General features: G+C 43.9%; 5 protein-coding genes and 1 long non-coding RNA gene across 9 annotated transcripts in view; 5 read left to right on the top strand and 1 right to left on the bottom strand.

Annotated features, from left to right (window-relative positions):
• Positions 1-3,323, top strand: part of LOC118211124 — a 12,392-nt gene extending 9,069 nt beyond the window's left edge. Inside the window, exon 6 of the long non-coding RNA XR_004761963.1 lies at positions 2,339-3,323. This is a non-coding gene — a long non-coding RNA (uncharacterized LOC118211124). The remainder of the gene's footprint in view (positions 1-2,338) is intronic.
• Positions 3,324-9,812: 6,489 nt separating this feature from the next.
• zgc:113307 (uncharacterized protein LOC553753 homolog) lies at positions 9,813-16,817 on the top strand. The gene is made up of 4 exons (XM_035387981.1): positions 9,813-10,169; positions 11,251-11,902; positions 13,181-13,498; positions 15,521-16,817. Exons 2-4 carry the CDS (start codon positions 11,284-11,286, stop codon positions 15,670-15,672), a joined length of 1,089 nt encoding a protein of 362 aa, XP_035243872.1. The 5' UTR covers positions 9,813-10,169; positions 11,251-11,283; the 3' UTR covers positions 15,673-16,817.
• A 13,020-nt stretch (positions 16,818-29,837) lies between these two features.
• prelp (proline/arginine-rich end leucine-rich repeat protein) lies at positions 29,838-38,079 on the top strand. The gene is made up of 3 exons (XM_035387978.1): positions 29,838-30,007; positions 35,705-36,654; positions 37,078-38,079. The coding sequence occupies exons 2-3, from the start codon at positions 35,709-35,711 to the stop codon at positions 37,242-37,244; spliced, it is 1,113 nt and encodes a 370-aa protein (XP_035243869.1). The 5' UTR covers positions 29,838-30,007; positions 35,705-35,708; the 3' UTR covers positions 37,245-38,079.
• A 9,607-nt stretch (positions 38,080-47,686) lies between these two features.
• On the top strand, positions 47,687-52,309 carry LOC118211121 (interleukin-20-like). The gene is made up of 6 exons (XM_035387985.1): positions 47,687-47,706; positions 49,174-49,351; positions 50,503-50,565; positions 51,170-51,322; positions 51,971-52,045; positions 52,154-52,309. The coding sequence occupies exons 2-6, from the start codon at positions 49,178-49,180 to the stop codon at positions 52,247-52,249; spliced, it is 561 nt and encodes a 186-aa protein (XP_035243876.1). The 5' UTR covers positions 47,687-47,706; positions 49,174-49,177; the 3' UTR covers positions 52,250-52,309.
• Positions 52,310-54,260: 1,951 nt separating this feature from the next.
• On the bottom strand, positions 54,261-60,626 carry LOC118211120 (interleukin-20-like). Of its 2 annotated transcripts, XM_035387984.1 has the most exons (6): positions 58,034-60,626; positions 57,145-57,301; positions 56,218-56,274; positions 55,605-55,760; positions 55,092-55,154; positions 54,261-54,766 (listed from the first exon to the last, which is right to left on the bottom strand). In XM_035387984.1, the coding sequence occupies exons 2-6, from the start codon at positions 57,295-57,297 to the stop codon at positions 54,689-54,691; spliced, it is 507 nt and encodes a 168-aa protein (XP_035243875.1). In that variant the 5' UTR covers positions 57,298-57,301; positions 58,034-60,626; the 3' UTR covers positions 54,261-54,688. The 2 variants fall into 2 exon arrangements, with proteins under 2 accessions (XP_035243875.1, XP_035243874.1); XM_035387983.1 differs by having other exon boundaries at positions 57,145-60,626.
• Positions 60,627-68,985: 8,359 nt separating this feature from the next.
• Positions 68,986-71,347, top strand: part of il10 (interleukin 10) — a 7,027-nt gene continuing 4,665 nt past the window's right edge. For 2 of the 3 annotated variants that reach the window (XR_004761962.1, XM_035387988.1), the window contains exons 1-5: positions 68,986-69,241; positions 69,379-69,438; positions 69,785-69,943; positions 70,717-70,779; positions 70,919-71,057. Coding sequence is in view for 2 of the 3 variants with exons in the window: in XM_035387988.1 (XP_035243879.1) it covers positions 69,074-69,241; positions 69,379-69,438; positions 69,785-69,943; positions 70,717-70,779; positions 70,919-71,014 (546 nt within the window). In the remaining variant the exon portion in view is untranslated. Of the gene's footprint in view, positions 69,242-69,378; positions 69,439-69,784; positions 69,944-70,716; positions 70,780-70,918 lie in introns of all 3 variants that reach the window. The other variant, XM_035387987.1, reaches the window with a different exon arrangement.

Raw genomic sequence — 71,347 nt, 5'->3', positions numbered from 1 at the left:
TCTAAGGACCCACCACAACATGCATGATGCAGACGCAGCAGTTCTAAATTAAACTTTGCAGGTTTAAATGAAGGGCTATGGTCAGTGCAAATATAGGGCAGACCCTACCCACTAATCATGCACATGTCCGTACACCCTTCCTGAGTCATAGCCACTCAGATTGGTGTGAGCCGTATTTGTTTTACGGTTGTCTGGCTTTCATGTATTTAACAAGTAAATCATTGTGGCTGTCGTATAGGAAAGGTTTTTAAAAAGGCACAATAGTTTCTACTTATTGAAATCTGTGTAGTGCCAGGTCTTCCAGAAGCTCAGTTTTCGCCTCCTGAAGTGAGAGACCATGTGACTATCTCTGTGTGAGGCTCAACTCTCAGGATGCCATTCCTGTTGGCTCCAACCCCCAAAGGACAACTCCATTCAACATCAGGAAGCACTTTACATTCCTGCCTCTGAGCCGATCGGGCCTGGGGTTTATGGGCAGGTCCCGCCGAGGGCTTTGGGAGGAAGCTATGCTCTGCATCGCACTGTCCACAAACCGGACGATACGCAAAATCCCAGCCTAGCTGACCGTCCTAATTCTCCTCAGCCGTTTATAGAGAACAGGAGCCCCTGACTGCGACCCAGAGGAGTCTCAGATGTGGCTCAGAGGAGTCTCAGATGTGGCTCAGAGGAGTCTCAGATGTAGCACAGAGGAGTCTCAGATGTAGCACAGAGGAGTCTCAGATGTGGCTCAGAGGAGTCTCAGATGTGGCTCAGAGGAGTCTCAGATGTGGCTCAGAGGAGTCTCAGATGTGGCTCAGAGGAGTCTCAGATGTAGCTCAGAGGTATCTAAAGTGCTCTTGAGATACTCATAACTGCCCTGAAACTACACAGCTGCTGAATGTTACGCTGTACAAAGCTTTTAACCGGAATCCGTCTGGAAATACCTCCACAAAGGGAGTCTTGTTCTTGTTCTACTAGTCCGTCTCCTTCCCCTGCCCCCTCTGTGGAAAACGTCTGGGCAGTTACTGAGTGCGGCAGATATACCTGCGAAACCGAGGAAAGAAGAAAAGCACCACCACCCCCACCCCTTCTATTTTATGCTGTACTTCAGTGTAGATATGTACATGCTGGTGTCTGGAGTCAGGTTAATGTTAATATCTGTGACTTCATACAGTCTGATGGAGTGTGCCTGTGATGTCATTGGTCACATGTTCCAGGGTGCCGGGAAGTCGTGGGGAATTAATTCCTTGCAGATCAACATTCCTAAAGATTCCTGTCCTGCGAGGCCAGATTAAAAGGAATACCGGTTCTATAGTCATGGGAAGTTCACTGTTTCTGAGACTCTGACCCTAATTAAACGGGGATCATGTGTTATTGGTGTTCAGCTTCAAAAGCTTTTTTACCAGAGTTACTGATGATTTTGAGAGCCTTTTTTCTTGTTTTTTATGGGCCCAGATTAAACAGTTTTTGTAAGCCTATAAAAAATGAGAAACCCCCAGGCGGAAGATGTAAGGAAATTGTTCTGTCCAAAGCCAAGAATTTGTTTGTTTTCCAAATGAGCTTTGGTTGGTCTGAACAGCGAGTCTTCTGTGTTCTGGTCTTCTGTGTCACGTTATTAAAACATCTCCGAGGCGGCAGTGCTGAGTAAACACTGCTGGCTCCGGAAACCAGACTTTCAAAGCGGTCGGTGATGATCCAGCTTAGTGAGACCTTGGATGTTTCATTAAAACTCACTTGACTTCCCTCCTGTTGGTTACTCAGAGCTTATTTTCCTCTCTGGAACACGGCACAGAGCTTGTGCCCATGGTGGAGAATCTATGCGCAAATTCTGAACATTGCAAAATGTTGGAAGGCCAATGCAAAGTTACTAATTTATGGCACAGTTTGTGTCACATGAAGGAAAGGAGTGCTCCTCTTTAGAAGTGCTGAATCAGTAGTTAGCAAGGCGGGCTGTTTTTCATTAGAAATGATATCCCCACAGGGTGTGGAGACACAGACGTCAGGACTGGGCTGGGGCTTTTGTGACACTTTAGGGAATAAAGCATATTCTTGTTCCCTCGCTGAAGCCGTGCTTATCTGCCAGATGGATCAAACGGATATTTTGTTTTTCCATATTTCTTGCATTTCTTTTCATGAAAATAAAATAAAATAGTCTCATGTGTGGGCAGTAAAACAAAGCTAAAATCAGTTTCATTTCTCTCCCAAAGGATGAATGGATAGCCCACCTCTAATTAATCTATAAGCCTTAAACAACATGAAGGCATCTGGTTCCTTTGGCATCCTATGATAGTAAAAGATGCACATTTATGTGTTATTGCTGCGTGTTGTGGTTTTGAGTCGTGTTAATTTGTGTCAGCAGGAGGATGAGCAGCTCCCTCCACTGGGGTTATGAAGACAGAAGGCAGACTGCTGAGCTGGTGACAGACTAAGAGCTCCTCTGAGGGGCAGGAGGACCTTCACCCTGTGAGGGCCCCAGAACAGCAGCTCCATTGTGTGGCCCTGCCCCCATGGGGGCCCCATGCGGGACCCCCAACGCAAAGCAGATGTCTTCCTCCTTCTTTTCTTGGTCATGTGAAACATGAGCATTTAAATGGCATGTTGCCTGAGTGCCATGGCATCTCCATGACCTCATAGGGTTTCTGGGGACTGGAACCGAACAGAGTGTGATGGGAGGCCCTGGGGATGCCTGAGCTCATAGTGCAGTGGGAAAGCAGAGAGAAGCTTGCACTGTGTGTCTCCACGGGAACCCATTATTTACAGGCGGTGGCACAAGAAGAGACCCCAGAGCTGCTAAGAGTGTCCATGGATAGGACATCATCGGAATGTGCTGTGCTGCATTTCAGTGATGCACAGTATGTAGGTGATGATCACCTTTGCTGAAAGTTGTTATATCAGCCTTCCAGGGTACATATTGGAGGGAAGAACCACTTCTACATTTCACTTCTGCCCTGTTTCTTGACTGGAGGTTTGATTCTGTTCCTCAGCTGTGGGGGTTTGATTCTGTTCTTTAGCAATGAGGACCAAATAAATTGAATAGTCTCAGCTTAAAAAATGTAATCAAAATGTATACCTTAGAAATATATAGTATAACAGTAATATACAGTTTAACTCAAAGACCAGTAAATACTAGACCATATTCTCTTTTATGGACCTATTATCCTCCGTAGTATAGTTTGCATTTTAAAACAATTCATTTCGGTGAGGTCGTGAAAATGAATGGGAGTGAATTGGGAGCTGGAAAACTGGGAGGAATGGTGCTGCCATTAACTGTCAATAGGGACATTTGATGTTGGTATTCACGCTATAAAAATACAATGGGGCAAGGTCCAGAAAATTACTTGTGTTATACCAATAAACTTAAAGTTAAAAAAGTTAAATATCCCTTTAAGTTGCTCCACCAAATTGGTTCAATGCAGTCAGTTTCCTGAAACAATTTGTTTAAAACAAACTCCTTTGTTGTATTATGTACTGACGTATAATGTTTTCATTGACGTAGACAGAAACTCCAGCAAGCTTCCAGCCCGGGCACTGGGCCAGAGGATTATGGGAGATTTTTCCAGGATCCACTAATTATGAACATTCAACCAAATATCTTGATGTATCATGATGCAAAAATCCTGAGTCATGTTATGTTATATTCTAGAGCATTTTGTGTACAATAGCATCATTGTTGAAATCTAGTTTAAAGAAACAGTTTATTATCAATAATATTGTTGCCAACATATTTATAACTGTCATTTGAATTAAATTAAAAAGACATTTAATCCATCCAAGCTGGAAGAGAACAGTAGTGTCGTTCAACATGAGAAACTGGAAATATTTCTTTAGGAAAGACCTGGCAGGCCACAGTGTAGTTTCTTTAAACATAAATACGCACAACATTGTAATGATTCCCTCTTTAGCCACGCAGCATGTGGTCTACCCCTCAGTGGCTTGGCTTAGCTACAGCGAGCTACAGTGATAACCACAAAACCCCTGCAGTCATTATTGTGACTGAAAACCCATGCAGGGTCTGCATCATTTATATCTTCTAAGGATATGGGAATACTGTGAATACTCGTGTTATGCACAGTTTACCTGTGTGAAAACTGAGAACTAATGCAGCCACTAATGTTCCTTCAGCGAGGTTTGCAGGCATGCAGGATAGTGAATGAGCGGGGCCTGTGCTGCGGAACTGGAAGCAGGCTGGAGAGATCAGGGAAAGACTGCAGGGTTTGTTTTTATTTTTAGGGACGAGGACGCATGCGGGCGCTTTTAATTCCTAACAGGGACGAGGACGCACGCGGACGCTTTTAATTCCTAACAGGGACGAGGACGCACGCGGACGCTTTTAATTCCTAACAGGGACGAGGACGCACGCGGACGCTTTTAATTCCTAACAGGGACGAGGACGCACGCGGACGCTTTTAATTCCTAACAGGGACGAGGACGCACGCGGACGCTTTTAATTCCTAACAGGGACGAGGACGCACACGGGCGCTTTTAATTCCTAACAGGGACGAGGACGCACGCGGACGCTTTTAATTCCTAACAGGGACGAGGACGCACACGGGCGCTTTTAATTCCTAACAGGGACGAGGACGCACGCGGACGCTTTTAATTCCTAACAGGGACGAGGACGCACGCGGGCGCTTTTAATTCCTAACAGGGACGAGGACGCACGCGGACGCTTTTAATTCCTAACAGGGACGAGGACGCACGCGGACGCTTTTAATTCCTAACAGGGACGAGGACGCACGCGGACGCTTTTAATTCCTAACAGGGACGAGGACGCACGCTAAGGCTTTTAATTCCTAACAGGGACGAGGACGCACGCTAAGGCTTTTAATTCCTAACAGGGACGAGGACACACGCTAAGGCTTTTAATTCCTAACAGGGACGAGGACGCACGCTAAGGCTTTTAATTCCTAACAGGGACGAGGACGCACGCTAAGGCTTTTAATTCCTAACAGGGACGAGGACGCACGCGGGCGCTTTTAATTCCTAACGGGGACGAGGACGCACGCGGACGCTTTTAAATCCTAACAGGGACGAGGACGCACGCGGACGCTTTTAATTCCTAACAGGGACGAGGACGCACGCGGACGCTTTTAATTCCTAACAGGGACGAGGACGCACGCTAAGGCTTTTAATTCCTAACAGGGACGAGGACACACGCGGACGCTTTTAATTCCTAACAGGGACGAGGACGCACGCTAAGGCTTTTAATTCCTAACAGGGACGAGGACGCACGCGGGCGCTTTTAATTCCTAACAGGGACGAGGACGCACGCGGGCGCTTTTAACTCGCTGGGTGCCCTGGAGTCGTCCTCCTTACTCCTAAACTGTTACAGGATTATTCCCTCTGTTTGGCTGTTTTAGTTGCAAAGGCAGAACCTTGCCTACGAGTGTGTTTGTTCATTCATCCCGAGAGCTGGAGTCTACATAACGGCTGTAGCTTCAGACGTCTGGCGGCTTTTCACATCAAGCAAATTGAGTTTAGTAGTTTGTCGTAACATTGGCTCACACAGAGACCTGTTTCATGTGTTAGGAGAAACCGTCATAACAGCGGAAGGTTTTTTCATTTCCTTCTGTTTATGTGGAAAGGAGCTGTGTCTGGGGCCGCCGCGGGGCCGCCGCGGGGCCACTGCGCTTGGCTACCCGTGTGTGGGGACTGGCGCGATGCAAGGAAAGCCCATTAGAGCGCCGCGAGCCAAGCGTTTCACATCACAGTAACCATGACACTGTTCATCTCAGCTTATGTTACATATCACATATGTATAATATATTAGATTACAACATACTGTATTTTACATGGATGATGTCACAGCATTTTCCTGCCAGTCTGCTCATTTATGTTTCTTGAAAGAATAATATTTCTTGTGGTGTGTGTTTTGCAACAAATGTAAAATTGGCGTGTTGTTTACAAAGTGGGATGCTCTTGTTTGTTTGAATTTTCCCCCTCTGGAAATACGTGGAATTTTACTCAAATACTAAGATAAAAAGTTGTATGATTACTTTTACAAAGTCAAAGCAGTAAAGATTTAAATGACTTAAAGTCCTGGCACACATTGTTGGGATATATGTTTACTTAATGCAGGGTGGTGGAAATGCTAAATGTAGAACTGAGAGCGGCTGGATTTTTCTTATAGCTTTAATATGTTTGAGGCCTTTTCCTCCTGTGTGAAATTATCGGTCTGGGTCAACATTTGTGCCAAACTAAAATATGCAATCTAGACATGCCAGTCTGCAGGAAGCATTCCCATAAATGTCAGATTTAAAACCATATTTTGGAAACATGATGCATCTGAGCTAAAAAGGCAGCATGCCCGTTAATACAGTTTATGCAGAAATATTCTAATGACCATGGTCCTGGGCTTGCTGTTATCCTCCGGTGCCAATTGTTCTTTTTTTGTGAAAAGGGAAATTTACTGATAAAAGTAAGAGATCTTTATGAATGGATAACAAAAACCTTAAGCAATTTGATGAATTTGAGTGGTATTGACAACGTAAAAAAAGCTGATAACAATAACATACATTATTGTGTTTAAAAATATTGTCCCTTTAAAGAACTTAAAGGATGTAAATGTTCTTCAGATATGGTATCTGGTGTGCTAATCAAACCATGCCAGCAAACCAGGCATATCATGCCTGGAACCTTTTCTGTGTCAGAGAGACAGGCTGTTTAGTCTGTTACAGTTGACCCACTCCAAATATTTTTAGTGGAAAAAGTCAAGATGTTGGTGAGGAAGCAGAATAAGTACCGATCGTGACACACTGGCTTCCTCTGTATGATCCAGACTGAATGAGGTATTCCTGAGAAAAGCACAGGATTAAGCATACTTACAGCACTGAGGCTATTTTCTGCTAGTTCTGCAGACTCCAGAAATCCACATACTTTACCTGCAGTAAAAGGGCTTAAAATGAAATGTAAAAAGTCAGTCCCAGGGATTAATTTTGAATGCACATAGAGCAATGAAGCCCAATATTACCAGACTGAATCCAGACTATGGCAGTGTAGACTGTGGCTAAGAGTCAGAACTTGCAGGGCATAGTTTCCCATAGCAGGGTTCGAGGATCCCCCCCAGCTCCTCAGCCGATACCCATGAGCCAGCTGTCCCTGAAAAATAAGTAGAACAATTCATCTCAATTTAAAACAAATATTTGTATTCTTTGTTTATTTTGAAATAAACAGTGGTACAGATTCTTAATTAATATATAATAAATAACATTAAATGTAATAATGAGCCATGTTTGTTGGTTTGAACGGACACACCAGATAAATCTGCAAGCAGGAGGCAGAGAAGCACACACACACACACACACACACACACACCCACTCTCTCTCTCACACACACACATGCACACACACACATACACACTCACACACACCCCCACACACACACACACACACCCCCACACACACACGCACACACACACACACACTCACACGCACACACTCACACACACACACACACACACTCACACACACACACACACTCACACTCACACACACACACACTCACGCACACACACACACACGCACTCACACACACACACACACACACACACACTCACACACACACACACACACACTCACACACTCACACACACACACACACACACACACAGAGGGTCTATTTGGCTCCCCCGGTCCTCTTGTATTTTGTTCTTTGCTGCAGTAAAAGCCTTAATCCTCAGACAGGCAGACAGGCAGGCAGACAGACAGACACAGACAGACAGACAGACAGACACAAACAGGCAGGCAGACAGACAGACACAGACAGGCAGGCAGACAGACAGACTGATAGACAGACAGGCAGGCAGACTGATAGACAGGCAGACAGACAGACAGGCAGGCAGATGGACAGACAGACAGACAGACACAGGCAGGCAGGCAGGCAAACAGGCAGGCAGGCAGACAGACAGACAGACAGGCAGGCAGGCAGGCAGACAGACAGACAGACAGGCAAGCTGGCAGACAGGCAGATCACACACATCCATCTCTACTTGCTCCGTGCTAATGAGCTGTCTCAGTACTCACAGCCATCTCTACTAGTTCAGTGCTACTGACCCACCTCATGATACAAAGTTCTCCTCAATTAGACTATTTGGCAAGTAATAAAATTATTTTTATTTCCATCGTAAAATTGTGGAACTGCACATTTTTTTCTACGTTATTTTGGATAATGTACTCTTCATTATCTATACTCAATTTGTGTCAAAGATCTGCAATCCACAGATGTGCAGGATCTTGAAGCACTGGCTTTAGATAAGCCTGGCCTCTATTCCAGTTTGTGCTGAAACTAATGACCTTATAAATAGAGTCGTGTGTCATTTTTCGTGTTCTTAGCGATTAAACATATTCCAGAATTTATCCTTGAATGTCTCTAACATGATGTGAAGGAAGACGCTGGATCATTCAGATCCTTGGCACTCTTGTTAATCAACTGAAAACAGGTTAAGATCAACTATCAGTTTAAAGGGAAGTATTCCACCCCAGCTATTTTCTGCTCTACTGCCACCATTGAATACACATCTAGCTTCTCCACGTTCATTAATCAAAAATGAGGCCAATATGCAGTGTGTCTTTGTTGAACATGGAAAACATTTTTGTCAGTTGTCATGGCAATAGGATAGGCCTGCATTTCACACGGAGTGACACATGCAGTGAAGCAACACTTTAATGACTCATTTTTATATGACAACTTTTAACCCAATGTAACATTTCAAAGAGAAGGAAAGTTTGGTAACAATGTAACAGTCAAATCCTCTTATTTGTTGGAATACCTTTACGTATTTACGTACTTACGTATTGGGGGCGACATAGCTCAGGAGGTAAGACCCATTGTCTGGCAGTCGGAGGGTTGCCGGTTCAAACCCCGCCCTGGGCGTGTCGAAGTGTCCTTGAGCAAGACACCTAACCCCTAACCCCTAACTGCTCTGGCGAATGAGAGGCATCAATTGTAAAGCGCTTTGGATAAAAGCGCTATATAAATGCAGTCCATTTACCATTTACCATTTACGTGACATTTGAAACATTTTTACATAACATTATTGATTTAAGCTTTTTTTTTTAAATTTAAGAATCCTGCTCTGTATAACTTCAATGAGCTTTACTGAATCAGAGGGATTTCACAAACGTTATTGAGCGTGTTGTTCCGTCTTTAGGAAGGAAATGCATGGGGTTTCCCCAGAGGGGCCTTCTGCCACTCTGTGATGTCATAAACGCTGAACGCCCAGAAAGGAGAGTGATATAATGCGTCTTCACATCAAAGAGAATTCTCATTTACTGAGGTTACATGTGACAGCAAGGTTTTTCAACAAAATATTGGCTGCTGTCCAGATGTAATATTTCAAAAGCATGTCACCAACACCTTGTGATTATTCAGGAAGGAGATCACTGCACATCTGCAATATTACAGGCTGATCCAGTGATTCTCAGAAACAGGACAGTAAACTCAGATAGAGAAATCAGTGTGGAGCTCACACATCTGCTGCTTTTACACTGTTTCAAAGCATTTGACTCTGATGATGACACTGTGTGTGAAAAAACGTTTGTCTGCTTGCAATAAGGCTGAAAATCCATGTGTTCCACACTGTCACGGTTTCAGAAACCATTCATTAAAAACTTCCTTTTTATGATTCTTCTTATAACTGTTACATTATCTTGGCCTCAAATGGAAATTCATCCATATTAAAAGTTTCACAAAATAGCATAACGGCAAGAGACATGAGGATATTATTTAAAGCAGAAAAACTGCCTGACAAGGTCTTTATTGGAACAAGCTTCCCTCTTCTCCTTCAGATCTTCAATTTTTTTCCTTCTTTTTTTTACTGCCGTGTCAGAAAACAGATTTCCACCAAATGCTGGGGCAGCGCGCTGCTTGCGCTGAGGAATCCGGTGGGATGGGCAGAGCAGCTGGGTCTGGAGAGGCCAGAGGGGTCTGGGTCCTGGCCATGCGAGGACGTGGAGACCAGCGGTGGCCCTGTGAGCGCGACACCACGCCTCGCAGAACGACCAGCGCGCCCCAGGAGAGCTAGCTCAGCACCGCTACAGGGGAACGCTAACAACCAGGAGAGGAGCTAGCTCCGCACTGCTAGCTCCGCACCGCTACAGGGGAACGCTAACAACCACGAGAGGAACTAGCTCCGCACTGCTAGCTCCGCACCGCTACAGGGGAACGCTTACCACTGAAGAGCTGCAGGCAGGTATGTGCTCTCTTTCTCCACAGGGTGCAGATCCAGACTGCTAGGGGGGTAGGGGAGGGGTGATTTAATGTGCCCCTGCTGCATGCAGTTTATTTTGGCTGCTCTGAAACACAAATAAAAGACACTGTTTTCTTTGTCTGATAAGTATTTCTGTTCCCTGCAGTGTCAGAAGCCATGTGAATTATCTCTCAGCCCCACTGTAATTACATACACTGAGGCACTGAAGCATTGAAAACATGAAAACATTAGGGGAGTGTTTTGGATATTTTCGGGAAGGGAAAGAGCTGAACTGATACACTAAATTTGTTATGTCATTCAGAGAGTTCAGTTTACAATAATGCATTTTTGAAATGAGCAAAAATGAGCTTTAGTATCAGCCACGTCACATTTTAGTGTGTTACGTAATGTGTATCCTGTACAGTACATTCATGAAAAACTCAAGGAGTAACTCCAGCCAGATGGTGCAATTGACTTTAGTCTGTAGGTCCTGTCTCTCTGTAGTCTGTAGGTCCTGCCTCTCTGTAGTCTGTAGGTCCTGTCTCTCTGTAGTCTGTAGGTCCTGCCTCTCTGTAGTCTGTAGGTCCTGCCTCTCTGTAGTCTGTAGGTCCTGCCTCTCTGTAGTCTGTAGGTCCTGTCTCTCTGTAGTCTGCAGGTCCTGTCTCTCTGTAGTCTGTAGGTCCTGCCTCTCTGTAGTCTGTAGGTCCTGCCTCTCTGTAGTCTGTAGGTCCTATCTCTCTGTAGTCTGTAGGTCCTGTCTCTCTGTAGTCTGTAGGTCCTATCTCTCTGTAGTCTGTAGGTCCTGCCTCTCTGTAGTCTGTAGGTCCTGTCTCTCTGTAGTCTGTAGGTCCTGCCTCTCTGTAGTCTGTAGGTCCTGTCTCTCTGTAGTTTGTAGGTCCTGCCTCTCTGTAGTCTGTAGGTCCTATCTCTCTGTAGTCTGTAGTCTTAGAACTGAGTGGCTGAGAGAAATGTGGGAGAGTACAGAGGGGAAAAGTAAGGATGGAAATTTATGTCACCAGAAATGACTTTTTGGACAAAAGCAAAATGAGCTGAAATGTGTGTTTTGTTGGCATGGCGTGTTTAGGGTGCAGAGCGGGAGAACGGGCTGGAGCTCGTTATGGACGCCAGGCCCCCTGTGCTGCTGCTCTCTGTGTTTGGGCTCATCTGGGCCTCCACCCTGGACCATGACTACGGGGGGGTTCCCGTCTGGATCGACCGGGCCCGGGGGGAGCCCAGCGTGCTCAGCCTGCGGGGGCGCATCCTGGGTGGGTACCAGGCCGTGGAGGACGAGGGCTGCCCGGCGGAGTGTGACTGTCCCATCCAGTGGCCCTCGGCACTGTACTGCGACCAGCGGGGGCTGGGCAGCGCTCCAGCCAGCCTGCCAGCCGGGACCCAGTACCTCTTCCTCCAAAACAACAACATCTCCGGACTGCAGCCCGACGCCTTCAGCAACGCCACCCAAATGCGCTGGCTCTTCCTGGATCGGAACCAGCTGCTGAGCGACCGCCTGCCGGACGCCTTGCTGGCCAACCTGTCCCGGCTGGAGAACCTCTTCCTCAATCACAACCGCCTGACGGAGGTGCCCTCGGGGCTGCCGGGGGGGCTTAAGCAGCTCCGGCTCGCCCACAACCGCATCGGCCGGATCCCCCACGGCGCCTTCCGAAACCTCCCCCACCTCTCCCTGCTGCTGCTCCAGGGAAACCGGCTCAAGGTGTTGGGAAAGGCTGACTTCACAGGTAGGTTGCTCTCAAACGAGTCTTTTGTGGCTCTTGGGTTTGTTTAAGCGTGAGGTGACACCCACACAGCCTTCGTTCTGTCAGTCCTACCTCAGTGCGCTGTGTCTGGCAAAGAATGGCCTCCCTCACTAACCCTACCCCTAATCCGAACCCTACCCCTAACCCTAACCACTAACCCTAATGCAAACCCTAACCCGAACCCGAACCCAAACTCGAACCCTAACCCTAAATCTAGCCCTAGCCCTAGCCCTAGCCCTAAACTTACCCCTACCCCTACCCCTAACCCTAGCCCTAGCCTTAGCCTTAGCCCAAACCCTAGCCCTAGCCCTAGCCCTAGCCCAAGCCCAAGCCCTAGCCATAACCCTAGCACTAGCCCGAACCCTAGCCCTTCCCCTACCCCTACCCCTAGCCCTACCCCTACCCCTAACCCTAGCCCTAGCTGTAACCAAAAGCGTAACCCTGGCTGTAACCCTAACCCAAACCCTAGCTGAAATCCTAACCCAAACCCTAGCTGTAACCTGACTGCTAACCCTAGTTCATTGCCTAACCCTAACCCTAACCCTAACCGTAGCCATAATCCTAACCATAACCCTAGCAGAAACTCTAACCCTAACCCTAGCTGTAACCCTAACCCTAATCCTAACCCTAGCTGTAACTTTAAATCAAACCCTAGCTGTAACACTAACCCTTACCCAAGCGGTAACCCTAACCCTAACCCTAACCCTAACCCTGTGCCTAACCCTAACCCTAACCCTGTGCCTAACCCTAACCCTAACCCTAACCCTGTGCCTAACCCTAACCCTGTGCCTAACCCTAACCCTAACCCTGTCCCTGTCCCTGTCCCTGACCCTGACCCTGACCCTGAGCCTGACCCTGACCCTGACCCTGGAGCTCAGAGCTAACTTAACTCTAACCCTAACCCTAACCCTAACCCTAATCCTAACCCTAGAGCTCAGCGCTAACCCTAACCCTGGAGCTCAGAGCTAACTTAACTCTAACCCTGGAGCTCAGAGCTAACTTAACTCTAACCCTGGAGCTCAGCGCTAACCCTAACCCTGGAGCTCAGCGCTAACCCTAACCCTGGAGCTCAGCGCTAACCCTAACCCTGGAGCTCAGAGCTAACTCTAACCCTGGAGCTCAGAGCTAACCTAACTCTAACCCTGGAGCTCAGAGCTAACCTAACCCTAATCCTGGAGCTCAGAGCTAACCCTAACCCTGGAGCTCAGGACTGAAGACCCGTCCCCTCTCTCTCCACTCACTGCCTCCCTGTCGCCTCAGGCCTGTCATCCGTCATCCTGCTGGACCTCAGTCACAACCTCCTGGAGGCGTTCCCCAAACACCTGCCCCCGTCCGTGCAGCAGCTGTACCTGTCCCATAACCAGCTCCGGGGCCTGTCCCGGGACAGCCTGTGGGGCTTCCAGAGCCTCCGTTACCTGCGTCTCAGCCACAACCAGCTGCACAGCCCGGGCCTGCCGCCCGCGGCCCTCAACCTGTCCTCCCTGGTGGAGCTGGACCTCTCCTACAACCTGCTCACCTCCACCCCCGTGGTGCCTAATACGCTCCTCTACCTGTACCTGGAGGCCAATCTAATCCATGGTAAGATATGCTTCCTTAGAATGACCCAAACATACATGAGTCACAGTCTTGTTGATGGTCATTGGTCAGTCATTTGCTGATTAAAAGCATTTGGAGACATGTCGTGTTGAGAGAAGCATGGGGAGTTGTTTGAGTTTTGGTTAAATCATGTATTGGCAGCCATTGCAGAATAGTCAGTTTTTCCTCTTTTTTTGAAAAGGGTGGTTTTACATTTATAAATCAACTGCACACTTCAGACAAATGTGGAAAATGGAAAATGACGATAAATACTCGGTTTTAATGGAAATGCAATAAAGGCAATGACATATCAACAGGATATGAGCTGACAAATGATAAAATCTTATTTGGCTGTAAGGGAATCAACAGGATATGAGCTGACAAATGATAAAATCTTATTTGGCTGTAAGGGAACTATGTTTCAGTCACATTTTTGGCAAAAGAGAAATATCATCCAATGACTCCCATCTGCTGGGATAGTCAAGCACAATGACCCACAGCACAGTCTGCTGGGAGAGTCAAGCACAGTCTGCCCCACAGCACAGTCTGCTGGGAGAGTCAAGCACAGCACCCCACAGCACAGTCTGCTGGGAGAGTCAAGCACAGTCTGCCCCACAGCACAGTCTGCTGGGAGAGTCAAGCACAGTCTGCCCCACAGTCTGACTCACAGGGAGACTTGGCTCTGTTTGCGGTTGGCAGCCAGTCTTCCAGCAGCCAGCAGATGGACCGGAGGAGGGTCGGGCCTTGGGTGCTGAGTTCACTGCTTCTATAAACAACCAGCTAGTTTAGGTGGGTGGGGTTTCAACATATGGCCTGCAAACCGCCAATTCCGCCACACACTGCACAGGCCAATTCCACGGGACATCTGTGCTCTGCGTGAGATCAGAGCCCAGGTGGCCAGCTCTGGAGGTTCTGCAGGGAGTTCGCAGATGTGCCCTGAGAATGCTAGCCATAGCGTGGCCACTGAACGTGCATAGATAGAGCTCCTGGCCACACTTCCTTCAGGTAGAAGTAGGGGTGGCGTCAAGAGGCAAGGCGCAGTCTTTCTTAAAATATGATTGGCTGAGAATTTGGATTTGTTGAAGAATAGAAATGGAAAAAATGATGGTGTGACGTAATCCTTGAAAAACCAAACCCATTTGTCAGCTGCGTCATTGCTCTGTTTGAAGGGGGCGTGGATTCAGGATGCGGGGAGGCAGATGTGAAGGAAAAGGGAGTTAGCTGGGGGGAGGGGGGGTTGGTTGGTCTGGGAACATCTGCAAGCCATCCACCAGGGGAGCCCTTGTGCACCAGGAGCCCAATATGTTCTTTCTCTGTCCTCATTGTGGTCTGCTGGCGTTGGATGTTAGCACTCCATGCTAGTGCTGGATGCTGCCAGTGGATGTTAGCACTGGATGCTAGGGCTGGATTACAGAGGCCATTCATAACAGACTAGACTCCAGTCAGGCACATCAGTCTTGATTAATGCAAGCCGGAGGGATACAGCACTACCTCACTGGTGAACACTTCAATTATTTGCCACATTCAATTCCACTATTTATTTCTGGGAAAAGCATAAATGGCTTGACTGTTCTACTTGACACAAATCATCTGGTGGTGTGTTTATAACTCTCAGGAAGGTCAGGAAGACGGCTGGTCTTTTGAGATGTGTCCTCGTCTGCTGGATCTGCGTGTTCCGTGCACAGATCCAGCAGACGTGACTGCAGCCGTTCGGGCATCCACTGACAGCTGCTCGAACCCGCGCCTCAGAGATCCATCACCTGACAAATCCCAACTCCTCTGCTTTCTCACCGTCTGCTTTACACACAAAACAATGTGTGAGATCTAAAAAAAAAACAGAAACACTGGTGTCTCTGGTTCTATTTACTTGAATTTATGTGTGTGTTTATTTTAACATGTTTATATTTTTAGCACAGTACATCAGGCAAAACCTGTCTTTACTGCACAAACTGAGCTGACTGTGTCACTGTGTTCAGGCGAGTGCTCAGCATTCCTGGCTTTGAACCCTTTTCTTGTTCCCCCTAGAGTTTAATGTGACAAGTTTCTGCAGGACAGTGGGTCCGCTGGACTACTCCCGCTTGAGAATCCTCAGGTTAGATGGGAACAAGATGGACTCCCACCAGCTGCCCCCAGACTGGGTGATGTGCCTGCGAGTACTGCATCATCTGTATATATAACCGGTGTCTCAGTGGAGTCTCAGTGCTGTCTCAGTGGAGTTTCAGTGTTGTATCAGTGGAGTTTCAGTGTTGTCTCAGTGGAGTCTCATTGCTGTCTCAGTGGAGTCTCATTGCTGTCTCAATGGAGTCTCATTGCTGTCTCAGTGGAGTTTAGTCTCATTGCTGTCTCAGTGGAGTCTTGTCTCATTGCTGTCTCAGTAGAGTCCAGTCTCATTGCTGTCTCAGTGGAGTTTAGTCTCATTGCTGTCTCAGTGGAGTTCCAATACTGTTTCATTTCTGTCTCAGTGGAGTCTCATTGCTGTCTCAATGGAGTCTCATTGCTGTCTCAGTGGAGTTAAGTCTCATTGCTGTCTCAGTAGAGCCCAGTCTCATTGCTGTCTCAGTGGAGTTTAGTCTCATTGCTGTCTCAGTGGAGTCTCAGTGCTGTCTCAGTGCTGTCTCAGTAGAGTCTAGTCTCATTGCTGTCTCAGTGGAGTCTCAGTGCTGTCTCAGTGCTGTCTCAGTAGAGTCTAGTCTCATTGCTGTCTCAGTGGAGTCTGGTCTCATTGCTGTGTCAGCATAGTCTCACTGCTATCTTAACAGAGGCTGCACTTCCTTTTGCATGAATATAGCTGATTTTAGAACGGTGCTCCCCTATTGTTTGTGTATAATGAAAACAGCCATGCGCACATAAAAATAATCTTTAGATTAGACCTCAGCATTTTAACTGCACTAAATTGAAGGTTTCTGCATTTTAATAAATCATTTTCACATGTCAGTGATGACAAATGAACTTGTCCAAACTGGAGTATTTAAAACTCCTGCTTACTTACCTTTTACACACAGGTGAAATAATCATTTTACAGTGCTCTGCGGCGTATTCTTTGTGATGCCAGTGCCATGCATTTAGTGCAGTTCAACCCCAGCCTAATGCCCAGAGACACCTCTGTCTGAGCCACTTCACCATGGTGACAGCCCTTCGTATTGAAGGCATTATTTCAGAATTACAACGTAGTCTCACTAGTCTCTATACCTGTCTCAGCTATCCCACCACATTCTAGTCTGAGTGTGACCACACACACACACGCACGCATGCACATGCACACACCCACACGCACACGCACACGCACACGCACACGCACACACACACACACACACACACGCCCACGCACATACACACATAGGCACACACATGCACACACGCACACTCACACTCACACTCACACTCACACGCACACTCACACTCACACGCACACGCACACAGACACTCACACGCACACAGACACTCACACACACTCACACGCACACACACGCACACACACACACACAGTTTAAGCACCAGCCTCATCCCAGCCCTCACACACACTAGCACTGTGCAGCCCACACAAAGACTGCTTTAGCAGGACTGTGAAATGGTTGTTGCAAGGAACTCCTCCTTTGAAACTATACATAAAAGTAGCATCTGCCTAGGGGTTAAAATGCATGGATTTCTGCAGGCTGCGGGGCAGAGACATGACTCACTGTGGCTTCAGAACACCCGGAGATTCAGCCATTACATCACCCTGGAAGGCGCTCTGCCTGGGTGTGCGATGCACAGAGCACAGCTGCCTTCTCCATCTAAAATATTCCATTCCGCTTGCGAGTCATTTCATACACACTCGTATACAAAGACAAACATACACACACACATGCATTTGTGAGCACATTTTCAAGAATGCGCCAGCTCTTTGTTTATTGTGTGTTATAAGGGTATATGTACAACTGTATATGAAGTCTGTTATTTTTAATTTGTTATTAACTTCATGTTTAAACCTGTTATTCTTAATGTTGCTATTAGATTCATGTTTAAACCATTTATACTTCATGTTTTATTAGTTAGCTTTATGTTTAGATTTGTTATTCTTCATGTTTAAGCCTTTTATTCTTGATGTTTGTATAAGACATTTTATTGTTAATGTTGCTTTTTTAGATGGCTAATTTCTTATAACAAGGAATCATATAATGTAAAGAAATATTTCCCAAATTAGGAGAAAATATGTTTTTAAAAAATAAATGAAATAAAGTATGGACCATTGCTAATATTTTATGCCTGATAATGGCTGCTTGCCTTTTCCTTGAAAAGACTTTAGCCAAATTAAATGTGATATTTAGAATGACCTTTGGTGAAATTTTTAAGAATGCAGTCAGTTAATGTCTTGAGGCTCACAACAGTAGTGTGTGGAATTGAGTGTAAAAAACAGTTTTCAGTTTCTCTTATGAATTTAAACCATGGAGTGGAGTACAGGTCTGTATTCCTCCCCTTCCAAGACTACTTTATAAACTGGCCATGGAAACAATAACATATTTTTCACATGACACAAGTTCCTTAGTGTCCCGCCAAAGCAGTTTTCAGTTAGCTCCATGGCAACACTGTTTTGCAGCTCAGGTTGCATTCGCAGAGCCTGTGTGTTTGAACAGGTCCCTTACCTTCAGAACCACCGTGCAGAGCCTGTGTGTTTGAACAGGTCCCTTACCTTCAGAACCATCGTGCAGAGCCTGTGTGTTTGAACAGGTCCCTTACCTTCAGAACCACCGTGCAGAGCCTGTGTGTTTGAACAGGTCCCTTACCTTCAGAACCACCGTTCAGAGCCTGTGTGTTTGAACAGGTCCCTTACCTTCAGAACCACCGTGCAGAGCCTGTGTGTTTGAACAGGTCCCTTACCTTCAGAACCACCGTGCAGAGCCTGTGTGTTTGAACAGGTCCCTTACCTTCAGAACCACCGTGCAGAGCCTGTGTGTTTGAACAGGTCCCTTACCTTCAGAACCACCGTGCAGAGCCTGTGTGTTTGAACAGGTCCCTTACCTTCAGAACCACCGTGCAGAGAATGAGGGTGCTGCCACAATGTACTGCTCAAACATAGGTACTGTTCCACATAATGCACATTGTTTCAAATGTAAAATTTGTAATTTACCACTGTTTTGGATTCAATAAAGTGTTTTATTTTTTTTCCTCTCGATTTGTGTCCTTTTAATTGATGTGTTATTGAAATTCATTTGGGCCTTATAAATGCCTGGTGTTTCGAGCCCCCGAGACCTTTACCCTAATCTTGAGTGGCAGCTCTCTTCAGTAAAGCTTCTCTTAATTCATGCAAGTGAAGGGAAGTTGAAAAATGAATCCTCTTGTTAGAAACACATGAGAAAATGTCTGGCCCAAATATAGTGAAACCAGGACACGTAAACCTTTAGTAATAAATGTCTCTGCAGTCCCTTGTTGTTGGGTTAGATGTTGTTGTGTTTGATGTTGTAGGGTTAGACGTTGTTGGGTTGGATGTTGTTGGGTTTGGCTTTGCTAGGTTTTTAAAACCTTTTGTGGTACATTTCTGGGTTAAAGTTACAGCCAGGCTGTTAATGAGGACAGAGCGACTTTCAGAAAAGCAAACCGTCTGGAGGCAAATGAGTGTATTCAGTTAGCGTCCTCTTCATCATTCATCACCTTCATCATCGCCTCCTGACCACCGACTGCTGAGTGACGTAGAAAATGGAAAAAAAGGGAATGTTTTGATCAGACACAGCTTCCAGGCTGTGAGCCCGACTGGCAGCAGCACTCAGATTTCCTTTCAGCTGGAATATCTGGAGTCATCATGAGGGAAAAACAGGAACATCCATATTAAGGCCAGGTCACTCTTTCCCTGGGGGGACAAGGGGAGAGGGGGGATGAGGGGATGGGGGACGAGGGGATGGGGGAGAGCTTGCACTGTACATAAGACACTGTTAGAGAGATGCAGTGAAGCCATGTGTGATGTTTTCTGTGCAGTGAATGCTAAGTGTACCCACACAGTTTTTACAGCACATACATTAAGCTACGGAGTAAGCATAGAGTATGGCAACACTAGCAAGCTAAGGCTAGTTAGGCAGGCAAGGCAATGAAAAGTTTGCTAATAAGATAATTTACCATGAAATCACAGACATTCTTATTCAGAGCAACTTAGTTTGGAAAGAATATAAATACAGTCCATTATCTAACATTACATAACAGGCAATTTTCTATAACTGTTTCCTAAGAGAGAAAATGCACTTAATTAGAAACACTAAAAGCATATTACTCACTTATACGCACAGTCTGTAAAGCAGGCCTATTCCAGGTTTAGTGATAGATCATAATTTGGCCTTTTTCCATGTTGGCTGCATGCTTTTTAATTCCAGAACTGCTTTGCTTGTTTCAAAGACTTTGTGAGGGGATGACATGACCAACAGTTTTGTATACATTGAGATATTACATGAACTTTTAATGCTATAAATTATCAATGGAACTGGGACAAACACCTGCTTTATAAAGACTAAATAAATATTAAGAGCTTGTTTATGTAATGTTTAAGACTAGAGGTAAGTGTGCACTTATTCAGTATTCATGCAATATAATTGGACTTAACCAATTACTTACTTTATTGAATTTTACAGTATGCTTATATATTAACCATGTACCAGTCACATATAGAATCATTATTTATTATTATTATTATTATTATTATTATTATTATTATTATTATTATTATTATTATTATTTATTTACCCAGGGGAACCTGTTGAGACCAAGGTCTTATCTGCGATGGTGCCCTGGTTACAAATATTCATACAGTGATAAAAACAATACAAATCATTAAAACAATAAAATCATAAGAGCAATATAATCATAAAAACAATGCAAACTGTAAAAACAATACAATCAAAAACAGTACAAGAACATTATTCATCAATAAATTCAAGCTGATAAATGTTATGGCAATCATATCATTTGTAAAACACTTTTTGACTTTAAAAAGCAGGGACTGACCGTTTTCTTCAGTTTGGGATTGGCCACATTGTTGTGTGTAAGTGCCGAACTGTACGTGGACACCTGACATCCAAAATTATGGGCATTAATATGGTGTTAGTCCATCCTTTGCTGCTATGACAACCTCCACTCTCCTGGGAAGACTTTGTATTTGATGTTGGTGCATTGCTACAGGGATTTGCATCCAATCAGCCAGAAGAGCATTAGTGAGGTTGGGCACTGCTTCTGCAATTAAGCCTGGCTTGCAGCTTTCCAATTGATCCCAAAGGTGCTGGATGGGGTTGAGGTCAGGGCTCTGTGCTGGCCAGTCAAGTCCTTCCACACCATTCTCAACAAAACAGTTTCTACATGGACCTCGCTGTGTGCCCGGGGGTATTGTCATGCTGAAAAAGGAAAAGAACCTTCTCCAAACTGTAGGTGGAAGCTCAGAATCATCTGGAATGTGATTGTATGCTGTAGGATTTGTCTTCACTGGCATGAAGGGGCCGAGCCCAAACCATTAAAAATATGTGTAGAACAAAGGGTGTCTAGACAGTTTTGGTCATATAGTGTATCTTTTGGTGCCTGGTTATTATAAGGGGAGAATTATCCCTGCTCAGAAAAACATTTAAAGTTCTTATATTGTGAGTTCATATCCTTCTGATTGAAAAAATGACACTTAAAATAATTTTTTATTTGCTTAACTTTTTGAATACACAATATGATGATGATGTATAGTGTGGATTTCCACTTTAACACATTATTCATGCCACATTTCTTAAAACACAATGGGCCTCATTCACCAATATCTTCCTAAGTTTTTTCTTAAATTTGTTCTTAAGAAAGATCCTAAGAAAAGTCTATGTCAGATTCACAACGTGTTCTAAAAACCGCAGAATTGTTCGCACATATGTTCTTAAAATGATGAACCCCACTGTCCTCGTAAATGAAAAGCGCATGCCAGTTGTTCCTAATTAGCATAGGAAAAGGCCCCACCAACCCCCATAAAAGGGCATGAGACTGGAGGGCCGTGTGCACACACACAAATCGAAAAGAAAAGTTGAGAGCGAACGTCAATAATGCCCAAACGAAAATCTAAAGACGATGGAGCACCGGACTCCAAACATAAGAAAAACGTCAGTAGTTCTGAAGTGGGGATATTGCTGCAGGTGCTTAGTTTGTATTCAAAATTTAAACATTTGCTTTTGTAGTATAGTCCAAACATTGCATAATTGAAACCCCCAAAAGTAAAAGGTCACTACAATGGTTTGATTTTTATCATTTATTTACAGATGAACTCCCGCTGAGGCAAACACCCTCTGAGACAAAAACTGGCACCTTAATGCTTTGTAAAATAATGAAAATAATTATTAAAAAATATTATAAATGATAAAAATATTATTGTAAGTTAAATCCTATAATATTATACAACTGAATTGAAAATTGAAAAATTGAAAATTAATTGAAGAAAACGCAATAACCAATTATTTTGCACAAACATGTCAGCACTCAAATGTGCGTAAGTTTGCTCTTGAGTGTGCATAGATTCTGTTCTTACCTAAGAAAAAATCCCAAATAAGAAAACATTGGTGAATGTCAGAATCTTTGTGAAAAAGGCGTTAAGTGGGTTTTAAGAAGAAAATTCTTCTTAAGAACAGTTGGTGAATGAGGCCCAATGTTTGTGATCTAAATATTACTCAATCCATTGGAGTAAAAAAAACTGAAACACATGGTTCATACAAGAGTTTTTCAAACAGTGAAAAAATGACGTTTAAAATTTGTTTTTGCACTTTTTCATTGTTTGGACATAAGACTATAGTCTTATGTATCGTTTTGTTTAAAAAAACATATTGTTCTTCATGGATATTGTTTTTAAAAAATCGATTCCTTTATTTCACCATTATTGAGACAAAAACATTATTTTCCATTGAAAAACATTGTATATCACAAATATAATTAAACACATTTGTATTCCTTTATTGCAACATAAACATGATTTCCTATCCATCTGAATAAGAAATCAAACATTTAAAACATTTCATCATTTTTCACTTTTTGGACATAAGACTATTGTCTTATGTATTTTATTCTTTAGCACTGAAACACATTTTTTCCAGAAAGTTTTTTTAAAAAACATGCCATCTCCAATTTAAGCATGTTTGTGAAATAAACAACATTTGCTATCCATCTGAATAAAAAACAACCTTTACATTTTTTTTCTCATTTTTTACTTTTTGTACATAAGGCTATAGTCTTATGTATTTTCTTCTTTTCCTCTGAAACACATTTTGCGCCATAAAGTTTTTTAAAAATCCGTGTCACCTCTTATTTTACCATGATTGTTATATAAACAATATTTCCTATCCATCTGAATAAGAAATTAAACATTTAAAACATTTCATCATTTTTCACTTTTTGCACATAAGGCTATAGTCTTATGTATTTTATTCTTTTCTTCTGAAACACATATTTCAACAGACATTTTTTTAAAAATATGTGTTGCCTCTTATTTTACCATGATTGTTCTATAAACAATATTTCCTATCCATCTGAATAAGACAACAAACATTAAAAACATTTCATAATTTTTCACTTTTTAGACATAAGACTATAATCTTATGTATGTTCCTGTTTTCCACTGAAAAACATTTTGTATCACAAATGTAATTAAACACATTTGTATTCCTTGATTTCACCTTTCTTGCAATATAAACATGATTTCCTATCCATCTGAATAAGAAATCAAACATTTAAAACATTTCATCATTTTTCACTTTTTGGACATAAGACTATTGTCTTATGTATTTTATTCTTTAGCACTGAAACACATTTTTTCCAGAAAGTTTTTTTAAAAAACATGCCATCTCCAATTTAAGCATGTTTGTGAAATAAACAACATTTGCTATCCATCTGAATAAAAAACAACCTTTACATTTTTTTTCTCATTTTTTACTTTTTGTACATAAGGCTATAGTCTTATGTATTTTCTTCTTTTCCTCTGAAACACATTTTGCGCCATAAAGTTTTTTAAAAATCTGTGTCACCTCTTATTTTACCATGATTGTTATATAAACAATATTTCCTATCCATCTGAATAAGAAATTAAACATTTAAAACATTTCATCATTTTTCACTTTTTGCACATAAGGCTATAGTCTTATGTATTTTATTCTTTTCTTCTGAAACACATATTTCAACAGACATTTTTTTTAAAATATGTGTTGCCTCTTATTTTACCATGATTGTTCTATAAACAATATTTCCTATCCATCTGAATAAGACAACAAACATTAAAAACATTTCATAATTTTTCACTTTTTAGACATAAGACTATAATCTTATGTATGTTCCTGTTTTCCACTGAAAAACATTTTGTATCACAAATGTAATTAAACACATTTGTATTCCTTGATTTCACCTTTCTTGCAATATAAACATGATTTCCTATCCATCTGAATAAGAAATCAAACATTTAAAACATTTCATCATTTTTCACTTTTTGGATATAAAACTATATAGTTTTGTATTTTCTTTTGCATTGAAACACATTTTTTGCCAATTAGTGTTTAAAAAACATGTGCTGTCCTATTTAAACATGGTTGTGAAATACACAACATTTGCCATCCATCAGAATAAAAAAAACAACCTTTAAAATTTTTTTCTCATTTTTTACTTTTTGCACATTGGACTATAATTTTATCTATGTTCCTGTTTTCCACTGAAAAACATTTTATATCGCAAAAGTAATTAAATACATTTGTATTCCTTGATTTCACCTTTATTGCAACATAAACATGATTTCCCATCCATCTGAATAAGAAATTAAACATTTAAAACATTTCATCATTTTTCACTTTTTGGACATAAGACATAGTCTTATGTTTTTTCTTCTTTTGCATGAAACACATTCTTGCCAGATTGTTTTTTTTAAAAAAAAAAAACGTGCCATCTTTTATTTAAACATGATTGTGAAATAAACAACTTTTGCCATCCATCTGAATAAAAAAACAACCTTTAAAATGTTTTTCTCATTTTTTTCTTTTTGCACATAAGACTATAATTTTATGTATGTTCCTGTTTTCCTCTAAAAAACATTTTATATCATAAATATAATTAAACACATTTGTATTCCTTGATTTCACATTTACTGCAACAGACACATGATTTCCTATCCATCTGAATAAGAAAACAAACATTTAAAATATTTCATCATTTTTCACTTTTTGGACATAAGACTATAGACTTATGTATTTTCTTCTTTTGCCAGAAAGTTTTTTAAAAACATGTTCCATCTCCTATTTAAACATAGCTGGGAAATAAACAACATTTTCTATCCATCCTGAATAAATAAAAAAAACTTTAAAAAGTTTTTCTCATTTTTTACTTTAATGTATTTTCTTCTTTTCCTCTGAAACACATTTTTTCGCCATAAAGTTTTGAAAAATTGTCAGCTCTTATTTTACCATGGTTGTGATGTAAACATTATCTCATTCAGAATGTAAGGGGTGAGGTGATAATCTCATTCAGAATGTAAGGGGTGAGGTGATAATCTCATTCAGAATGTAAGGGGTGAGGTGATAATCTCATTCAGAATGTAAGGGGTTAAGGTGATAATCTCTGGAACCTCTGGAAGAGCTGGTAATGAAAGTTTAAGATGGCCGCAGACCCAGAGAAAGAGAGATTGGGAAACAGCAGAGAGTATCACACAAGAGGGCTCCAAATAGCACAATCCTTATCACCACATTCCTGAAACAGCCCACCATTTTCCCAAACATGGCCCTCTCACTTCACACATATCTACATTTTACTACCTAATGTGGACATTCTCTCTGGTGTCACATGATGTGGTGTTTTTCGCACATTTTTGCTCCCAGGGAACACTGCGTTCAAGGAGGAGGAGTCAAGGGCTGTTCTTCACAGGGGTCACAAAGCCCACCCAATATTTCATCTCACAATCCTCCTAAATGTCACGAAAACAGGAATCTGGATGGCTCTGCACGTAGCACAGACCAGATATTTAGCCCCTCCCCTTTTTAACAGATACTTTTCATAGCCCCGATATACTATTCCTAAAAAAAGAAAATATTCATTTTACCATTCTGTACACTGCAACAAATATAATCCATAAATGTTAAATTACTGAAGTGAAAAATGAGTGGGGTATTTTTTCCCCCACAGGCTAATTACTCACTCATTCTCTTCTTTCCCATCATATAAACACTCTTTGTGTTGCTTGTTTGTCAGAAACTCCAGTGAGTCTAAACAATTGAATCATTTTGAATATCTTGCTGTAAATTACACAGCACAGGCAGTTCTGGGATCATTTGGGAAATGCACCAAATTATTTTGCAATGTCAACAACTTCATCGAGCAATACTTCAGCTGGAAAGCATTTGCATTCTCCTGCAACCTCTTTAAAAGTTGATTCCAATGCTATGCTGTAATAATTTCTATCTGAGGTTGCAATATTTTCCTGGTGAAGTGAATCTATATTCCAATATGCACAGATCTGTGATTCAGTGTTTTATCATTATGTTAACAGGTTGAAAAGTGCAGTGAAAAATCTCTCTTTTTGAAACATGAATCTTTAACATGGACAACATGGATTTTCTCTAAGAACAAGAAAGTACAACACAGTCACTGTGGTAATAATATTTACCATCTATGCATATCTGTGCAGTGTATAGTGTATAGTGTGTGCTGTGCAGTGTATGGTTTATAGTGTGTGTAGGGTGCTGTACAGTGAATGGTGTATATTGTGTGTAATGTGCTGTAAAGTGTATAGTGTGTATAGCATGCTGTACAGTGTATGGTGCATAGTCTATATTGTTTACAATTGTTCACAGCGTATACTGCATACTGAATTAGAATTAAACATCGGATAGAGCATGACTCACTGCTCCATGACATTCTACATATCAAGTGCAGCAATTGTCTGTGCTGACACTTTAGGAGGAAAATCCCAGCTGGAAATATATCCTTTAAAATTCAGAAGCAGTTTTTGTGTCCTGAAGGCCAATCCTAGGCCAGCTGCACACGGTCCAGCTGCAGAAGAGCCAGCTGCAGGGAATCCAGCTGCAGAGGAGCCAGCTGCAGAAGAGCCAGCTGCAGAGGATCCAGCTGCAGAGGAGCCAGCTGCAGAGGAGCCAGCTGCAGAGGAGCCAGCTGCAGAGGATCCAGCTGCAGGGGATCCAGCTGCAGAAGAGCCAGCTGCAGGAGATCCAACTGCAGAGGAGCCAGCTGCAGGGGATCCAACTGCAGAGGAGCCAGCTGCAGGGGATCCAGCTGCAGAGGAGCCAGCTGCAGGGGATCCAACTGCAGAGGATCCAGCTGCAGAATATCCAGCTGCAGAGGAGCCAGCTGCAGGGGATCCAGCTGCAGGGAATCCAGCTGCAGAGGATCCAGCTGCAGAGAAGCCAGGCGTTATTCTCCTCAGGACTAAAGACGATCTGTGGTGTGACTGCAGGACTGCTCTCTGTCTCAGTGTTTTTCCTTACTAACCTCTGGAGGCCCACAGGCTCCTTCCCATCAGTAAAAACATCAAAGTGTCATTATCAGTGGCCCACTGGGGGACTATGGAAACCATGACAACACGGACTCTGGAATTTGAAGGCAAGTCGGAAAGTTAGTGGCCTTTCTCTCCCCTCCTCAAAGACATGCTTCACAAGAGTAGTTATTGATAAGTAGATCCTTCCCATACCTGCCTGTAACTGTCACAAAGCATTCTTAGACCATGAGTATTTCATTTAAGAGAATTCCCAGACACATCTGTCAGCTGATCGTTGTCTAAAATAGCCTGCTTGCATGGGAGGAGGGGGGGGGGGAGTTGGGGGTTCCTTGATTTGAAAAACACAGGAGGAGTATTTTTATCAGACACACATAATAGTGAAACATATCTGATAATGGAATAAATTCATTTATCGTGCAAAAATAAATTTTAATCCAATTAAAGGGCATTAGTTCTTGCATTTCCTTGAATATGGAAGAGAGTGTATGGGACACAGGACAGCCCACCATCCCTCGGCCGACCCCCCCCCACCCCCTACTCCCACCACCCCCTAGTGAGAGAAATATCAGCTCACCCGCAAAAAGACACAGCGGGGGAAATAAAACAGAGCAAATGAAAAAACAGGCTCCTGTCTGATTGTCTGGGGTTTCAGAGAGCAGAGCCAAGTGCACAGTCCTTCAGCTTATCTAAAACCCTAAAACCCTAAAACCCTAAAACCCTAAAACCCTAAAACCCTAAAACCCTAACCCTAACCCTAACCCTAACCCTAACCCTAACCCTAACCCTAACCCTAACCCTAACCCTAACCCTAACCCTAACCCTAACCCTAACCCTAACCCTAACCCTAACCCTAACCCTAACCCTAACCCTAACCCTAACCCTAACCCTAACCCTAACCCTAACCCTAACCCTAACCCTAACCCTAACCCTAACCCTAACCCTAACCCTAACCCTAACCCTAACCCTAACCCTAACCCTAACCCTAACCCTAACCCTAACCCTAACCCTAACCCTAACCCTAACCCTAACCCTAACCCTAACCCTAACCCTAACCCTAACCCTAACCCTAACCCTAACCCTAGCCCTAGCCCTAGCCCTAGCCCTAGCCCTAGCCCTAGCCCTAGCCCTAGCCCTAGCCCTAGCCCTAGCCCTAGCCCCAACCCTAACCTAAGCCCTAGCCCTAGCCCTAGCCCTAGCCCTAGCCTTAACCCTAACCCTAACCCTAGCCCTAGCCCCAGCCATAACCCTAAACCTAGCCCCAACCCTAACCTTAACCTTAGCCCTAGCCCTAGCCCTAGCCCTAGCCCTAGCCCTAGCCCTAGCCTTAACCCTAACCCTAGCCCTAGCCCTAGCCCTAGCCCTAGCCTTAACCATAACCCTAAACCTAGCCCCAACCCTAGCCCTAACCCTAGCCCTAGCCCTAGCCCTAGCCTTAACCATATTCCTAACCCTAACTCTAGCCCTAGCCCTAGCCTTAACCCTAGCCCTAACCCTAACTCTCTCCCTCACACTAGCCCTAGCCCTAGCCCGAGCCGTAACCCTAACCCTAACCCTAACCAACCCTAACCCTAACCCTAGCCCTAGCCCTACCCCTACCCCTAGCCATAGCCCTAGCCCTAACCCTAGCCTTAACCATAACCCTAAACCTAGCCCTAACCCTAACCTTAGCCCTAGCCCTAGCCCTTACCCTAATTAAAGCCCTAGCCCTAACCCTAGCCCTAGCCCTAGCCTTAACCATATTCCTAAACCTAGCCCTAACCCTAGCCTTTACCTTAACCCTAACCCTAGCCCTAGCCCTTACCCTAACCCTAACCTTAGCCTTAACCCTAGCCCTACCCCTAACCATAGCCCTAGCCCTAACCCTAGCCTTAACCATAACCCTAAACCTAGCCCTAACCCTAGCCCTTACCGTAATCCTAACCCTAACCTTAACCCTAACCCTAACCCTAGCCCTAGCCCTAGCCTTAACCCTAGCCCTAACCCTAACTCTCTCCCTCACACTAGCCCTAGCCCGAGCCGTAACCCTAACCTTAGCCCTAACCCTAACCCTAGCCCTAGCACTAACCCTAAGCCTAACCCTAGCCCTAGCCCTAACCCTAATCCTAATCCTAACGCTAGCCCTAACCCTACCCCTAACCCTAGCCTTAACTATAAATCTAACCCTGGGAAATAACCCTGATCCTAACCCTAACCCTAACCCTAACCCTAGCCCTAGCCCTAGCCTTAACCCTATCCCTAACCCTAACTTTATCCCTCACCCTAGCCCTAGCCCTAACCCTAACCTTAACCCTAGCCCTAACCCTAACCCTAACCCTAACCCTAGCACTAACCCTAACCCTAGCCCTAACCCTAACACTAGCCCTAGCCCTAGCCCTAGCCCTAACCCTAACCCTAACCCTAACCTGAACACTTCCTTCGGCCCCCAGCCAGCCCTAAACCCGGCTGCAATCAGCAACAACACAACCTCACAGCTGCTGCTGCGATGAGGAAAATGCAAAGGACTGAAACACACACACACACACACACACAAAACATACACACGCATACTCTCACTAAGACACACACACACTCGCATATGCACACACAAACACGCATATACACACACGCACACACTCACACACACACACGCAGTCACACACACAAACACAAACTCAGACACAGAGACACACACAAGAATGTGAGGATGGGAGAGATGTGGGATGGATTAGGGTTAGAGTTAAATCCTTTTCTTTGGGAGGGGGATAAAGGCAGTATTGTTGACTGTTAGAAGAATTTGTGAGGAAAATGATCCAATAAGCAAGCCGCTCCACTAAAGAGGAGAGACAGCAAGATCGAGGGAGAGAGAGAGAGTGAGAGGAAGAGAGAGAAAGGGGGAGAGAGAGCAAGGGAGAAAGAGGGTGGAGAGAGGGTAAGGGGAGGAAAAGAAGTGAGAGAGAAAATTTAAGGAGAAAGAGAGAGAGAGGAGAGGTGGGAGGGAGGGGGAGGAAAACAAGTGACAGAGAAAACCTAAGGGAGAGAGAACGTTTGTGACTTCATTAAAGGGCAGGTACCAGCTGCAGGTAAGAATCACAGCAGAACTTTAACTTCTTTACTCTGTGAGCTGTTCTCTGGGTTACTGAGGAAACACAGCAGAACTTTAGCTTCTTTACTCTGTGAGCTGTTCTCTGGGTTACTGAGGAAACACAGCGGAACTTTAGCTTCTTTACTCTGTGAGCTGTTCTCTGGTTTACTGAGGAAACACCGTAGAACTTTAGCTTATTTACTCTGTGAGCTGTTCTCTGGGTTACTAAGGAAACACAGCAGAACTTTACGTTCTTTACTCTGTGAGCTGTTCTCTGGGTTACTGAGGAAACACAGCATAACTTTAGCTTATTTACTCTGTGAGCTGTTCTCTGGGTTACTGAGGAAACACAGCAGAACTTTAACTTCTTTACTCTGTGAGCTGTTCTCTGGGTTACTGAGGAAACACAGCAGAACTTTAGCTTCTTTACTCTGTGAGCTGTTCTCTGGGTTACTGAGGAAACACAGCAGAACTTTAGCTTCTTTACTCTGTGAACTGTTCTCTGGGTTACTGAGGAAACACCGTAGAACTTTAGCTTATTTACTCTGTGAGCTGTTCTCTGGGTTACTGAGGAAACACAGCAGAACTTTAGCTTTTTTACTCTGTGAGCTGTTCTCTGGGTTACTAAGGAAACACAGCAGAACTTTAGGTTCTTTACTCTGTGAGCTGTTATCTGGGTTACTAAGGAAACACAGGAGAACTTTAGCTTCTTTACTCTGTGAGCTGTTCTCTGGGTTACTGAGGAAACACAGCAGAACTTTAGCTTCTTTACTCTGTGAGCTGTTCTCTGGGTTACTGAGGAAACACATTAGAACTTTAGCTTCTTTACTCTGTGAGCTGTTCTCTGGGTTACTGAGGAAACACAGCAGAACTTTAGCTTCTTTACTCTGTGAGCTGTTCTCTGGGTTACTGAGGAAACACCGTAGAACTTTAGCTTATTTACTCTGTGAGCTGTTCTTTGGGTTACTGAGGGCTGAATTCAGAGCATTTCTATAGAAACCTGCTTCTCTCACTCCGTTCCTCTGGCAGTTATTTGTATTTGGTTTTGCAAAAGTGCTTTTCCTGTTTTAAAGAATAAGAAGACATAGACAAAGCTGTAGATTGTTTTTTTTTTCAGGGCCAGGTGAATGACATTATTTCTTTTCCATGATCAAGCTTTCGCACTGTTCTGTTTAACTACAACCTTGTTACATAAGGCAAAACCATGTTTAAAAAGTCCTGACTTACAAAAGCAGTGGCATACTTTGGTAAGGGTAGTCTGGATGCAGTGTCCCATGGATCCTGTTCAAGTGGAATTTCAGTTTAAAAAGTTAAAGAAATGTGCAGTTTCTGATTGTGGGAAAACTCAACTTTCATACTTTTCATACCTTTCCCCGGTTCAGCTCTGCAGCTCATGTGGCTTCTCTGGTTTATCTCAGCTACTGAATCAGGTCACCTGAACTGACTTCATCCAAACTATCTAAAGGCTGTAACATTTTACTGTAATGCTCAGTAGAAATGGTACAAATATGGCAAAAACTGTAATGTTCAGATAATTACACATCACAACATTAAATTACCAAAAATCCCCCCAGAGTTTGTGGATAGTTATATAAAAACGGACACTTGCAAGAACACAAACATAAAGTGGCCCTGTATCAGCACTGTCCAGAAAAGCAAGATTCAACGATCAGGGCAAAGTGGGGCAAAGCAGATCCCTAGCTCAGGCCATGGTGAAGGCATCTGTCATAATCATCATCATCATCAGTGTGAGTGTGAAGTGGGGCGAAGCAGAGCCCAAGCCCAGGCCATGGTGAGCGCATCTGTCATCATCATCATCAGTGCGAGAGGAAGAAAAAGGATTTTCGGACACAATAAAAAAGTGACCCTCCATTAAAGACATTGAGAGAAACAGAGCAGGGAACAGCCAGCAGTGCAGTGTATGATGGGTAGGGGACTGGGCTTGTAACTCAAAGGTTTGCAGCTTCGATTTCCAAGTAGAACACTGTTGTTGTTGTTGTAGCCGCGAGGAAGGTCCATAACCTGGCTTGATTCAGTCAAAATGGATACTATGTTTAAAAAATACTAAAGTTGTGTAATTTGCTCTGGATAGGATTGCCTGCTAAATGCAATGTAATGTAGTACAGTAACCTAATTTATTGATTGCAGATTTGAGCGGTGGGGTTCGAGCTTGAACACAGATGCATTTGCAGAGAGTTGGCCATTCCAAATTAGGGTGGGAATCGAATAAGCTCAGCCCAACGTTGGATGCCAAATTTATTTAAAAAATAAAAAATAGGAAGCAAGCTTTGCAAAGTTTGTCTCATGACTCATAAAGTATCTTCCAAAGTGATCTCGAAGGAAGGGTCAGTTCTTTCCCATGATAATGATGTGAGGATAAAATGGCCAGCATTGTTGGGCTGAATCGCCTGTTCCCGTCATTATGTTATGCTATGCTATGCTATGCTATGCTATGCTATGCTATGTTATGTTATGTTATGTTATGCTATGCTATTCTATGCTATGCTATGCTATGCTATGCTATGCTATGTTATGTTATGATGTGGCCTACAGCTACCACAACACTCAGCCACTTAGGAATGAGTCCCATCTATAGATTCAATAATTTCTGCCATTATCTGTGGAGATGAGTTTCTAAACCCAAGACCAGCACATTCTAAAAGAAGACACAACTATTTATTCACTTATTGCAGCAGGGGAACAGAATACGCAAACATCAGTAAAATGCCTTCTTCTGAATGGCTCACATACTGACGGCATTTTGCCGATATATTGCGTATTCTGTTTCCCTGCTGCTGTAAGTGAAGAAACAGTCACCCATTTGTTGTGTGAACCATTTCTTTTGGATTACTGTAATTATTGGTTTAACATGCCACTCTTATTAAGCAGTTGAGTGTGATGGTATCAGTTTTCTATTGATTTATACGCACATAGTTAATGGATTCCAAAAAAATGTAATTATTCTATTATATAAAAATAACATTTGATGTTTAAGTAGGGTTTCAAACATAGCCGACTGTTACCTTCTCTAAGCCCAAACTTTTACACATCTGACGCAATGCTCCAGTCACACAACACGAGGGCCCACAGGCCAAGAAATGACAGAAGTGTCACCCAAACATGTTAGTGCTACGGCCGCTAGCTTTAAAACTACAGAGCAAAGGAGACAGAAGCAGTTCACATTATGGCCTTTAGCAGACGCTCTCATCCACAGTGACTAGCACAGCCTATATTGTGTGTTACATTGCGACATATAGTGTGCATTACATAGCAGTACAATACACACCCCTATACATGTAATGCACACTTCCTGTATTTTTAGCAATGGAGTGCAGTGAGCATTCTGTCATTAATTATTTGATTATCTCAATAATTTATTGAATCTGACATTTTAAAAAGTATAGAACTGGGACATGCTCTGTGATCCAATACATGAGTGAACCAGAGTTAGTTCATACACTTTTGAAAACTGAGGCAAAAAACAAAAACCAGAACCTGCCCCCCAGAACTGGAGTTATGCTCCCCTGCTCTTGATAATATCTAACGCAATGTACTTTGTCTGGTTAGATAGTATTTAATTTGGTGTGCACGTATTCTACATACAATGTCTAACGCAATGTGCTCTGACTATTTAGACAGTATCTAATTTGGTGTATGTACACTCTAAATACATCATCTAATGTACTGTATATGCACTGCTTACATTAAACAAAACGGCTCCCTTCCCAGATCATCAGCTTCTTAATCACAGAGCCCGACCTTCTTATCGCTATGACGATTGAGCTGTCACTCGGCCAGCAAGGCAGGGCCAAACATCTGTATATCATCTCTCTCCAGCTGACCACAATTCAGGCTTTGTGTAAAACCCAGCAGGCCCCTGAACGCGCTCCTTCTGTTCCCATGACAATGCTCATTAACACATGCATGTGTGGGGGTGCAGGGGCCCCAGCAGGTTACAGCACTAGACCCTCAGAATTCCATTCCATGAGGAACAATAAAGTGCCAAAATGAAATATGTGCTTGCCATTAATCAACTTGGCGCTAACATTTCAGTCAACTCATGAACTCCATATCTTCGAGTATTTAAAATATTTAACAATTGACAGTACACTATTATAATCATTTGGAGCCAATGGCTTTTGAGTGAATTGAAATTTTCATCTGAATTGACTTTGGCATTGAAATTAACACTGATCTGTTTATGTTCAACTCCTTTTGCAACCAAAGGGTGTCAACTGAGAGAGCCTTTATAAAAATATTCATATAACTGGGTCATGGTGCATCACATGAAAACCAAACAGCTTTTGGCTTCATGCATTTAAATAAAAAAAGTAATAACTACAGACGTAGGCGCATTGGGCCTCATTCACAAAACGTGTACGATCACAATTTAAGAGAGGTTTTGTGAATGAGGCCCATTGTCTCTGAATCAGGAAGCACTAGCAGACCCAGTGGGGGGTCAGCTCTCAAACCATCAGCATTAAAACGTCTTCTTCATGACTGGGAACAGATGTGCGATTGTGAGATTGAAAATATAGTTCTGCTCTGCGGTTGTATTTATGCACATCCTGTAAATGACAGTCCTGTAAACCAAGAGAAAGCTCTAAAGCTTTCAGCTGCTCACACTGTACCTCAGTCACATGATTAGTCTCCATGTGATTAAAGCTTTCAGGCCCTCACACTGTACCCCGGTCACATGATTAATCTCCATGTGATCATGTGATCCAGGTGCTGGCTGCTCTTTGCACTGCATGGGGAACAGGTTGCTGTTCCACTTGTTTTGACCTTTGATTACTAACATCTAAGTTAAGCTCTGCAAATGGTTCTTCAGGGAAAAAGGTTCTGGTCACATGACTGGAAATCCTCTCATTCTTGGTCCACACTGATCAGGACTCAATGGTCATTCCTAAAACTCTATCCGAATTCCCAAAACTCTATCCGCATCCCCAAAACTATATGCATTCCCAAAATACTATCTGCATTCCCAAAACACTATCCACACTCCCAAAACACTATCCCATTCCCAAAACTCTATCCACATTCCCACAACTATCTGCATTCCCAAAATACTATCCCCATTCCCAAAACTATCTGCATTCCCAAAACACTATCCCCATTCCCAAAACTATTTGCATTCCCAAAACACTATCCCCATTCCCAAACTCTCATTGTTGCTATTACTCAAACCAAATGTTTTCCTTTCCTTGCTTCCTTCCATTGGCCGTTTTCCCTGCTAGTCTAAGCTGGGCTCACTGGACCTCCTGGCACAATGGTGGCTTTATCCAGAACACCGCTGAGTCAGAGCTGCGGCATGCACTCAGTCCTGCAGCAAACCAATGCACACAGTCCTGCAGCAAACCAATGCACTCAGTCCTGCAGCAAACCAATGCACCCAGTCCTGCAGCAAACCAATGCACTCAGTCCTGCAGCAAACCAATGCACTCAGTCCTGTAGCAAACCAATGCACTCAGTCCTGTAGCAAACAAATGCACTCAGTCCTGTAGCAAACCAATGCACTCAGTCCTGCAGCAAACCAATGCACTCAGTCCTGCAGCAAATTTAGGTTATATATTTTAAAAATATTGGGAAATATGGGTTTAGATAAAGAATAAGTTTGTTTTATCTTCTTAAAGACCTCTACTAAAAACTTGCATTGCATTTTCTCTCTCTCTCTCTCTCTGTCTCTCTCTTTCAGGAACATGAAGGCTGGTTTTGGATACTCCCCTCTGCTGGTGCTCCTGTTGCTGGGGGCTGTCTGTGGCCAGAGGCCGAGGCCCAGACCAGGCCGCCCCCCCAGCACCAGAAAGCCCCCCGTCCCACAGCCTGAACCGAAGGAGCCCACAGACTTCCCTCCGCCCATCCTGGGACCACCGTCAGTCTTCCCTGACTGTCCCAGGGAGTGCTTCTGCCCCCCCTCCTTCCCTGAAGCCCTTTACTGTGAGAACCGCAACCTGCGCAAGGTCCCCACCATCCCAGCTCGCACCCAGTACCTCTACATACAGAACAACTACATCGACGAGATGACGGCCGAGCCATTCCAGAACGCCACCGAGCTCCGATGGATCAACCTGGACAACAACCGCATTCGCAAGGTGGATCGGCAGGTGTTTGAGAAGATTCCTAATCTCCTCTTCCTCTACCTGGGGAGGAACAACCTGAAGGAGGTGCCCAGTGACCTGCCCAACAGCCTGGAGCAGCTGAGACTAAGCCGAAACCAGATCTCCAAGATCCCAGCAAGCTCCTTCTCCAAGATGGAACACCTGGCATTGCTGGACCTGCACCACAACAAGCTCGGAGACGGCGCCCTGAGCAAAAACATCTTCAAGGACCTGAAGAACCTGGTCCAGCTCAACCTGGCCCACAACAGCCTGAGAAAAATGCCCAGCAACGCTCCTCCGAACATTTTCCAGCTTTTCCTGGACCGGAACAACATTGAGGACATTCCAAAAGATTACTTCCAAAAGTTCCCCAACCTGGCCTTTGTCAGGCTGAATTATAATCAACTGACTGACAAGGGGATACCCAAGAAGGTTTTCAATGTGTCCAGCCTCCTAGACCTGCACCTGGCCCATAATAAACTGAACAATGTGCCAACCTTTAACCACAAACTGGAGCACTTGTACCTCAACAACAACAACATTGATAGTAAGTGTGTGAGATTCTGACTTCAACCCATAGATTAAGAAAACAAAAGTAGAATTTACAAATGCACCCCCTTCCACGCACACAGTGATGTATCAGAAACTGTTCATGCCAGACACATTTAACAATGTATTTTCTTTCCCAATAATTCACAATCAAAACCTTAATATATAATCATACTGGTCACATCGCCACATATTCTCTTGTTCTTAATCTAAAAATGACTCTAAGAATTAACTTGGAAAGGCCCAGTTACTTAGTGTAGTAAAGATACAATATACACATCTGCCTTTATGCAGTTTTAATGGGTACTGGGTGTATGTAATATTTGGGTATGTTTAATATTAAGACATGTGCATGCAGCTGCCAGGGTACTCTTAATCACCCATAATGCATTGTGAGGAACACCCTGTGCTCTCCTAACAGGCATCAACGGCACCGAGCTGTGCCCGTTCCCAGTGATGTCAACCCTCCTGAACGAGGAAGACCTGCCCAGGCTGAGCTATTTAAGGCTGGACGGAAACCACCTGAGTCCTCCAATCCCAATGGACGTCATCATGTGCTTCAGACGCCTCAAATCCATCGTCATCTAGAGCTTCTCTGGCCATGAGCTCTTACCCAAACCCTCTCCCCCCCTTCCCTCCCCACCCACGCATCCGCTCACCTTACCCAAAACCCCCCTCACCCCTTCCCCCCCACCTGGCTGGGATGAACTGATCATGTCTCAGACTGTCAAACGCGTGATCCCTCCCAAATGAATGGGAAATATCCTCTTTTTGTACAGCTGGACTTTACACTCTCAAGCTAGTGAGACCTCACCCATGACACCAAAGAGGAAACCTAATGTGAAGTTGTGACTGTGGGCCTTGTAGAGTTGCTTCACCATGTCCTCCATGCATGGATATAACTGCAATAACATATTACTTCCTCAGTAAGTCGTGTTTCTAGTAACATACACATAATAATTATTAAAAAGAACGAGTTAAGCCTAAAAATAAAGGTACATTAACTGACCTACTACATGCTTACAGCGTAGTTACGTCACAGTGTGGTTTGAAAATACAAGCAATGCAGTTCAATCAGGAGGGGGTAAAAGAAAGCAGTGCTTCTAAGAGCAAGTCTAATATATTCACTCAGAGGGGCAAAGCAGAACACACGTGACTACCATGTAGTTCAACAGCCCTCAATGTACCCGTGATTTTAAGGTACTGTGTGTAAAAAGTTCATTTTATCTTTATTCGGTATGAATCATATCTGTAAAAATGAAACCTGTTCTGCATCACAATATCACCTGCATCTACAGGCCAGGTGAGTGTGTAACTCCCATGGCCTGGCTTGTTCTGATGTACCTGTCAAAACCACATTTTCATTTATCTTCAAAAGGGAATGTGCAGTATCCTGACAAACAAATAAAATAGCTAAAATGTATCATTGCTTTGGTGGGTTTGAAAAGAAAGGCAGAGCACACCCATCCTAAACATCACACAGGTACTGAGGGTGAGAAGGGGCCAATGAGGAGAAAGCCCTTTCCTCCTGGATCTGGACTCACCATTACACACTCTGTCACTCAAGAGCTCTTTGACTCCAACTAAACACAAACTGAAAGCACTTTCTACCTCCCAGTCTGTGGTATGTAAAGATTTAAGTTTGTAGGTCCCAGTCAGTGCTTTGTAAAGACTGAAGTTTGTAGGTCCCAGTCTGTGCTTTGTAAAGATTGAAGTTTTTTAGGTCCCAATCAGTGCTTTGTAAAGATTTAACAGTCTGTGGGTCTCAATCTGTGCTTTGTAAAGATTTAGGTCTGTAAGTCCCAGTCTGTGCTTTGAAAAGATCAAAGTTTGTAGGTCTCGGGCTGTGCTCTGAAGGTCCCAGTGATGTAACTAAGGAGGAATGTTCATCCTTTCACCTAAGTAAGCCAGTTCTGTTTCTTCCTCAGAGGTAAGGAAATGATTGGTTTCTCTTTTCAGAAACAAGGGGGAACTGGATTTAAACCAATCACGAATCAGAGCTGAAATGAAATGCGTGGCGAGGACCAGATAATGTGGCCTTCACTAGTACGACCCTCATTTTAGATCAGTCCACAGCTTCACTCCTGAGCCTTCACTAGTACGACCCTCATTTTAGATTAGTCCACAGCTTCACTCCTGAGCCTTCACTAGTACGACCCTCATTTTAGATTAGTCCACAGCTTCACTCCTGAGCCTTCACCAGTACGACCCTCATTTTAGATCAGTCCACAGCTTCACTCCTGAGCTCCAGCTACAGTCCTTTTACTCAGGCTAGCTCCCAGACTCACAATTAGCCTTACTGTGCGTGTTAAACACATCAGAGGCAGAACATTATACAACACTTTTAACACACCATATTTCAGAAATCTGAACCGGATTCCTCCTGTTCCAGAGCTGTCAGCAGAGTACAGAATGTTCACCAAAAAAAGGCCAGCAGTGGTGCTGGCTGATTTAGAAAAACCGTTGGCAGTCTCTGGGATACATTTGTGCAAAAATGCTGTTTTTGTGCTCTCTCTCTCTCTCTCTCTCCCTCTCTCTCCCTCTCTTCCTCTCTCACTCCCCCCCCCCCCCTCCTCTGTCTCGCTCTCTTTCTCTGCTGCATGCACACACACACAAACTTAATGAAGTATTACTCTGTTTCGCTCTCTTTCTCTGCTGCATGCACACACACACACACTTAATGAAGTATTACTCTGTCTCGCTCTCTTTCTCTGCTGCATGCACACACACAAACTTAATTAAGTATTACTCTGTCTCGCTCTCTTTCTCTGCTGCATGCACACACACACAAACTTAATGAAGTATTACTCTGTCTCGCTCTCTTTCTCTGCTGCATGCACACACACACACTTAATGAAGTATTACTCTGTCCCGCTCTCTTTCTCTGCTGCATGCACACACACAAACTTAATGAAGTATTACTCTGTCTCGCTCTCTTTCTCTGCTGCATGCACACACACACACACTTAATGAAGTATTACTCTGTCTCGCTCTCTTTCTCTGCTGCATGCACACACACAAACTTAATTAAGTATTACTCTGTCTCGCTCTCTTTCTCTGCTGCATGCACACACACACACACTTAATGAAGTATTACTCTGTCTCGCTCTCTTTCTCTGCTGCATGCACACACACAAACTTAATGAAGTATTACTCTGTCTCGCTCTCTTTCTCTGCTGCATGCACACACACACACACTTAATGAAGTATTACTCTGTCTCGCTCTCTTTCTCTGCTGCATGCACACACACAAACTTAATTAAGTATTACTCTGTCTCGCTCTCTTTCTCTGCTGCATGCACACACACACAAGCTTAATGAAGCTTTCTCTGCTGCATGCACACACACACACACTTAATGAAGTATTACTCTGTCTCGCTCTCTTTCTCTGCTGCATGCACACACACAAACTTAATTAAGTATTACTCTGTCTCGCTCTCTTTCTCTGCTGCATGCACACACACACAAACTTAATGAAGTATTACTCTGTCTCGCTCTCTTTCTCTGCTGCATGCACACACACACACTTAATGAAGTATTACTCTGTCTCGCTCTCTTTCTCTGCTGCATGCACACACACAAACTTAATGAAGTATTACTCTGTCTCGCTCTCTTTCTCTGCTGCATGCACACACACACACACTTAATGAAGTATTACTCTGTCTCGCTCTCTTTCTCTGCTGCATGCACACACACAAACTTAATTAAGTATTACTCTGTCTCGCTCTCTTTCTCTGCTGCATGCACACACACACACACTTAATGAAGTATTACTCTGTCTCGCTCTCTTTCTCTGCTGCATGCACACACACAAACTTAATGAAGTATTACTCTGTCTCGCTCTCTTTCTCTGCTGCATGCACACACACACACACTTAATGAAGTATTACTCTGTCTCGCTCTCTTTCTCTGCTGCATGCACACACACAAACTTAATTAAGTATTACTCTGTCTCGCTCTCTTTCTCTGCTGCATGCACACACACACACGCTTAATGAAGTATTACTCTGTCTCGCTCTCTTTCTCTGCTGCATGCACACACACACAAGCTTAATGAAGTATTACTCTGTCTCGCTCTCTTTCTCTGCTGCATGCACACACACACAAACTTAATGAAGTATTACTCTGTCCCGCTCTCTTTCTCTGCTGCATGCACACACACACACACTTAATGAAGTATTACTCTGTCTCGCTCTCTTTCTCTGCTGCATGCACACACACACACTTAATGAAGTATTACTCTGTCTCGCTCTCTTTCTCTGCTGCATGCACACACACACACTTAATGAAGTATTACTCTGTCTCGCTCTCTTTCTCTGCTGCATGCACACACACGCACACACACACACACACACACACACACACACACACACACACACACACACACACACACACACACACACACACACACACACACGCACACACACACACACTTAATGAAGTATTACTCTGTCTCGCTCTCTTTCTCTGCTGCATGCACACACACGCACACACACACACACACACACACACACACACACACACACACACACACACACACACACACACACACACACACACACACACACACACACACACACACACGCACACACACACACACTTAATGAAGTATTACTCTGTCTCGCTCTCTTTCTCTGCTGCATGCACACACACACACACTTAATGAAGCTTTCTCTGCTGCATGCACACACACACACTTAATGTATTAATTGTAGAATCATATCACATGTTCTGAGGGCCCTATTTTCACCCAAAAACAGCAATGATGGAGCAGGCACAGGTGAGATGGCGCAATCCTAGACTCACCTGTAAACACAGATGGTACAGTCCTGACTTCAAACAATGACTTTTGGAACCTAATGCATACGTTATCACCACTGTTTCATTAGCATTGCTAGCCTATGTAGGAACAAACGTGGGACGATGTGCAAGCAACTTCCAGATGATAAACTGAGTCCGAAACCTGCCTCAAATAAAATCAATTCTGCAATTCTGAGTACCCTCTCATCAGCCCGTTATCTGGCCCAGAATCAGCGTGTGCTGGCAGAAACAGCGCTGACCGCACACAGGGTAGTGCTCCATGTTTCTCTGCCATCTTAACTCTACCAAAACCCACACAGGTGGCGCTTCCTGAAGCAGGCCGCTGGACAAACCAGCTGAGCGCACTGGAATTCAGCATCGCAGCCGAGCCATAAACACCGAGGAGCTGGAGAGACCAGTCTGTTAAACACTGAGGAGCTGGAGAGACCAGTCTGTTAAACACTGAGGAGCTGGAGAGACCAGTCTGCTAAACACCGATGAGCTGGAGAGACCAGTCTGCTAAACACCGAGGAGCTGGAGAGACCAGTCTGTTAAACACTGAGGAGCTGGAGAGACCAGTCTGCTAAACACCGAGGAGCTGGAGAGACCAGTCTGTTAAACACCGAGGAGCTGGAGAGACCAGCCTGTTAAACACCGAGGAGCTGGAGAGACCAGTCTGCTAAACACCGAGGAGCTGGAGAGACCAGTCTGTTAAACACTGAGGAGCTGGAGAGACCAGTCTGCTAAACACAGAGGAGCTGGAGAGAACAGTCTGCTAAACACAGAGGAGCTGGAGAGACCAGTCTGCTAAACACTGAGGAGCTGGAGAGACCAGTCTGCTAAACACCGAGGAGCTGGAGAGACCAGTCTGTTAAACACTGAGGAGCTGGAGAGACCAGTCTGCTAAACACCGAGGAGCTGGAGAGACCAGTCTGTTAAACACTGAGGAGCTGGAGAGACCAGTCTGTTAAACACTGAGGAGCTGGAGAGACCAGTCTGTTAAACACTGAGGAGCTGGAGAGACCAGTCTGTTCACATGTCTCACTATGACTGGAGGGCAACATCGCCACTGTTAGTACCCTGCCTCCCAAGGCCACTGTAATGCTGTGCTTTTGTATTTGTAAACATAAACCACCTTCAACAGTAAGGCGATTATTATTTTCACCACCGTAATGTTATCACAGCACACAGAAGGTATAGTATTTAATCATTAATCTATTCTCTACATCAGTATTCACTGGCTTTTCAAAGGCAGCACATTCACAACACACACCTAGTCATCCGCCCTCAGGTCAATTTGAGGGTAATACATGTATAGTGCTCGTGCTAAAAATACAACTCTTCTGTATTTGCAATATGTGGGCAGATACCTGTAGCAACAGGTCAAAATGATGGATTTTCCACCTGCCGAAAAAGTAAACAAAAACATGCAAGTCTTCAGACATATTACCTGACAGCATACTCAAGAGGGAAAGACTGGCTCAGAGTAAACAATGTCTTGCCAGAAATGCTTTTTAAAGGCCATACCATTTATTTTTAAACACAAACATGCTAATCATTAATGCTACAATGGAATTTACTCGTCAACACTAGTAGCGGAAGTATGTCACGTCACATCAGGAAAGGAATTTGTACAGTTTAGTCACAAATAGTGCACAATCTGCTGAACACATAAATGTGATTTGTGATAAATATGAAAGTTTGTTTTATGACACAGCACACATGAAACCCCTTCCAGATGGCAGCTTGTATTCAGATGGAATGCGACAGCAAGATTAAGATATTGGCTTTTGTATCGATTTCTGGAAGGTAGCCGACTGGTAGTGATGAAATATAATATCTGAACATAAACAAAAGCCAAAATACTGACATACACAAATCACACACAGTACACATCTGGAAAAAAAAACAATTCTGACCAATCTTTGTCCCAAAACATTGACATTGGAATAATGAAGTCAGAACAAGTGGCGTCATCACCCCCCCCCTATCCCAAATAACTACACCCACATCTTTGTGGCTGAGGTTGGGCTGTTTCTCATTGTACCTACGCCCCCTAGTGTTCACTGTGTGTACATCAGAACTGAAACATAAAATATCTATTCTGATTAACTTTCATATGTCGGGACATTACCAGTGCTGCCCCATGGCCAATTTGGGCCAACATTTCAACAACAGATTTTTCCCTAATAAAAATAACTTCAACCTGAAATGTTTTCAATGTAGATATTTTAGTAGTTACTGTAGGTACAATGTTTGGGTCAATTAGCTCAGTTTCCACTTGTAATTCTACTCCAATCATGAACTTAACAGCTTTATTTAAACAGGGTAGGACAATGAGAACCAAGTTCACTTTTACATGTTCACCCTGTGAACAAAGCATAGGAGTAAATGACATAGGATATCAAAAATAATAAAATAGGTATAAAACACAAAAAATATATAACTAAGTGCATTGTATATGATATATTTTATATAATATACAATGTAATTATAAAATAAAAAACAACATAAAAATAAAACTATAAAATTACAAGGCAATAAATTAACCCAATACTCCATTAAATGTCACTTCTGGCAAGTGCAAGACACTATTAATGCTTTCAGAGAACAGTCTGTTAGTCAAGCCTCTGTGTTATTTTTAAATGCCTGCCTCTGATGGTCGAGTAGCCATCACACCAAAGCCAATGAATAGATCACCGTTTCTAGTAGGCATGGGCAAGTAAGAATTCCCCCATTTAACTGTGTACCTTACAAAACCAAATTTCCCTCGCATGCACGTTTACAAGTATTTATCAAATGCAATTAATAATAGTACATGACTTCAGCAAGAAAATTAACTGTTTTATAAAAATTTTATAAATCTGTCTTTTGAAATGTCTGCTACTGTATTTTGTACTTATTTTGGGTGTTTCTTTTATGTCTGGTGAAGCCATGGGCAAATTTCCACTGTGTGGTCAATAAAGTTTCCAATTCATATATTTCTGCAGTCAACCTACTGTAGAATTCACAAAAATGCACTTTAAATGCAATTTTAACATAATTTGTTACTATGTATTAATTTATCATTTACAATATTTTAATAATTTATAATTTATTAGTGTGTACTACATAATAGTGAGGCTGGTGCTCTACGCACAGTACATGTACTGCATATAGAGAATATAAATTTGCTTATTTTGAACTAAAATAAATTAATTAACTGACTATTTAAAAATTAGACCCAAACCTTCATAAGAATACTGACTACTGACAGCCAACTAGAGTGACACTAAACATTGTACAGGTGGAAAAACAGCTAAATGTTTCTGGCTTGTTTCTCATATTTTGTCAGGGAGTTTATGTATATGTGTGTGTGTATGTAAACACACATGTACACACAAACATGAAAAATACACGTATTGTACAATATCCTCTCTTGTGCAGTGTATCACATGTGAAAGCTCATTATGTCACCATGATCATGTTCCTACATTGAAGGTAAATGTTCATTTTAATAACATTAATGAAACCCCATTATTTAACCACGATCAGATTTTTTTGTTCATTTTAATAACATTAAACAAACGGCTTCCTGGCCGAGGGGATTAAAATCATGTTTTGAAAATGTACAATTTTACCATAAATGAAATGTTAAACTCTTCTTCCCTTTTGAATTAGATTATACCGAACAATATAAGGATGAAAATGGTTGAGGTTGGCCCTGCCACATGAACACTCAGAGAGCTTTAATTCCTCCAGTGAGCCTTTAACATCGTCTCGCTCAATGACACTCAGCCAGTAACCCAGGCTACAATCGTCTGAAGTCTTACCCTCCATAACCTCTATGATTCTGTCTTCCAGTGATTACTCTTTTAACATGCTGAGCAGCACGGCCTGCCCTGCTGTGCTGCTCATGGTTTGCAACTATTCTGTGTGAATTCCAAATTATAAATAGAAATATAGAAATATATAATGATGCTTTCGGTTTCTTGCCTAATTGCAAAACCCATGGCGGTGACGCGGCAGGAGCAGTGAGGAATGCAGAGAGACGCGTTTCAGGCTGATGTGATTACATCAGCACCTGTGCAGCATATGCCAGGAAAACATAAACGTCACTTTTAATTAACTACCTACCCGCCAAAGCATTTCCTTTAGGTGGAAACTTTGATTTTGGTTTGGCATGCCAATTTACTTCCCATATCCTTGTGTGATATTACTCAACTGTAAACAAAGCTGAATTAATGAATGACACACAAGGAAGTTCCTGGCTGATGAAAGGAAACGGTAATGAGTGGGAGGAGCAGAGTTTTCGAGGAACAGTCGAGGCTAAATTGAGTACAGGAAACAGTTGCACCGAATAAATGAATGAATGAATGAATGAATGAATGAATGAAAGCTCTTGTGATTTAACACATTCGAAAATCAATGCCAAATTGAAATAATATATGTTCAATGTTTATGACACTCAGAAACACTTTCCATATAAGGCTGCATCCCAAAATACAGACAAATAGCATCAAACATGTCGGCTAAAATTTTCATAAAAATATGCATTTTAAAAAAGGCGATTGAATGGTGTGGCCTCATTTTAACTTTATTCAGACAGAGGAAAGCAGGTGTTTACAGATAACAATGGGATCACAGCTCAGCAAATATATCTTGATTGTGGAAGATAGTGATCTAGCCAGATTTTTATTATTTTGTTTTTACATATTATTAAATATTAAATATTCCATCTTACATTAGCAGTAGAAATTGCTAACAATAAATGTTTCACATTTTGATGGTAAACTATCAGTGCCGTAGAAGCCAACAATGGCCAAGCCAATGATTACCTAATCCATCTGTGCCCCTATCCAGGGATCCCCAAATCCAGCAATGCCCTAATCCAGTAATGCCCAAATCCAGCAATGCCCTAATCCAGTAATGCCCAAATCCAGTGATGAACTAATCCAGTAATGCCCAAATCCAGCAATGCCCTAATCCAGTAATGCCCAAATCCAGCAATGCCCTAATCCAGTAATGCCCAAATCCAGTGATGAACTAATCCAGTAATGCCCCAATCCAGCGATGCCCTAATCCAGCAATGCCAAAATTGAGCCAGTATAGATGCAGGTACACTTGTACTCCCCAGTTGCATTTCCACCATTTTTAAAAATCTTAAAGTTATCATTTAACACACACACACACATATATTATTATTATTATTATTATTATTATTATTATTATTATTATTATTAATAATAATAATAATAATAATAATAATAATAATAATAATAATAATAAAAATAATAATAATAATAAATGTCTGACTGGAACTACACATGATATATTTCAGGCACATCGTTTAGTTGGATGTCCGACCTAGAGCCCCATGTTTTTCTCAAAATTAAGAGCAAAATGCATTGTGGAGTTATTGAGACTGGCCTATAATTTCTAAAGGCATGAATTATATTTGATAATGCAAGTGACATTGAACTGAAGAGATCGTCATATTGACTTATTTCTTACCACAAGCAACTACACTAAACTACAATAACACAACAAAATGAAACTGAGTTTAACTAGGCTAACTGATAATGCTTATTTCATGTTACACAATGTATAAATTACAAGATGAATTTAAAATGAATGAAACTACCCTCATTTTAAATTTGACAGAAATGCTCAAGCTAGGGTTTTAATGCAGTCCCTGCTACAATGACCACATCTACAGAGTAAAAATAAGAAATCAGCCTGTTTAAGGCCACATTGCCGCCAGTGGGATTTTATGCTGGCCTGTGTTACCATATGTTAACATGGTCATGTTCATGAAACAAATACACATTTTTCTAATATTCAACCAACTTTACTTGACATGTAAACATTTAGTTAGGTACCTCCAAGCTTATTTATTTTCTTCCTTACAAAGACAGATTTTCTCACGCATCACTGCAGAAATTTGAGGCTTCCCTACTGAACCCCACAGGAGAAAATCAAAACACTCAAGGAACTAGAGAAATATGTCAGCATTCTTTTTAAAACAATTAAGAATTGCGCTCCTCCCTTTTCCTGTTCTTCACTCGCGAAATTTCCTTTGAGGTAACTCACCCAACTGTGGAAAGTATTTCCTACTACAGTAAATTCAGACAGGTAAATACCCAGCTCAGCAAAGGCACTTCCAAATTCCCCCAAGCTGCCGTTTCTCCTATATAAGAGAGCAGCAACAAGCATGAGCATCGACAGAGAACTCTTTCGACAGACAACTCAGAACCAACAAGACTCTCAGGTAACCAAAATCTCATTCATACACCATAAAGAAAGACCATTACATCTTAAGCGATTGATGTATGATAGAAATTTTACATTATATAATTAATTTTAAATTATTGCAGTGATAAGTTTTGAAACACACATTTTACATTTTAGTGAATTACAGTGCATACATTGAATATTATTCTGCAGTTTGCTATTCAGTTTGCTATTTAACACTTATATGCACAAATAGACAGACTCACATATCTAGCTGTTTGGAATAACTTGTACAATTTGTACAAATCAAACCTGAGTCAAATATATATTTAAAGTATTTTAATTACTTTTAAATACTTTTCTTTTAGAAATTATTTGAAATACAGAATTTACAAATACTGAGTATTTAAATTATAAAATGTATTGGCAAATACATTTAAGGATCATTTGCATGTATTTGTAATTACTTTCAGATATGTCTTAAAAAAAAATTTTTAATACTGAATTTTCACATACAAACTGCTTTATTTAATGGAATTATTATTATATTACGACATAAGGCCAGTGGTGCAACATGTGCAATTGCATCAAGCATTTGAAAGACTTGAAAATCACTGGATATGCGGAAACCTCTGAAAAGCATTTTGTCTAATTAGAGGACAGTATTTCAGTTTTTTGATGAGAACGTGTCAGGTGACTGCTGATGGCCCCAGTTCAATTGTACTGATTTCTGTTGTTAATTGGTAGCGAATATGCATGGCTGAATTCTACTTTATCAGTGTCTAACCTTACAAAATGTAAAAGATGGAACTGTACATATGGCTGTCAAATGCTCTGACAACAGAAAAAAAGAGGAAATACACTGGAGTGCCCTCAGTATTACAGCTCACTGACATCACATCGAGGGCCACTCACAAACATTGCACAGAGAACTCTGGGATACCCCCTTCAGTATGAGGCCTACATTGTTGCTGGCTCGGTCATTTATGTTGTCTTGTTGTCTATCACTGAAATATTTCAAAATATTTTAAAATTGTATTTGTATTTTAATGTATTTTTAAAAGGCTCTAAATACTATTTGAAAAAATATTTGGTTTACTAGGAAAGTATTTATTTGTATGCATTTATAGTATGCATTTTTAAAATACTATTTGGGAACGTATTAGGTTTTCCATTAAAATGATTAATATAAATCGAATACAAAGTATTTAATGTGTAAATGCATTTGAAAATACTTTAAATATGTATTTACATATATTTTCAAACATAAATACAAATACGTATTTGTATTTGACCCAGGTCTGGTACAAATATATGATTGTTTTTACTCCATTAGCTAATGAGACAAACAGAAAAATGAATAAAAACAAATAGGATAAAAATGAATGTTCGGCATTCTCCATGTAATCTGGCTTTGCTTTAACCTCTCAAAAGGCCTTAAAGGCTGTGGTCTTGTGCTCTTGATGAAGACTGAAATACAATCTAAGACTCCCTGTGATTCCAGATCAATGCACACAATGGACACCAGGGGGCGCCGGTTCGTATCGTGTCTGCTGCTCTTTGCGCTGCTGGCTTCCTGTCTGCCGTTCACTGCGAGCAGGCAGCTGCACCTGGGGCAATGCGTCATCAACGTGCACACGCAGGAGCTGAAGCAGTACTTCAGCGAGATCCGCCAGAGCATGGTGAGCACCTGACATCACACCGGCGAATCAGCCGAGGGGCGAGCCCCGCCCCGCTAACACTCACCAAAATCACCCCGCCCTGTTCCTCTGACAGACTGCCGTCTTTAGGACTGCTCGTTATATTTCCGTTCTGTTCACGTTACTGACATAGTTCTCATACCCAGAGCTGGAAAATCCAGGTTCAGAAAGTGAGTCCTCCCCAGTATTTTGTTCCAATCACCTGGATTTGCTAATTAGCGCAATTCTACAGCCAAGAGGTAGAACTAATTAGTGAAGTCAGCTGGCGAGTTCATGGGTGGAAGGGACGTACGGCAGGACTTTCTGACTACGTCTATACCTTTATCAGAAAGAGTCATCACTAACATCTCACACAATAGAGATCAGACACACAAAGAATGAGTCAGAGAGCATATGCAGGTGTGATGGCAGTGTCCTGCACCCCTCTGAGGGGGTGGGGCTGGGGGGGGTGTCAGACGCGTCAGCGGAACGTCAGTTCCCGCTCCTGGGCCACGCCCACCATGCTGACGTCAGCAGCCCTATGACTTGGGTTCGGATCCTTTCTCTGTACATGTCCCCAGATCACTTTAGTGACCGGTTCTGACACACATATACCTGCCCAGATCGGTTTAGTGACTGGTTCTGACACACATATACCTGCCCAGATCAGTTTAGTGACTGGTTCTGACACACATATACCTGCCCAGATCGGTTTAGTGACTGGTTCTGACACACATATACCTGCCCAGATCAGTTTAGTGACTGGTTCTGACACACATATACCTGCCCAGATCAGTTTAGTGACTGGTTCTAACACACATATACCTGCCCAGATCAGTTTAGTGACTGGTTCTGACACACATATACCTGCCCAGATCGGTTTAGTGACTGGTTCTGACACACTCAGCATATACCTGGCAGTGTCAGAGACACAGCATAAATTCGGCAACAGTTCCCCCTAGAGGCCAAATGTACTCCCCAGAGGGGACCCTCGCTCAGCTCTGTTTGAATCGCTCCGCGCCATGCAGACGGAATGCGCAGCTGGAATGTAGAGACGGAATGCGCAGCTGGAATGCGGTCACATGGCCACAGGTTCCTCACACTGCAGTCTTCTCTAAGGACAGCCTGTGATGCTGTAACTTCTGTTTCTACAGCTGACGGAGGACAGCCATATGGGCCTGAGGCTCCTCAAGTCACACACTATGAAAGATGTGCAGGTATGTGTGTGTGTGTGTGTGTGTGTGTGTGTGTGTAGCTGAACTAAAAAAGGTAGTTGTTGAATCTAAAAGCATAAAATTGTTTTAAACCCACCAGGAACTGAATCCAGTGTGGTATAATGGGTTAAGTTCATGTGTATCAAATAGTGTTGTATGCTGTCTGATATGCACTGATGGTATATTCTTAACTATTAATATAGAAACTAAAATTTGAGAGCTAAAACCTATCTAATAACGTGCTGTTCACTCTATTGAATTTCAAGATGATTACAATTTTATGACACTTGCTTTGGTTTTTTATCCTAACGGTGAATGGGAATCAGGGGCCTATCCCCCATTAATACCACACCTGAGTGATTATCCCCCATTAATTCCACACCTGAGTGATTATCCCCCACTAATTCCACACCTGAGTGATTATCCCCCATTAATATCACACATGAGTGATTATCCCTCATTAATATCATACTGGAGTGATCGGTCATACAGCTGACTATAGACTGGTGGAGGGACAAGCCAAGCCAAGTCAAGTCTACAGGCATGACACGAGGAGAAAAAATCAGACCCTTCTCACACCCCCTGCCCCCCCTGCCCCCCCCCCCAGCCCACGGAGAGCTGCTGTTTCCTGAGGATGCTGCTGCGTTTCTACGTGGAGAGAGTGTTCAGCAGCTACAGCACTGGGCAGTCTCACGTCAGGAGGAGCACCAGCAACCTGGCCAACTCCTTCCTCAGCATCAAGAAGGACCTGCGCCAATGTGTGAGTACGCCTTCCCACCGCGTTAGCTTAGCCTGCACACCACACACCGCACCTCACGCACCCCAACACGCCTGAGAGCACGCTCAGAAAGAGAGGCGTTCCCACCGCGTTAGCTTAGCCTGCACACCACACACTGTACCTCACGCACCCCAACACGCCTGAGAGCACGCTCAGGAAGAGAGGCGTTCCCACCGCGTTAGCTTAGCCTGCACACCACACACTGTACCTCACGCACCCCAACACGCCTGAGAGCACGCTCAGAAAGAGAGGCTTTCCCAACGCGTTAGCTTAGCCTGCACACCACACACTGTACCTCACGCACCCCAACACGCCTGAGAGCACGCTCAGGAAGAGAGGCTTTTGCACCGCGTTAGTGTAGCCTGCACAACACACACCGCACCTCACGCACCCCAACACGCCTGAGAGCACGCTCAGAAAGAGAGGCTTTTTCACCGTGTTAGTGTAGCACACCACCACCTGAGTATCAGTATCAGTGTGTATCAGTATCAGTGAGTATCAGTATCAGTGTGTATCAGTATCAGTGAGTATCAGTATCAGTGTGTATCAGTATCAGTGAGTATCAGTATCAGCGAGTATCAGTGTGTACGAGTGTGCTTTGACTGACGGTTTACTCTTCTGTTTCTTCAGCATGCTCACATGCAGTGTCACTGCCACGAACACACCAGCCACAAATTTGCAGATATTCAGGCCAGCTTTGATAAGGTAAGTCACCTGACTATAAAGGGGGAGGGGCTTCCTGAAGGATTTGGCAATGCTTACTCCAGATTTTATATGCGTGGTTGTAACATATTTACCCATGATGCTCTGCAGCTGAACCAGAAGGAGGGCGCGGTGAAGGCCATGGGGGAGCTGGACTCTCTCCTGGATTGGCTGGATGGGTTCCACCATCTCAGGCACCATTCCTGACAGAGCAGAGTGAGGGAATGTCCTCAGCCAATCCGCAGCTAAGAAGGCCATGACCGTCCCATCAGACCCAATCCAATCACTGCACCGCGGACCTGTGCAGAAGCAGAGCATTTAAAAAACAAAAAACATTCATACACTGTCATGGCACAGCGACGTATTTAATTAATTAATATTTAATTAAGTTGTATTTAATAATATGGTAATATATTTTAAAACAGTTTTGTTGCCAATAGACTATTTATTTTATGGTTTTTATGGCTCCGGTGCAAGGAGTCTCACCTGGTTAACAAAGGGGGGCGGGGGGGGGGGGGGGGGGGTATTGAGGAGGGGGGTGGGTAGGTTGTGTCAGCTGCACATGAATTCTTCCAAAGGAAGGGAAAAAAATTTAAATACAAAGAAATGCATGTAACAGATGTCTTAATTTATTAACTGTGTTGCTTCTGTGTTTAGGATTTTTTAGATCCTATCTTATAGCTATTTATTTTTTGATGGGAAAATTATATTTTAATTGTGGAAGCTAAGAATTAAAATGTCAAATAAATAAAAACAGTTTCATCTGATTTCTACTTTGTTCTGTTTTCTGTGTGCATGTATTTAAAATCTAAGAAGCGTATTTTGTATGTTTTAATTTCATCAGCTCTTTGTTCTGTTTTACACATGAAATGTAGACACTAGGTATCGCACCACCTTTTATACTTATACTATAAGTAAACAGTTAGTCCTTTGCATGGTTGACAGTGTAATATAAAAGATATCTGTATTTATAAGAATGAACAAAGTATAATCTTTGGATATTTATAAGGAACACAAAGTGTGTGGGCTGTGTGCTATTCTCTGAATGGCCACAGGAGGGCAGTGAAAGCCTACAGGACGGTAGATCTGCAGGAACTGGCTTTGACAGCCCTGCTGAAGACATAGCAAACACTCAAACACTGCAGATACTCCATCCACACACTGGAACGGAGCCTTAACAGATACCAGACCATGGGGGCCATCCACACACTGAAACAGAGCCTTAACAGATACCAGACCATGGGGCTCATCCACACACTGGAACAGAGCCTTAACAAATGCCAGACCATGAGGCCCATCCACACACTGGATCAGAGCCTTAACAGATACCAGACCACGGGGCCCATCCACACACTGGAACAGAGCCTTGACAGATACCAGACCATGGGGCCCATCCACACACTGGAACAGAACCTTAACAGATACCAGACCATGGGGCCCATCCACACACTGGAACAGAGCCTGAACAGATACCAGACCATGGAGCCCATCCACACACTGGAACAGAACCTTAACAGATACCAGACTGTGGGGCCCATCCACATACTGGAACAGAGCCTTAACAGATACCAGACCATGGGGCTCATCCACACACTGGATCAGAGCCTTAACAGATACCAGACCACGGGGCCCATCCACACACTGGAACAGAGCCTTAACAGATACCAGACTGTGGGGCCCATCCACACACTGGAACAGAACCTTAACAGATACCAGACCATGGGGCTCATCCACACACTGGAACAGAGCCTTAACGGATACCAGACTGTCGGGCCCATCCATACACTGGAACAGAGCCTTAACAGATACCAGACTGTGGGGCCCATCCACACACTTGAACAGATCCTTAGCAAGATGAGCCACTCAACAGCCCAGGCAGTTCAGTTTGCATGTTCATTCATCCACTTTGGCCAAAGAGAAGGTGCAGAAAAAGTATGGACTCATTCATTCCACAGTGATTAGTGCTGGGGCTTAGCTCCTCTAGAGGACAGTAGTGAGCACTAAAGGAGCATTACTTCATTGATGGGCACAAAACCAGTTGGACAAATTTGGGACTTTAATTTGGAAATTACCCAGCAGATAATGAATGCATATTGTGCGTATTTAGAATGTACATACACATGTACCCTGTTTTATGAAGGATATTCATGCATGCATAGGTGTGTGTGTGTGTGAGCATGCAACATTACTGAACAACGCTAAAACACACTTGTGGAAATGCAATTCAAGGTTTTTATTCATTAGTGTTTCTTAAACAGTAAGACAGCAGCATTGGTGACAACACGCTTAAAACTGATCTTCATGGCCATGACTGCAGCTGTACCCAGTGCAGGGCAGTGAGATTCTAATCTTCAGGGCCATGACTGCAGCTGTACCCAGTGCAGGGCAGTGAGATGCGAATCTTCAGGGCCATGACTGCATGACTGCATGACTGCAGCTGTACCCAGCTGTAACTGTCCTGTGGCACATTGTGCCTACTTCAGAAAAATGCTAAATAAATATCTAGTAGAAACAGCATTTTTCCAGAGGGCTAAAATGAAATACTTATTAATAAATATCTGCAATGCATAAATAAATATAGCACATAAATAAACTGACCAATAACAGGCCTGATACTAAAGTAAACAACAGAGGCCTGCAGGCCAGCTACAGCTGGTGCTCCATCCAGGACAGAAGGATCTCCAGGTCACACAGGGCCTTCTCCACCCCCGCGCCCTGCTCCATCTGTAAAGAGACGAGGCGTAGGTCAGGGTTAGGGTTCGTTCCACAGCGGGGAGGAACTGCAGACTGAGCTGCACACCAGCGTTACTGCGGCAACACCTGCCAGCGTTACTGCGGCAACACCTGCCAGCGTTACTGCGGCAACACCTGCCAGCGTTACTGCGGCAATACCTGCCAGCGTTACTGCGGCAACACCTGCCAGCGTTACTGCGGCAACACCTGCCAGCGTTACTGCGGCAACACCTGCCAGCGTTACTGCGGCAACACCTGCCAGCGTTACTGTGGCAACACCTGCCGACCGCTCAACCCCAGCCCACACCTGACGCACCTTTTCAAACGTTCTCCGGATGCTCTGTATTTTCAGAAGAGCGTCCCCTCCGCATTCACATCCCTGTTCCAGAGTTTGGGGGTAGGGGGGAGCAGGACAAGCACACATCCATTAAAACACTAACATCTTTCAAACCCCGCCCCCCACCCCTCCCTTCACCAGTCAACAGTGTTCTATCAAAATATCATAAATGCTATCCTAAAACAGATTCATAAAACTTGACAGATACTGTGTCTGTTACACCATGCCTCCAGACAGCACAGGCTAGGAAGCTGCTCCTGTGTTTATGAATCGCACAGCTGGCTGAATTCTGCACAGGTTAGGGAGCTGCTCTGTGTTCATGAATCACACAGACGGCTGAATTCTGAGTCTAACCAGCTGCTTTCGCTCTTCAGCGTATCAGAGGTCGTCTTTCCGTATTCTCATAAAATAAACTCTAAAAGCTGAAGACAAAGTGCATCTAACAGTGGAAGTGTGGAGCCCTGTTTGTCCAGTCCGGGCCACCGTACTCACACAGGCCTGCAGGTCTTGGCTGATGGTGAAGAAGCTGTTGGCCAGGGGGCTGGCGTGTTTCTGGACCAGCAGAGGAAGCACGCCATTCCAGCGGGAGAACACCGCATGCAGGTAGAAATCCATCAGCTCCTTCAGGAAGCAGCACCTGTCCACAGGCTGCGAGGAGCACACAGTCTCAGCCGTGGTGTCATCAGTGATGTCACACAGAAAGAGGAGCAGGTCTGCTTCTACACGACCTGGCTGTGGCCCAGTAAATCACAGATGCTACCAGAACCTTCTGGTACCTCTCCATAAAACCTGACACTCCACACCACCACCCGAGTCCGTACTCGAGACAAAGAGCTACGTAGCCGTTATGCTGAAATATTGAGTTCACAGAACTGCAAACCAGGAACTGCTAATGAACGTGAAGCTCAAAGCAGACACAGCCCAACACTGTCAGCTTCTCAGAAAACGTCCTTCGATGCCTTTTACTCGTCTCCAACCAGGACCTTTTTAGGACACAGTATTCTGACTGGTCCGTTAGCTTTGTCCAAACTAAATAACTCTGCACACGAAAAGACTCTGAAGGACAGTACTTAATAAAAGCTGTGTGTGTCAGTGAAGCGCGTACCTGGACAGAGTTCAGCACTCTGTTCGTAATGATGGCAATGTCTGGATCCCCATCGGACTGAAAGAGAGGAGATTTAAACAAAGTCAAACCACCGCAGGAGTCCCAGAGCTGGCCAGCATGGAAACTTCCACTGGCATTTCTGCAACATTTACTCAGAGCGTGAATAAAGGAGGAACACGTCCGTGGGGAAGACTGGCAGACCCCTGTACTCAGTCTGTGGGGCTGAGGGCCAGACCCCTGTACTCAGTCTGTGGGGCTGAGGGCCAGACCCCTGTACTCAGTCTGTGGGGCTGAGGGCCAGACCCCTGTACTCAGTCTGTGGGGAAGACTGGCAGACCCCTGTACTCAGTCTGTGGGGCTGAGGGCCAGACCCCTGTACTCAGTCTGTGGGGCTGAGGGCCAGACCCCTGTACTCAGTCTGTGGGGCTGAGGGCCAGACCCCTGTACTCAGTCTGTGGGGCTGAGGGCCAGACCCCTGTACTCAGTCTGTGGGGCTGAGGGCCAGACCCCTGTACTCAGTCTGTGGGGAAGACTGGCAGACCCCTGTACTCAGTCTGTGGGGCTGAGGGCCAGACCCCTGTACTCAGTCTGTGGGGCTGAGGGCCAGACCCCTGTACTCAGTCTGTGGGGCTGAGGGCCAGACCCCTGTACTCAGTCTGTGGGGCTGAGGGCCAGACCCCTGTACTCAGTCTGTGGGGCTGAGGGCCAGACCCCTGTACTCAGTCTGTGGGGCTGAGGGCCAGACCCCTGTACTCAGTCTGTGGGGCTGAGGGCCAGACCCCTGTACTCAGTCTGTGGGGAAGACTGGCAGACCCCTGTACTCAGTCTGTGGGGAAGACTGGCAGACCCCTGTACTCAGTCTGTGGGGCTGAGGGCCAGACCCCTGTACTCAGTCTGTGGGGCTGAGGGCCAGACCCCTGTACTCACAATGTGCTGCAGTATGGCAGTCAGGTGCTTGCTGAGCTCGTGCAGGCGAACGTTGGCGGCGCAGCCCTGAAGCTGGACTCGATGGAACGGTTTAGCCTCAGCAGGGAGGAGGGCGAGGAAGCAGAGACAGAGAAGAGAAACGGACGCGTTCATGCTCCTGTTGGACAGAGAGGCGCTCCGGTCAAACACCATTATCCCAGGAAGAGCAGCACACGTCCACTCTGAACACATCTCAATATAATCCCACACGTCCACTCTGAACACATCTCAATATAATCCCACACGTCCACTCTGAACACATCTCAATATAATCCCACACGTCCACTCTGAACACATCTCAATATAATCCCACACATCCACTCTGAACACATCTCAATATAATCCCACACGTCCACTCTAAACACGTCTCAATATAATCCCACACGTCCACTCTGAACACATCTCAATATAATCCCACACGTCCACTCTGAACACGTCTCAATATAATCCCACACATCCACTCTGAACACATCTCAATATAATCCCACACGTCCACTCTGAACATGTCTCAATATAATCCCACACGTCCACTCTGAACACGTCTTAATATAATCCCACACATCCACTCTGAACACGTCTCAATATAATCCCACACGTCCACTCTGAACACATCTCAATATAATCCCACACGTCCACTCTGAACACGTCTCAATATAATCCCACACGTCCACTCTGAACACATCTTAATATAATCCCACCAGTTACCTCCGCATCTCACTCCAGATTAAACAAACTACGGAATGCACATCTCTCAGAAACAGCCCAAAATTATGTACTGTATTCAACAGACAGTGAAAAATGGCACATTTTAATATCTAGCTGTTGCGTGTACAGCGCAGAGACTACTCACAGGCTTTCTTCTGAAGAGCAGACAGCAGGTGAATCTTCCAGTCCTGAGACTTGCTCTCCAAACCCCACAGGTACCCATTTTATAGGGTTCTCTCACATCCAGGGACATATTACAGATGCAGCTCCTCATTTGCATTCCGCTTTTCCTTATTTTTATTGGGGAGTGTCTAGAAATTATACATTTACATCATCTGTGCAAATGCATGTACATACAATGGAGGAAGTGTGTATTCATGGAGTAATTTCTTATAAGTCCAAAACAATACGCTGGCAGTAATTCCCCCAGCTGAAAAACATTTAGGCTTTTACAGAAAAGAATGTATGAGGAAATAACTCTGCTCTGCTGCAGGGTGACTCGTATCCAGGTAGGGGAACAGGTGAGGTCAGGTTGATGACTTCATCACCGACCTGTTCCAGAAAACAGTGCATAACACTGCCCCTGCTGGTAAGCAGGTGAAAAGCACTTCATGCATTTAAGGATTAGGATAAATATTAGTAAATATTAGCATGTATTTGTATATGTCTAGAAATATTAAATTCATCCACATAATGAATGAACCTGCCATAAGCTTGTTTTATGGCTTGATTTGAACCTGTTTTATGGCTTGGTATGGTAACAGTTTCATGGTATGGTAACAGTTTTATGGCTTGGTATGGTAACAGTTTTATGGCTTGGTATGGTTTTGGTATGAATAGTTGTGCACTTATATATACGCTCCTCTCTTGTAACTTTTTAGATTTTTGGCCTTACTGTCTTGTGATTGGGCCTTAGTGTCCACTGTAAATTTGGCGTTGCACAATTCAGCCTTGCCCCTAAAAATGGCTAAATCTGAAATCGCTGTGAATGACAGCAAAATGGAGAGTGGACACTGACACTGGTGAAAGAGTACAATTAAAAAATTTCGAAGTTTCTGAAATGTTTCATAACTGAGTTCACCGTGTTTCCTCAAAATACTTCCTTAGATGCACATTGCATAACATGGCTGCGAGGAAGGTGAAGAAAAAACTACGAAAACTATTAAACTGTTCGTGTTTCCACTTCTGCTTTTCTAGTAAAGCCACAGGAACTGGGCGGCGCCTCTGTTTGCATCACATTGTGAAACGAGTTCCAACTGAAAAATGGAATATTCAGCTCTGCTTCTGCCTGAGGAATCACACGCGTGACGTCTGACAGGTAAAACAACGAACTCTGGAAACACTCATTTCACCACATGAACAAAAATGTATTTGTTTCCCCTTAGAAATGTTAAAGTACCTGCCCAACTACATCAAAGGCAGTCTGACTTACTGCCCAAAATTCATTGAGCTACAAACACAACTCTGCCTCACCATCCTAACTATTGAATACTACTAAAAAAAAACATTGAATAAAATATTTTGTCCTTTCTTGTAAAAATAAATTCAAAATCACATAAGCAAGCAGTAAGACAAATTCACATAATAACACAATAATAGAAGTCAAAATTCTGTGGTTTTCTGTGGAAAAGGTTGGCGAGTTTCGTTGCTGAAATGATTTTATGAATGAAATTGGGAGGAAGAGGAGGAAGAGTCATACGCTGAGGGACACCCCAGGGGTTTGGACATAAAGAATGTTGCTGCAGTAATGTGGTTTTCTTTTTTTGGTAATGTATACAAACGTGGCTTTATTAAATAAAAAGGGAAATCGACATCTAGCAACTGCCTTATTTACTCACGAGTACTAACATGAACATGTTGAAATACAAGGTGTAATTTGTTTTGTTTTTTTAACAAATTTAATGATTTTTTCTACAAACAAGTGAGCAGTGAATGCAAATTTGTTCACTCATACATAAAGTGTATCTCACAGAGCGATATAAAACCACTATTTATATAGTCTGTTACAGCTTCTAAAGATACAGTCCAACTCCCATTAATCTTTGCGCTGGCTCCATTCTGCTTTGCTCTCTCTCTCTCCATGACAATAAAGACATGTCTGATACCACACCTCACAGAGGAAGGCCTGGGTAAAACATGACTGCAGACTGAATTACTGACCCAATCAGCGGTGAGATATTAGGGGAAATTGGCCGTCTTTGTGTTTTTTCACTCCATTTAAAACTTTGCACACAAGGCACAGAGGTCTGTGGAGCACGGCCCCGGTAAATACATGATTTGGGCATTTTTAATACATTCATGCAATTCATTCGGCACAAATGATTTTCAAACAAAGTATTTGGATTCAGGAATGTACTTGTAAATAGATCTGTAAAGTATTTGTACGTCAACGAGGTATTTCACATACAGTACTTTCAAATGACCAGTATTTGATTTCTGAGCTGTGATCTAAAACGCATTAATATTACTGGTTAGTGTGCGTACTATATCATTCAATAAATATCCAACACTTGTTCCGGCGGATAAATCCAGCAGCAACAGGAAGTGAACTTTTGGCACTGAAGTAACAGATCTGTCAGGAACTTCCACCTACATCACTACGCTGACATTACGCAAACATGAAACATGTCACAACAAAGGACTGCGCTTTATTCTGGGCATTTCTCACCTGTAATTCAGGTATCCCTCACATAACACATTTCCCCTCCAAGGAATTCACGTTCACTGCCGGCAGTGAAGCTCAGAGGCTGCCTGATAGCGCTGTTCCCACTGCCCCCTGTCCCCACTGTCCCCACTGTCCCCTGTCCCCACTGTCCCCACTGCCCCCTGTCCCCACTGTCCCCTGTCCCCACTGTCCCCTGTCCCCTGTCCCCACTGTCCCCTGTCCCCACTGTCCCCACTGTCCCCACTGTCCCCTGTCCCCACTGTCCCCACTGCCCCCTGTCCCCACTGTCCCCTGTCCCCACTGTTCCCACTGCCCCCTGTTCCCACTGTCCCCTGTCCCCACTGTCCCCACTGCCCCCTGTCCCCACTGTCCCCTGTCCCCACTGTCCCCTGTCCCCTGTCCCCACTGTCCCCACTGTTCCCACTGTCCCCTGTCCCCACTGTTCCCACTGTCCACTGTCCCCACTGTCCCCACTGTTCCCACTGTCCCCTGTTCCCACTGTCCCCTGTCCCCACTGTCCCCTGTCCCCACTGTCCCCACTGTCCCCACTGTCCCCTGTCCCCACTGTCCCCACTGTCCCCACTGTCCCCTGTCCCCACTGTCCCCACTGTCCCCTGTCCCCACTGTTCCCACTGCCCCCTGTCCCCACTGTCCCCTGTCCCCACTGTCCCCTGTCCCCACTGTCCCCACTGTCCCCACTGTCCCCACTGTCCCCACTGTCCCCTGTTCCCACTGTCCCCTGTCCCCACTGTCCCCACTGCCCCCTGTCCCCACTGTCCCCTGTCCCCACTGTCCCCTGTCCCCACTGTTCCCACTGCCCCCTGTCCCCACTGTCCCCTGTCCCCACTGTCCCCTGTCCCCACTGTCCCCACTGTCCCCACTGTCCCCTGTTCCCACTGTCCCCTGCTACTTTCAGGTCACAGGGCCACAGGCAGTGTTGTAGCAATATAGAGTTAAGTAGGCCTCGTGCTTTCTGCTTTTCCTCGCTAGATTCTGGTCCTTGACTGAGTGGTAACTCACGGCGTCAAGGACGATACACGGTGTCGGCAGGAATAAATTTAAATCAAGTGTCAAATAAAATATGCAAAAAAAGTGAGTCAGTGGCACGTACTTCAAAGCTGTTTTCGGGGATGTCCCCATTTTTAATATGCCTATTTAAAAATTCACATATTTTAGAATTGTCAGCTTTATCAAGTGGAATGTGTGATCTCAGAAACACATGCGTCACACCTCGGATGACTTCTGTCCCAGACTTAATTCTGCTTTTCACTGACAGAGCATTCTTTCTTATCGTTTAACATCATGACGAATGTTTTTTTTTTTTTTTTTTGGTCTCGAAAGGCCAATCTAGGGCATTTTTTTTTTCCCTTGTGCCTGTACTAGGCACAGTGTGTACTAGTGTACAAGGCGGGAAGCCGTTTCTCCCGCTCACTCAGAGATATATGGGCAGGCTATTTGACGGTCCGTCCATGCCACATTCCTCTCAGCCGGTGTAGCCTGTTACATCAACTAATTGCTTTTGTGAGGGCCACATACGATGTACTATAATGTAGAATGCGGAAATGCTTTTACACCGATATTCATAAGTGATATAAACTGCTGGAACCACCATTCCACGTGGCCACGCCCATTAAACATCAGGCACATTTCACAGGTTCTTCATTTTTTATGTTCAAGTTACCCGTGACGGACTACCTGAAATGTGAATGAATGAATCATGTGTGCTATTGCGGCCATACATCATTGCATACACAGCTGCACTTCATAAGAATTTAGGCTGAATATGAGATCATGAAAAAACCCTTCATTCACAGGTTTATAATTATCTTGACTGCACAACTTGGAGAGCCCATTGACATATGTTGGATGCTGCCATGTATGTCTAAAGGATGCTGGCGTGTGGAAGCATAGTTCCTCTGGAGGGCAGTAGTGCGCTCCAAAGGATCATTACATCATCGATGTGCACAAACACAGGGGGAGAGATTCGGTTCTGTGGCACCCCTCAGGGCAAGCCCACAGGGCAGCCGGCCCTGGATACGGGTCGTCGGGCTGAGGAAAGCCCCGCCCCTCAGCCTCCCGTTGGTTGATGGGAATGCTTTGATCCGCTGCGGAGACCAGTTGGGCGCGGGTTTTAAATGTGGGTCGGGCCTGCCTCTCAGTCACATGCTGGAGCTCCAGGAAGGCCGCGGGCAATTAACGGAAGAACGAGGCCCGCGGCCTCTCACCTTTAACCACATCTGTGCCTGCCGCTGCGGCCGACAGACACGCTCGCCTCCAAGCGCACTTTGATGCTCTGCAGCTTTCTGAGGTGTCGAAACCAGTGGCCCACTTTAGCATTCGCTTTCCATCATCAGTTAAGTTGCAATGTCTGGCCCCGCCCACCAGGTTCTCTCAAATATAAAAACATTACACTGCTCAGTATGCCCCCTTATCAGGGTCATTTCTCACTTCAGAAAAGGGATTTTTCTCCCCTTCAGGTCAAAGCACAACATTCACACAACATTCATACAGTATTCCTGCAGCATTCATACAGTATTCCCGCAGTATTCCCACTGCATTCCCACAGCACTAATCCCTGTGATGACAGAGTGTCCCGCGCCGTGCTCCGTCCTGCCCGCGGAGGGGGAGCTGCAGTTTGGGGGTGCCAGGGCGGCGATGTTTCAGCACACAGGAAGCGGAGCGTCCGCACCACCGCCCACTTCCCGCACCGCTGACGTCAGTGGCGCTGCACACGCGTGAGCAGCGGCTCCGGCACGTAACATGTGAACAGAGGAAGAGGAAAGAGAGACGCGGCACAGCGAAACCGAGGGGGGGGGGGGGGGGGGGGGGGCGGCGGTGCGGCAGAGCAAACCCGTGGGGAGGACGGTGCGGTTAGCCTTACTGTTTGCGCGCAGGATTTCCTACCAAACACAGCGGCTGCAGGAGAAGCTCCAGAACAGAGAGCCTGAGAGGAAGCTGCACAGAGGCCCCTCAGGACCCCAATTCTCACGCTAAGGCACGCTAGCTGGCGCCTCAGTCCAGCGGCGATAGCGCTGCCATGGAAACACGCCGCACAGGGCCGCTCGCTCCCTGCTACCATGCTCTCACCCCCCCCCCACCACCCCCACACTTTCATTTCAACGAGCGAAACTTAAGATCTCACCATCACGCTTGCAGCGTCAGTTTACAAAGTCTGCAAGCCGTCAGCTAGAAATCAAGAAATCAACCATTCAGACAGTTGCCATTCAGAGATTTTGGATTCAGAGATTCTGGATTCAGAGAGTCAGGATTCAGAGAGTCGGGATTCAGAGAGTTGGGATTCAGAGAGTCAGGATTCAGAGAGTTGGGATTCAGAGAGTCAGGATTCAGAGAGTCAGGATTCAGAGAGTTGGGATTCAGAGAGTCGGGATTCTGAGAGTCTGTATTCGAAAGCTCGTCAGAAAGGATGGTCTCTGCAGGGTCTGCTGCCTGGTAGTTCTGCAGCATAGAGGAGAGGAATTCCTTCCAGACCTGAATTTTCTGTACACAAAAAAATACCACTATAACAAATCTTAGGTCTCTGGATGCAAATTAAATAAATGTCCCTAAATGTTACATGTTGACCAGAAGATGGCAGAAAATGTCTTTCAGTAGTGAGACGTTTCCTGGCACCACCGGGAGAATCCGGATTTCTGCTTTCTACTTCCACTTCAGAATTTCAAACCTACGCGCTGCTTTCAACTCCATATCACAGAGACTGTCCCAGAGTGCACCAGCCAGCGAGCGAGCATTTCTGGGTTTTCACAGACACGCTTCAACCTTGCCCTAAACCTGACTGATTTTGCAATGCACACAATGAATAGGCCAGATTCTGAATGGAATCTTGAAACTCCCGGTCATAACAGGAGTGTAACTGCGTCACTGAGAGCTGAGGAGCACCCTGGGTCGGGTGTATTACAGGGAGCTGGCTGCGGCTGGGTACATTGGGCACTGGCATGGACCAGGGATGAATCACCAGCCACATCACACACCGGCACCCCGGCCTGCGCAGCCAGGGACCTGCACGCTACACGTGAAGGGTCTTCTGTCTGTGCATGCCCGACTAGCAAACCACGGCGTGATGATGTGGCAGCTGACATCACATGCTTCAGAGGAGAGAACGCCCTTGTGTACGCCCTCCTGCATCAACCGCAGAGGTTCCGATGAGTATCACAGCGTGAGCATGAGTGAGCTTTTAAACAGGGAAAAAAACCCTTAAAAAACACCCCTGACTCACGCTGTGATCAATTCCCAATAACACACAGCCATCAGCTGTGGCCTTTACAGAGGCTGTTTCACAGGTTTTTCAGTTTCCAGGAAAATCATTCTTCAGCGTAATTTTAATTACCTTTAAAGGGTCAGGAAGAAATTTTACATTTTTTCATAAAACAATTTGAAGTCTTTACTCTGCTATTGGGCCCCTCTGGGCAGACTGATCCAAAAAACCACCTTCCAATGGTCCCTTCATTACTAAACAAAATTTCAACAGACGCTCTGGATAGATTTGATTTATTTAAGCTTTATTAACCTTTATTGTCACTTCAGAACACATTAAAATCACAAGGACGGGCCAACAAAAGAAGCCTGACAGTAAAAAGTTGTGTTTGTTATCAAACCAGTCATATCTGACTGGTTTATAAGAGTGTTGTAGTAACTTTCCAACAAATTCAGCTAGAATTAAGAAAACCACCAAATATTTTACAGATACCTGCAAGCCAGACTTTTCATCTGAAAAGGGAAAATCCCCTTCGGAGATCTGAGTATAAACCCTAAAATCCCAGGTATCTGATCTGATCATGCCTGAAGCAGCAGACACAAATGAAGTTTTCTAAATTTCCATTTTGTTGCAAAAACCAATGTGTCATGTCCAGTTTCAGTTGCACAATAGTGGGTAACTAAAATAACTCCGGTTGACCAATCCAGCCCCTGTGTATGTGCTGCATTCCAGTTAAGCAAGAAATGGACTGATATTGGCACTGTCAGCAGGTGTACACCTGAACCCTAGGTGAGTGTCAGTGGTCCCAGGTTTGATTCATTGTAAAGAACCAGGTTTGATTCACTGTAAAGAACCATGTTTGATTCAATGTAAAGAACCAGGTTTGATTTGTTGTAAAGAACCATCCTTCACAGAGGTATTTCACTTCTGCTGATGCAGCAAAGCCAGAACAGTATATCACCAGCCTGACTGAACAAGGATAAAAAAATACAACTAAAACACACTCAAGATTGTCAAACAAACTTGCTATTCTGTCGGGCGAACATTAGTATTTTATACCTGTATAGATTAAAGTGCTATTTCCCTTTTCAGGTCTCATTCTGTGTGACAGTTCTGTTACATCAGGAGTGTTCCCAGTGCAGCAGAACCCATGTCTTGGCAGAGCACCTGCATATGTTCAGTTCTGGATTCTGTGCAACAAACTCAATAAACTTACAAACTTACAATTCAAGGTGCTGTGAAACTGCGGACGACTGCGATACTGTGAGACAGGCACAGACAATAGAGAGCCAAAGTTCACTGAAGTCCAGAAGAGATGATTTAAATGTTATTTATCAAATATCTAGAGAACTCACCATTTCCTTCATTACTCATTGGCTGCAGTTCTTTGGAACAGATAAATCTTTGATCTTTTTACTACATAACATTCATAAGCATTAGAAATCTGCATGCAGTCCAGCATAGATAAGACAGCAGACAATTCTCACTGCTCAGAAGAGATTTGTGTTGAGCTTCCAAAACCCTGCCCCAGACGCCCCAGCCCTGCTCTTGGTGGGTTCAGGCCTCTGTAAAGCTATAAATCACGATACAAATAAAACGGAACTGAAATAGAATCCTAACGCTACACTGGAGATATGGAGAATCCAACACTGTTTGAGTGCTGCTCTCTACTGGCATAATAATGTTAACGCCAACCGCTGGCTTAATTCCGCCCCCTAGTGGACGATGCTCGCAGAGGAAATATTGGAGAAAACGTTTCTTGCTTCCATACTCCAAAACCTTAATTCTATGGAGGGAGAGCATGATTGGCTGTTGGGATTACCTCATAGCCAGCCCACAAAAGCATACCAGCAGCACGACAGAAAACGATCCCATTCAAAGTTTATTTCTATTTCAACGATATCTGACGTGTTTCACGGGCTTCCAGTAATCAGCGCAGGTGTATTGGAAAGTAAACCATAGAAATAAACCATAGACGTTCGGTGAGCTGGCTTCAGTTAGCCTCTGCGCAGCGGTGCAGCGTAGTATCCGCCGCTCTTACATCACGGGTTTGCTGGCGGCGCCTTGCGGCGCACAGGCGCTGGGTCTGACAGCCAACCGCAGGCTGGCGAGGCTCCACAGCGCAGCACACAGCGCTGGGGGGAGGCGTCCTGTGCCAATCACAGTGTGTCACACACCTGCAGGAACCACGTTTCCCAGAAGCCCTGGCATAGGTGGTCCAAACAAGTGGAACTTACAGTAGGTCTTGCCAGTGAGGACAAGGGGCACATTTCTCGACACTGAGGTTTAAAGAGCACAGTCTGACCCAATCAGAATCCAGCGTTAATGCGACATTCTGCACCGGCGGCTGAGACTGCGTTTTCCGCTAACGTCGACAAAACGCCAGCAGCTTGAGCTGGTGCATGCTGGTCCTAACGCTACTGTGCACTGCGGTTTCCATCTTTTACCTGTAAGTGCACCATAAGAATGACCGCAAAAACACCATGAAAGACCTCACCAGAGCGATCAGAATGCAAATGGTTTCCGTCCGCCCAGAGGAAAATAAACACAAAACGCTGAATGCGGGCAGCGTCTCTGCATCACTGAGCAATAATGTGACACCCAGAAAAAATCTTATATTAACTACTTTCATTTCCTTTGAGCACACAGCATAAACAAAAACTATGGCACCATCCACTCTTCAGTGAATGGGAAAAAGAAAGCAGGCAATCCAGAGCAGAGTTTCCACAGCGCTGCTCTAGAGGTTTGGGTTTGTTCCATCACATTTCAGCAGCAATGAGGAGCTTTATCGTTTTGAATACCAATTTATAATGGATATTAATCTGCAACATAAATGTATTGAACTTGATTTTGAATACGTTGTTCAATTCTTCTGACTGTAATAAGTCTTTGGGTGTAGTAAGTGTAATTAGTTAAACAACTAATTGTGAAGAGATTAAATGATATTCAAAGAAAACAACAATATTATTAATAAAACATAAAAAAGAATGTTAAAAAACTTTACAAACTGCCAGCAAAATTCTAATTTCAGGAATGCAGGTCTTTCTTCATGGACAAAAAACAGAGGAAATCAAATACAGACCACAATTAAATCAACTGGCTAGAGTAGTGCTCAGGGCTGACTTCAAGGAACTCTAAACTGCAGATACATCAGTCCAATAAAAAGAGAACCTGATTCACCACCACTAAGCAGAATTCAACACTTATATAATTTCAACTGGAAACCACACATGCCTGTTTATTGTGAGATGTTGGGATTTTTGAGACAGGACTGCTTGTACACACACACATACACTTGTGTGCCTGTGCTATGTACTTTATTTGCCTTGTGAATCAGCTGACCTCGTGGGGCTGCTGAGTGGCACATTCGGGCAAAGCTACGGCTCATGGTTAAGCCCGGAGGTCTCTGATTGAATCCGGACCGTGTCAGTGCCAAAAGCAATCAGCAGCTCCATACCCCCCGGCCACGCAGCTGTAGGCAACGTGGCGGCAGTGGGGTTTCATAACTGAACACCCCAAAATAAGGTGGGTAAGGCACGTGTTCAGCCTCATACTGGACACCAAATTTATTCAGAAAAATGTAAATAAAAATGTTGCAACTGATGACAAAGTTGCTGAAAAATGGATCTTTAGGTTCTTCCCCGCTAGACTTTCCCGAAGGTGCACTGCCGAGGAATAATGGTGATGTCAATGTCGATAATATTCTTTATTGTGAACATTTTTCAAAAAGTATGATTAATCATTTCTGTGTTCTCACTACGCACACAAATGCACATCTGCACATCTGTAAAATGACTGAGCCACGGCCAACGACAGCAAGAGAAAACATTTGCTGAGTCAGCACTGCCTTTTCTCAAACACACACAAAAACCTGTCATTAGCACTCAAGAGAAGATCATTAACCCCACTTAATTATGCAAATATTATGCATTTATTAAGCAACATATACTACTTAAATAATTAGAAATGTCATGGCATCTATTTGCAAATTCAGAACAGGCAATGCAAGCCGATTCCCCGATTCCCTGAGTCAGCCTAAATATTATTTTAAATTTCAAAGAATCTTACACAAATTAAAAAGAGGCGAGCCTTTTTTTGAACTTTCCACATGATTTGCATTTATAAAAAAAGAAAAACCAGTAACTGCCAGTAACCCCCCCCCCCCCCACCCCCCACCCCCCACCCCCCACCGGAAATATGCATGTATAAATTGATGAAGAGTAGGGGTTAATTTTTACAACTGGACTCTTGTCTGTTCTAATATAGATTTCGACATTTAAGGACAGGATATATCAGCACTTTGAAGAATGTCTCGGTCATGGTTGCTCCAGCTTTCTCTCCTGCTGACCGCTCTGCTTCTGGAACCGGTCCAGAGCAGGCACGGGTGCACTGACAGGTGCTGCTCCTTCCTGAATAAATTTCCAGGGAGGCTGAAGGCACTGAGGACGTCCTTTGCCACGATAAGGGACTACTACGTGAGTATGCCCTCTCTGTTACAAGATGCTAAACCCCGAGCTGTTATTTAGCGCATCGCATCTTGGCTTTAAAAATGAACATTGCGCCTACCGATTCAGGAAACGCATTATACGATATCTTTTTGTTCTCGCTTTAGGAAGGTAAAGACGACATCGAGACGGCGCTGCTAGACGACGATATGCTAAGTGACTTCCAAGTGAGTAGACGGTACCTTTTTTACTTGTCGCATGCTAAACATTTTGACTTGTTAGGGCAACAAAGTTCATAATGTACTTAGAAAAAGGGGTCAACAGACGTAACGGCCACGGGAAGCTGGAGGGGGACCCTCGGGTTTACTCCGTGTCTGTTTGACACTACAGGCGGAGTAGGATGTGAGCTGACATCGTGTTGATTTTTTTTCGGCTGACTGCCAAGCAGAGAAAGAAAATATATGTATTCATCTTCTGTCTGTTTTCCATTCATCGGTTTGCGTTCAAATAAGATTTGGCACAGCTAGAGAATTCGTGTAGGCTGTACGCTGACGCGCACACCTGTCTCTGCAGAGTCCTTTCGGATGCCACGCAATAAACGACGTTCTACGATTTTACCTGGACACCGTCCTACCAACTGCTATTAAAGAAAAAGACAGAAAAGACTACACATATCATATCGACAATATAGGAGGCATATTCAATGAGTTGAAGAAAGAAATGCTTCACTGTGTAAGTAACCCATACTTATAATCCTGTAAATCTATATGTTCTGTAGGCTACATTTGACACGATCGTCCTGGTTTTCATTTCATAGTATTCATGAATCGAGCATTAACTGTCGCTACAAAGCATCATAATTTTAAGCATGTGCAAAGAAAACATTCCTTTAAAAAGTAATCCTGGACAAAATTCAGTCGATGGACGTGAGAATACAAAACATGGCAGCGACTTACACTGATGAGTTCGACGTCGCCGTCTAAGGTTGTTTTATAGGGCATATTTCGTGGATGTTCTGCTGCATGTACAGTCCGCTAGGACTTCAGGGATACCAGTAGTATGGCAGATTTCATTCTTCCCCTCTAATTGGGACTGCTTTAAACTTGGGACACCACATGAGTTTGAATGGAATGGAATCTCTGGGCAATCAGTGGCATTAATCTGTCAATTAGCCATCAGGAAGAAAAGAGAGCCTGCAGCACTGCTGGGCTCATGGGCCAGATCTGAGTATCCCTGGGCTACTGTATACACAGGCCACTGCATATATATATCCAAGTGCATTTATAGTCCACTTAATATATAGGGGCTTCATAACTAATGCATTTGACTTTTTGCTGTATAGAGCGGTTTTTGATGTGTAATTGATGGGGGAAATGAAATTCCCCAGTCACTGGTTTTTACAGCGCTAGATGCAACACAACTGCTGTCTCCTCATTGGAGGAACTGTAATGAAAAGGGAAAAAAAGGTCCTAACATCTTTCTCTTTCTTTATTTCTCCTTTAAAGAGAAATTACTTTTCTTGCAAGAAACCTTTTGAACTCGACAGCATCATGACAACATACAAAAAAGTAAGTACACGTCAAACGTCTCTCTGTGGGGGTGTTTTAAGTGAAGAGTACCTCACTAAACAGTTTGGTGAAAGTTTTACTACAGTATATCCCCTGAAATCCATGTTGACCATTGTTGTTGTTTTTTGCTGCATTTCAGATGCAAGGCCAAGGACTATACAAAGCTATGGGGGAGCTGGGCCTGCTGTTTAATTACATTGAAGAGTACATGATGTCACTCAAGCCTAAACACTGAACCTCTGGAGACCTCGTGGTACATCATACCTGCGGCTATAACCGTAAGCAAGTGCTGTGGTGGAGACGGATCACAGACAAACTTAATGAAATCTACACTTACCTCTTGTATATTGCATTCCAGTTATGAGAATAGTTACCTCTGCACAGACGAAGTTTCAGTGGAAATCTAAACCAGATGACAGCAAAGATATTCACACATTGAGCATATGCTGATGTCAGATGAATGTTTTTCATGTTTTTAGTAGTGTTTGTAATTTTGTCATGTCAAGGACATGGACCTGAGGATGCAGGCAGTCAGGTGACATCCTTATGTGACAGTCATGGGGGGGGG

Source organism: Anguilla anguilla, chromosome 13 (assembly GCF_013347855.1).
Source record: "Anguilla anguilla isolate fAngAng1 chromosome 13, fAngAng1.pri, whole genome shotgun sequence".
Lineage (NCBI taxonomy): Eukaryota > Metazoa > Chordata > Actinopteri > Anguilliformes > Anguillidae > Anguilla > Anguilla anguilla.
The sequence above is the reverse complement of the archived record's forward strand: the minus strand, read 5'-3'. Positions and strand labels throughout refer to the sequence as shown.

Bases quoted from the DNA above. Each gene is read 5' to 3' on its own strand.
- zgc:113307 (XM_035387981.1), top strand. From the start codon at position 11,284: ATGGACGCCAGGCCCCCTGTGCTGCTGCTCTCTGTGTTTGGGCTCATC. The intron at 11,903-13,180 runs GTAGGTTGCTCT...CTGTCGCCTCAG, and splicing joins GGGAAAGGCTGACTTCACAG to GCCTGTCATCCGTCATCCTG. The intron at 13,499-15,520 runs GTAAGATATGCT...TGTTCCCCCTAG, and splicing joins GGAGGCCAATCTAATCCATG to AGTTTAATGTGACAAGTTTC.
- prelp (XM_035387978.1), top strand. From the start codon at position 35,709: ATGAAGGCTGGTTTTGGATACTCCCCTCTGCTGGTGCTCCTGTTGCTG. The intron at 36,655-37,077 runs GTAAGTGTGTGA...CTCTCCTAACAG, and splicing joins CAACAACAACAACATTGATA to GCATCAACGGCACCGAGCTG.
- LOC118211121 (XM_035387985.1), top strand. From the start codon at position 49,178: ATGCACACAATGGACACCAGGGGGCGCCGGTTCGTATCGTGTCTGCTG. The intron at 49,352-50,502 runs GTGAGCACCTGA...CTGTTTCTACAG, and splicing joins GCGAGATCCGCCAGAGCATG to CTGACGGAGGACAGCCATAT. The intron at 51,323-51,970 runs GTGAGTACGCCT...CTGTTTCTTCAG, and splicing joins AGAAGGACCTGCGCCAATGT to CATGCTCACATGCAGTGTCA.
- LOC118211120 (XM_035387983.1), bottom strand. From the start codon at position 57,375: ATGTGTTCAGAGTGGACGTGTGCTGCTCTTCCTGGGATAATGGTGTTT. The intron at 56,275-57,144 runs GTGAGTACAGGG...CCTCTCTTTCAG, and splicing joins CTGCCATACTGCAGCACATT to TCCGATGGGGATCCAGACAT. The intron at 55,761-56,217 runs GTACGCGCTTCA...TGCTCCTCGCAG, and splicing joins GAGTGCTGAACTCTGTCCAG to CCTGTGGACAGGTGCTGCTT.